The 60,833-nt window shown below is 44.4% G+C and overlaps 2 protein-coding genes across 6 annotated transcripts; one reads left to right on the top strand and one right to left on the bottom strand.

Annotated features, from left to right (window-relative positions):
* Positions 1-10,093: 10,093 nt before the first annotated feature.
* On the bottom strand, positions 10,094-21,751 carry RAB33A (RAB33A, member RAS oncogene family; the record flags this gene model as incomplete). Of its 3 annotated transcripts, none has more annotated exons than XM_080795906.1 (2): positions 10,094-12,383; positions 21,494-21,751. In XM_080795906.1, 2 exons carry the CDS (start codon positions 21,749-21,751, stop codon positions 11,928-11,930), a joined length of 714 nt encoding a protein of 237 aa, XP_080652032.1. In that variant the 3' UTR covers positions 10,094-11,927. The 3 variants fall into 3 exon arrangements, with proteins under 3 accessions (XP_080652032.1, XP_080652033.1, XP_080652034.1); XM_080795907.1 differs by having other exon boundaries at positions 11,889-12,377; XM_080795908.1 differs by having other exon boundaries at positions 12,180-12,383; positions 21,477-21,751.
* Positions 21,752-26,450: 4,699 nt separating this feature from the next.
* On the top strand, positions 26,451-59,715 carry AIFM1 (apoptosis inducing factor mitochondria associated 1). 3 transcript variants are annotated; one of them, XM_080794942.1, is made up of 16 exons: positions 26,451-26,695; positions 33,768-33,910; positions 41,037-41,136; positions 42,264-42,388; positions 42,509-42,639; positions 44,085-44,175; positions 48,518-48,602; positions 49,449-49,525; positions 50,431-50,539; positions 52,037-52,144; positions 52,490-52,578; positions 53,022-53,162; positions 55,459-55,601; positions 57,297-57,421; positions 58,919-59,115; positions 59,448-59,715. In XM_080794942.1, the coding sequence occupies exons 1-16, from the start codon at positions 26,590-26,592 to the stop codon at positions 59,517-59,519; spliced, it is 1,842 nt and encodes a 613-aa protein (XP_080651068.1). In that variant the 5' UTR covers positions 26,451-26,589; the 3' UTR covers positions 59,520-59,715. The 3 variants fall into 3 exon arrangements, with proteins under 3 accessions (XP_080651068.1, XP_080651070.1, XP_080651069.1); XM_080794944.1 differs by lacking the exon at positions 33,768-33,910 and adding an exon at positions 35,127-35,257 and having other exon boundaries at positions 26,490-26,695; positions 59,448-59,711; XM_080794943.1 differs by lacking the exons at positions 26,451-26,695; positions 33,768-33,910 and adding an exon at positions 35,133-35,257 and having other exon boundaries at positions 59,448-59,711.
* The last annotated feature ends 1,118 nt before the right edge of the window (positions 59,716-60,833 follow it).

Here is a 60,833-nt window from a genome sequence, read left to right as displayed (position 1 = left end):
TCATACATGCATGTTCATGGTAGCACTATTCACAGTGGCTGAAAGGTGGAAAGAGCCTAAGTATCACCAACAGATGAAGGAATAAATAAATTGTAATGTATTCATACAGTGGAGTAATATTTAGCCATAAAAAGGAATGAAGTACTGATTCATGCTACAAGGTGGATGGACATCAAAAACATGCAAGGTGAAAAAAGCCAGTCATAAGAGATCACATATTGTATAATTTCTTTTATGTGTAATATCCAGAATAGATAAATCCATAGAGATGGAGAGCAGTTTGGTGGTTGCCAGTGGTGGAAATGGCAGTGGGGAATGGGGAGTGACTACTTAATGGGTACAGGGTTGACCCTGGCGTGTGATGAAAATGTTTAGGAACTAAATAAAGATGGTTATACAACATTGTGAATGTACTAAATGCCACTGAATTGTTCACCTTAAGATGGTTGACTTTTTAATTTTTGATTTTAAGGTATGTGAATCTCACCTTTAACAAAAAAAAAAAACCCTTAAGCTTAGCAGATTAGGAATATGAAAAAACCTTTTTAACCTAATGTAATAAAAATCAGCTAACATAATGATGAAAGGTAGAAAGAACAAGTCCTGAAAGTAGGATCCTGCCTACCTCAAGGAACAGCAACAAGACAGTTGGAGCTACAGTAGAGTTGGGGCTGGACAGGGGAGGGTGTAGTAGGAGATGGGGCCTGTGAGGTGATGCCTCCTAGGCAATTGTAAGGATTTGGCTTTCATTCAGAGACAGGAAGCCATTAGCGGATTCTGAATGGAGAAGTCTTTTCTACCTTGGTGAAAAACAAAAAAAAAAAATCTCTCTCTCTCTCTCTTTTTTTTTTAAGTAGGCTCCATGCCCAGCGTGGACCCCAGTGTGGGGCTTGAACTCATGACCCTGTGATCAAAACCTGAGCTGAGAGCAAGAGTCGGACGTTTAACTGACTGAGCCACCAGGTGCCCCCACAAAAATTTTTTATTACGGTCTTAACAGGATCACCCTAGCTGCTGTCTTAAGAACAAGCTGCAGGGGACCAAGGGCAGAGTCAGGGAGATGAGCTAGGAAGCTATTGTAATAATCCATTTGGGAGTTAATAGAGGTTTAATTAGGATGATGAGAGTATAGATGGTAAGTGGCTCAATTGAGGGTATATCTTGAAGGTTGAGCCAATAGAATTTGCTGATGGTTTGGATATGAAGTATTGGATAAAAAGTGTTGTGGACAGCACAGTCATTAGCCTAAGCAACTAGAAAGGTGATGTTATTAACTGAAATGGAGAAGACTAGAGGAGGAGTAGATTTGGGAGGAAAGACGAGGACTTTGATTTGGGACATGTTAGCATTTGGGTTGCCTGATAGATATCCTAGTGGGAATGCCCCAGACATCCTGATGTGTGAGTTTGGAGTTTAGAGGAGAAGTCCAGGCTGTCAGTAACCTTTTAATTTATTAAAGAGTCACAAGACTATGAGATCACCAAGGAATAGAACAGAGATAGAGAAAGGACAAGGTCCATAGACCGAGCTCCAGGGCATGCTAACAATAAGAGGTTAGAGAAATGAAAGGGAATCAGCAGAGGAGACTAAGGAGTGGCTGGTATAAATTGTTAGGAGAAAATGAATTCAGAGTGCCACATACGACTATCCCTAAGAGCAGAAATGGGACTCTTTCAACATTGAGAAAACAAAATATCCCAATTACTTCTAGCCATGGTTAACTCCCCTCCTGGACTCTTATAAAAGTGACACTCTTCTATTTGTCCAAAAGAAAGTATCTAGATCTGGAATGAATGTCCATAATTTATAAATGGTCTGCAGTGTAAAGGTGCCATGGCCAAATAAATGTAGGAAATACTGGGTTACAGTTGCATAGATTCTTTATTATGGGATTGTTCAAGCTACATGTGGTCTGTGGTTCTCTAGGAGAATTTAGTGAGCACTTACTGGATCCTGGAATTCCCCCCCACCCCCGTCACTTAATAACTTCTAAACATTCAACTCCAGAAGATACAATGTAGAGAATGCTGACCTAGATTAATTATTGTCTGATTTTCTGAACTGAAAAATAAAAAATAGTTGAATGAGGGCGTTGACTAAGATGAACTTCTAGACATTTCATTCATGTTCATGAGTCATTTGTAAGGTGGCTTATGTAGCTGGAGGCTAGTAATATCCATTTTCATAGTCTTAGAAATCATATCAGGAAAAAAATCATATGCTCATTTTAATGTCTATAAGATCTCAGAAATACGTAACTGGAACAGACCAGTAATTTGTGTTGAAGGACATTGTCATCTTACATCATTTCAAACTCCAGAAGCTTCAGACTCTTACCGTAATAATGTCTAGCTTCTCTCTACAACTTATGTTTAGCTTATCTCTCCACCTACTTGCCTACTTTTCTTGAAACTATTACTATCTTCAGCCTATTATGAAGGAATTTCTTACTCTGTAAAGTTTACTTGCTGCTTAAACCACTTCAAAAGATCTTCCTTGATACTAAGATTATGAGCTTCAATACTGGACTCCAGACCAGAGTAAACCCTCCCTATACCTTCAAGGGGCAGTGTGGTTGGGGGTCTTTGAGTCCAAGTTCTGCAGCAGGCTGCCTAGGTGCGATGGGGTTCCTTCCCTACCAATGACTAAATGCATGTGACTTTGAGCTCTGTGCCTCATTTGTACAAATGCAAATGACAGCGACTACTCATAGGGCTGAGGGAATTAAATGACTTCATATTGTGTGTATAGCAGTTGGAACGGTGATTGGCACACAGGAATGTAAGTCACCATGGTTAAACTATTACTGTTAGTTCATTACCACCCTTCCTGATTTTATTTTTGTTTTCATTTTATTCAGGTAGAATGGACCTATTCACCCTATTTTTCTTTTATTCATTCATTCATTCATTTAATTTATAGAGAGAGCATGTGTGCAAGAGCAGGGGGAGGGAGAAGGAGAGGGGATCCCAAGCACACACTCTGCGAATATGGAGCTGGAGGCAGGGCTCAATATTACGACCCTGAGACCACAACCCCAGCTGAAATCAAGAGTCAGATGTTTAACCAAGTGAACCACCCAGACACTGCCACCCTGATTTTCATTATGACCTTCCTACAATCATTTCTGGTAATCTTCCTTTCCTTGACCCACTGTGTCTTTCTGGAGAGTCATTGGTGAAGCACACAGTACTAAAGGTCGGCTTACCATTAGATTTGTCATGTCTCAAGCTCACCAGACTTCCATTTTTATGAAATGTCTATGAATGCTCCTAGGTTCGCTTGAGTCATAACTGCCTTTTTAAATAGTATTAAGGTAATTTCCCTAAATTATCCTCCCTTTTCCGTGACCACATCATGGTTTGCCTCACACTCACACACCTCACTTCTCTGATTTTGAGGTCCTTCTGCAGCCTCCTGTCACTTTGTTTTTTGACTCCCCCCCCCCCCCCGAGAAAAGCTTGTTGTCCTCAACAAACTCAGAGAGGCTAAGGTGGATCTCTTCTATTGTTTGTAATCCTTCACACTAAAAATGCCAGTTTATCCATACTGCTGTGATGTATGCTCATGTACATAGAGCTAAGCCTTGAAATAAGACAGTCTTGGGTTTAAATCCCGATTTTATGTCTAACCAGTCGTGTAGCCTCAAGCGACCTCAAGCCTCAGCTTTCTCATCAACGAAAGGTCTGTAATGATGACCTCCTCACAAGTTTGCTATAACAATTAGAGAGAGAGTGTGTATGTGTGTGTAGGATTTGGCACTGGCTTGACAAAAAGTCGGCATTTGATAAATGCTGCTGCTCCCACCACTACCACTCATGTTAGTGCTCTTCCTGCGGCTGTTCCTGCTTTCGTTGCTGTTACTGCTATTACCACTGCTGAGAGGAGACCCTGGAAGCTACTCGTCAGTGAAATCTTCTCCTTGACAGTTTTCCTGGCAGTCCATCGGCACTGTGGTTATCTGGAACTTTGTGTTCTAGTTCCCAGGTCTTGCAATGCATTTCCCTGAACTGCTGGGTGGAGGCTGTTCTATCACAGCGCCTCAGTTACACGTGGTATAATTCTCCAACCTTGGAAACGAGTGTAGTTCTGCGTAAAGGCTATGAAGTGACACTGCCTTGTTGAGCACTAGTTTAGAATCCAGTCTGCTTTGGAGAAAAACATGTCTTTTGGGATTAGAGAATCCTTTCCTTACGGGAGGCTTTTTAGTAATTATTACCAGGAATTCATTTCCAGGAATCTCGGCTACTTGTCCAATACTATTAATTTTGCGGGAAAGTGTAATTGTAGATACTGACAGAAAAGTGGCCTTTTTTTTTTTTTGTAGGACTTTGAAATGATTAAGAAGTTCCCTTTTTTCAGAGGCTAAAGATACTGTTACTCAGTCTTGGAATTGCCCTGTTTGCCCCATATCTCCTTCCCACTTTCCATCTTCTCCAGTATATCTACCTGACTAAATTAATGTAATTAATAAATAATAATTAATTATAAATTATAATTATAATTATAAATAATAAATTATAAATAATAGTATGTGTATTATATATTATATATATAATATTATAAATAATAAATTAATATAATGTAGAAGGAACATTTAAGCTGTACAGGTTTCTTTTCTTGAGAAAATTTTGAGAATAGAATGCGATAATTCTATCTAGCAAATCTTCAGAGCCTTTGAGCATAAGAATCCTTTTAAGGTTTGCTTATTTGAGAGCGAGAGTGCACATACACGCAAGTGGAGGGGAGGGGCAGAGGAGAGGGAGAATCACAGGCAGACTCCTCGCTGAGCACAAAGCCTGATGCTAGGCTCAGTCCCACAACCCCAAGGTCATGACCTGAGCTGAAACTAAGAGTGGGATGCCCAGCCAACTGAGCCACCCGAGCACCCCTGTAGCATAAGAATTTTTGAGTGAATCAGTAAATATCTCAAGCTTAGAAAACCAGGCTGTTTAACCAGTTGTTTTATTGATTAAATCAAATGTCCTAAAGACTACAATGTGAAGTGATTTTAAAAGTTGTCATTCTGAAAATAGTATCTGGAAGTACTGACTTGTTCATATTGCAGAAACACTATCCTCCCTGCCCCAGTTTAGTCAAATCTGAGCATTTTCATTACTAAAAGATATGCACAATTTCAAAGCTGACTTCTGATCTGTGGACAAATAAGCAATCCTTATTCAGAGGCCTAAAACTGCATTATCTTCATAGGTGGCTTAAAATACATGTGGACATTGAAAAAAAGTTAATGTGTGGTCACACTGTTGGTTGTTCACAGGAATGGAAAACTGGAAAGGATCTTAGGGGTCGTTTCTTCCCATTTCAAATGGTGCAAGAAGCTCTTCTAAAATACCTCTTTTGAATGGAAACAGTTCCAATTGTTAGAGCCAGCCCATTCCTAGTCTTTCCATCTCCCTATCCTGCCCTCCCATCCTAGGAGGACAGTTTGGTCCTTGGTTACCTACTCAGTCCCTGTCCCCAGGTTCTGGGCCTTTACCTGAGCAAATAGTGATTAAACCAGTTCAAGACCTGGCATCTAGCATCAACTCCCAACTCATCTACTACTTAGTCCTAAATGGAGCAGGGGTGGAGTCCTTAGTCCCAGGCACAGGAACACACCCTCCTCTTGGGCTTGAGAGAAATAGAGAAGAATAAGAGAAGCTAGCATTGTGACTAGCTCTGCAGTTAGACAGATCTTGGTCATACCCTGCTCTAACCATGGGCAGCATTGTGACCCTGGGCAAGCTACTTTGATCATCTCATGCTTCACAGCTTATTGTGAGGATTACACATGATAGTCCATGTTAAGCACATAACTGAGTACTTGGTGTATAGTAAACAATGTTGGGCACCAGGGTGGCTCAGTCGGTTAAGCATCTGCCTTTGGCTCAGGTCATGATCCCAGGGTCCTGGGATGGAGTCCCACATTGGGCTCCCTGCTCAGTGGGGAGTTTCTTTCTCCCTCTGCCCCTCCCCTCTCCTCGTGATCTGTCTCACAGTCTCAAGTAAAATATTTTTTTTTTAAAGTTAGCTGCCATGGGGCACCTGGGTGTCTCAGTGGGTTAAGCCCCTGCTTTTGGCTCAGGTCATGATCTCAGGGTCCTGGGATCGTGCCCCGCATAGGGCTCTCTGCTCAGCGGGGAGCCTGCTTCCTCCTCTCTCTCTGCCTGCCTCTCTGCCTACTTGTGATCTCTCTCTCCATCAAATAAATGAATAAAATCTTTTTTTAAAAAAAATTAGCTGCCATTTATAATTTTATTATTTCAGTTGGAGGAATAGAGGTTGGAAACTAGGCTAGGCCTGATATTCTTCCCATCTAATGACCTCCCTGGAAGGATAGGCAAAATCACAATACCTGGGGTGCATCCTCTTTATCCAAAGCATTGGGATTTCCATCTGGGATTGGTGGGTAAGGATCAGGTGGGCCAGATTTCTTATCCATGCTTTTACCTGACGCTTCTTCCAGTACTTTAAGATTAAATGCAAAGAGTCACAGTACTTTATCACTAGGAAAGGGATTAAGTACCAGCTATAGAGTCAGCTCAGGTCCTGAGGTCCATTTTGCAGTCCATTTCAGCTGGTGTAGAGGAATATTCTTGTGCCCTCAATGGTATCTCCTAAGACTCTCAGGGTTCCTTACCCACCCAGCTTTAAAATCTAGCTCCCTGGGAAGGTGAGGTGCTCTGCAATGTCTCTTCTCCCTCCTTGCTGCCATGCTAGTAGTTCCTACCAGGGTCTGCAGATTTCCCTTGGGAGAGGTGAGCCCTAGTTTCAATAGAGGTAGCTTACTTTGTAGAGTAACCCTTAACATGAGATCTCTCCTCTTAACAAATTTTAGGTGTTTTACCACACACAAAAAAAATAAGGGCACAAAGAAACTTGGTGGTGATGGATATGTTTATTACCTTGATTGTGGTAATGATTTTATGGGTATGCCTATGCTCAAACTCATTACATTGTATAAATTAAATAAGTTCAGTTTTTTTTAAAGATTTTATTTATTTATTTGACAGAGATCACAAGTAGGCAGAGAGGCAGGCAGAGAGAGAGAAAGGGAAGCAGGCTCCCCGCCGAGCAGAGAGCCCGACATGGGGCTCGATCCCAGGACCCTGGGATCATGACCTGAGCTGAATTAAATTAGTAACCCTTCTAGTTTCAGGTGTCTAAGTGCCCAGACTGGGACCAGGATTAGCTCCTTCTGTATGGGCTTCCAACCAAAGAAATGGTCAGTACCAGTCAGAAAAACTCCTACTGGTATACACTTTCCAAGCTTCACGAATTTTAACCACCAGAGGGCACACAACAGACGTGCAGTCTCTATTGAATTATCAATCTGTGTCTTGTATGGAGTGGTCCTCAGAGTGGCTGGGTTCTGTGGTTGCCCAGATGACTAGTTTTGAAGCCCTGGCTTGGGAAAGGCAGTTTCTGATTTGAGAGTTAATCAGGAAACCTTGGGGACACCCGGCTACCCACAGAGAGAGAACATGGGCCAGAAAGAAGAGACCTGGAGGCCCATGAGAAGCAATTATGGACGTTCCTGAGCCCTGCCCTGAGATCTAGTAGATCAGAGTGTCTGGAGCTAGTATCCCAGGAATCTGCATTTTAACAATTTGCCAAGTACGTTCATGCAGTTGGCTATGAGCCTGCATTTGGGAGTTGCTAATCTAAGGGAATTTCTGGGACCCTTATCTCGGTCCTGCTGCCCCAGTGCCAGTTGTTAGGGTCATGGATATTCAGGGGGACTTGGAGTCAGAACAAGATCTGAAACCAGTGCAGCCTAGGCCAGACCTTCCAGAGAGAACAAGGCCTCTCCCAGTGCGGGTATGAGGGATGGTGAGTGGAGGAGAGCCTGTAGGTTAAAGTAGTGACTCTGTCCCCTCAGGTGATACAAGAGGATAATCACTGACCTCTTTCTGCATCTACCACTTGAAGTTGCTAGAGAAGCTGAGCCTTGTGATCCAGGGAGCTCTCAGCACATCTCCATACCCCCCATCCCCACCCCACACGCAGGATGGGCTTCTCCAGCTATTCTGGGCTGGGTATCCCTCCTGGCCACTGCTCTAGGTGGTGGTGCTCAGAGCAACATCTGCTCTTGGGCCCCCTGACTGAAGGATCCCCCTGAGACAGTCCTCAACTTCATTGAACTTGGCCAAAGCAAGTCATCAGGCTGAATCTGGGGGCCTGAGCAAATGCACAGATACTGGGAGAGGGATGGTTCTAGGGGTAGGGGACCAGTGACAATACCCTGCAGCCCCAAAGGCTGAGCAGCAGAATCCAGCTGTCTGTGTGGTTCCCAGCTCTTGTCCAAGGCAGGGCTATCTTGGGACTTCTTTGGCTCAGAGCTGACAATTCCGTCAGCCACTTGGGCTTCTTGCAGAGACCTGGTCGGGGCATCCCATTCAAGGAGGAATGTTCCTTCCTGGATATGGAATGACCTGCTTGCCAAACCCCCATGGGTCAGTGGGACCAGCTAGAGTGAACCCGTAATCCCTGTAAGGATTCTGGACCTTGGAACTGGCTAGAAAGATAGTATAATATCATAGAAAGAACCTAGACTGAAGTAAGACAGATCTCACTTTGCCACTCTTACTGTATCGGACAAGTCACTAAATCTGTCAGCACATCTATATTCATATATGTAAAAAGGAAATCATTATCCCCACCTCATAGGGTCAAGGGAGCATTAAATGAGCTAGTGAAGGAACGTAGTGTTTTAGCACAGGGCCCAGCATACAATAGGCATTCAAATGTTGGTAGTTATTACTCTGGGTCCTGTCTCTGTTACACAGGTGAAGACTCAAGGGCATAGCTCCGAAAAGTAAAGAAGAGCTGTACAGGAGACATCCTGGCCATCATGGATCATTCCAGAGACATAATGAGGCTGAATGCGAGGCCTGGAAGCACCTCACTTCACTTGATTCTGTCTGCTTCTCATCACCCTCACGACAACAAGGGTGTCACGGTTCTCTGGCCTCCTGAGTCCCCTCCCTCTGGTTGCGTTCTGGGAACAGCCCATTCCCAAATCCTTTTGCTCAATCTGATGGAGGCCTGAGCACCACTGTGCACCCTGCTGAGGCCGGCAGAAAATTCTAGGGCTAGGAGACTAGGTGAAGCCTGGAGATTCTCAGGATTCTTTGTTCCCAGGTACCTGGGGGAGAGCACAGTCATTACTGCAGGAAAGGGCAGGATCACGTAGGCGAGGCTCAGAGGACAGAGCCAGGTAGGATTGGTGAGTGCCTCCTAGTCACAGCAAAATTACCAGAGCCTTGGCAGGACCAAAAGATGATAGTCTCGGGAAAGTTCAGAGTCTGGTTTTTTAAGATGGGGGCCAGCCAGCATGGAAATGACAGCCCTGAGGCGCACAGTCAGGAGTTACTCATGAAGGGTGTCTATTCCTCTCTAGAGGAGCCCAGAAAAGTAGAGGCTTTTCCCTCTTTCTTGCTGGTCAGCAAGCCTGCTGAATCTTTCCAGAGGTTACTGGGTCTTGATTATGCTAAAACTTTCCACTGGCTTCCCACTGCACTTAAATAAAATCCCAGCCAATAGATCTGGCCTTACCTACTTCTCCACCTCACCTCCCATATTTCCCCCCTTGCTCACACTAGCCTCTTTGCTGTTCCTCAAACATGCCAACCTCACTTCTGCCTCAGGGCCTTGGCATTTGCTCTTTCCTCTGCTTAGGGTTCCCTTTCTGACCTCATTCCTGGTTGCTTTTCTTCATTTGGGTCTCAGCTCAAATGTTATCACTTCAAAGGTATCTTTTGTGTTCACTTTATCTAATGCATTGCCCTCCCACCCCCTTCCTCACTTTCTATCCATTTACCCTATTTTATGGCCCTCAGACTCCTTATTACTCTCAAATTCTCTCATTATGGATCTCATTTCTTTTTTAGTATCTATCTCCTTTATGAGAGCAGGATTTTATATTGTTCATCTACATATCCCAAGGGCTTAGCACACTGGCTTATAGTAGATGCTCAATACATGTTTGTTGAATGCCTAAAAGGTGTCAGAGGCAATTCAGGTCTAGAAGAGGCAATCCTGGTCAGAGGACTTGGAATGTTGTTATTTGTCCCTGTTATAACAAAGAAGGTCCTTGACCAACACAGGTTGGACCTGGACTGAAATGTCAACCCACTAGAATGGACAAGTGTATCTGTGGCCACTGAGAGATGGCCCGGCCCTGCAGCCAAGTCAAGAGCCAAAAGACACCACAAGAGCAGTCCTGGGTAAGGAGCCAATATCTGAAGTCTGAGACAAGACCCAAGGTTATTCTGTTGGGGAGAAGCATAGCAACAGGGTTTTCAGCAGGCAGTTCGCCAACAGACAACAGGCTCCCAGCCCCTTTGGTGAGATTCCAGGGTAGGGCATTGGGTAGGGACAACTAGTAAGAAAACACAGCCCTAACCACGGTACAAAGCAGGCTCCAAAGATGGATCCAGGCAGAAGCCAAGTGATGAAAACCAGGCTGGGGGCTTAGCCTGAGGCCAGGTGGGGGCTGTGATGGAGATGGGATGGGGAGTTAGCCACCTCTGGAGGAAGAGCGTTGTAGGGACCACTAGGCAAGACCAGGCAGGCTACTTGTTTGGGTGGGAAGCCCATCTGGTATGTATTACCTTTTCGCTGGACTGACGGGGAGGAGGACGGGAAACAGACCTGAATTCACCTACCAGAGGAAAGTGCTTGGGGGCTGTCAGCCTGGGACCCTCTTTCTGTGGGTTTCTGACAAGAGAGGAACCTTAAGGAACACCCCCGAAACAAAGAAATCTACCTGGGGCTATTGTAGCTATGCCTTCATAGCCACTCTTAGTTGTTTTAACAATTGGGGGGCTTTCACATCCATAGGACCAGACATTTTGGAAATAACCTACAGGACTCCTGCTGGAGAGCCACCAAAAACTCCCAGTGACTCAAAGAGCAACAGACTGTCCTGCATCTTGTGTAGGCCTCCTCCTCCTTAGCTCCCCACTAGGGCTGCTCAGCTCTTGTCCTTTCACTCAACCCCCAAGGTCATTCTGGCCTCCCTACTTTGTCCCAGTCCCCTCCTCTTTACCAATCCAAATGTAACATTTTACTCAATATACAAAATAAGGTCAGTTATTTTTCAGTGACTCCTTCCTAGTGTTGAGTACATAACGCTCTCAATTCCCAGAGCACAGACTCGAACTTGGTGAGGTCATTGTCTAATTTTTGTTTACAAGTAGTTCGTGTCTTTTCCCACAAGATCAGAGGGTTTTTGAACATAGGGGACAAATCCTTTTCTTGCTGTTTCCTCCATAGCACCCAGCACGGATCTGGGGGCATAACAGATTGTTGGCTTGAGCCCTGCCCTCTTCAAGAAATACCACTCCGGGTGTCAGAGACTGTGTGGTAGAATATGGGAAGCAGGATTTAACTATTTTGGAAGCAACTGAGCCCCTTGGGAAATCTATACTTTTTATTTTTAAGCTTTAGGAAATAAGGAGAGAGCCACCTACTCTTGAAATCCAGGCAACCTAGGAAATATTTATGAGTCAACATCTCCTTTCAAGACTTCTCTGTCCTCCACTTCCATGGGCGCCATAGAAAAACATATCTGGCCTGTATCCCACCCCCTCTGGGTGTTTTTGCCCACTGATGACACTGAGTGACAGAGCGAATTAGTCCTGAAGTGACTCAAATGATTCAGGTGGCATAGAAGGCTGGTAGGGAGTGTGACTTGGCCAAGTGTACCGCTCTAGGAGGGCGGGCTGCTCTTCTACTCAGCACAGTCAGAAATGTCTTCTTGGAGGAAAGCAAGACATGAAGGCATGTGATAATCTATACAAATTTTATTTTAATATCAATTTGTATGGAAACAAGCAGGTGTCAGCGTTATGCGGGCATGGAAAAAAAGGGAAAGAAAAAACTCCAGTTAATAATGGATCTTGTATTTACACCATTTGGTTTCAACAGGGACAGGAAGTCTTACTGTTAGCTTCCTGTGGGAACTCCAGTTTCTGCACCTTCCCCTGCTGCCTCTCAGCATCACGATAGAGCAGGGATTTCTGAGCCTTTAATCGGCAAGCCAGGCACATGAAAATTGACTCCACATTCTGGCTCTCTTTGGGGTCCTTGGCCGAAGTCTCAAACAAGAGCATGTTATGGGCATCGGCAAATTTCAGGGCTAAGTTGGAGGGCACCTGGATCTGTTCCCTCAAGTCACACTTGTTGCCCACAAGCACTTTGGGGACTAGTGGGGGCACAGCATGCCCATTGCATTCTTGGATCCACATCTTGAGGTTGGTGAAGGATGTCATCTTGGTGACGTCATAGACGAAGACCACTGCATGCACATTGCGGTAGTAATGCTCGACCATGCTTTTGCGGAAGCGTTCCTGACCTGCTGTGTCCCACACCTGAACCTGGAAGATACAAAACCCATATGTGGAGTCAGTAAAGAAAACAAGAATACATAGAAGAAGGGGCGCCTGGGTGGCTCAGTGGGTTAAAGCCTCTGCCTTCGGCTCAGGTCATGATCTCAGGGTCCTGGGATCGAGCCCCACATCGGGCTCTCTGCTCGGTGGGGAGCCTGCTTCCCCCTCTCTCTCTCTGCCTGCCTCCCTGCCTACTTGTGATCTGTCTGTCAAATAAATAAATAAAATCTTTAAAAAAAAAAAAAAAGAATACATAGAAGAAAACTTGATTCTGTTATCTTAAACGTGGTAAGAGGGATGCCTGGGTGGCTCAGTCAGTTAAGTGTCTGCCTTCAGCTCAGGTCATGATCCCAGAGTCCTGGGATGAATCTGGAGTTGGGCTCCTTGCTCAGCAGGGAGGCTGCTTCTCCCTCTGCCTGCTGCTCCCCCTGATTGGTGCACTTGCTCGTTCTCTCTCTCTCTTTGACAAATAAATAAAAATCTTTAAAAAACAAACAAAAATGTGGTGAGAAGCCCTGACACAGACTGGCAGAGTGGACATATCAAAGTATGGAGAGAAGTTTCTCTCAGGGTTTATAAAATTTTTCTTAAAAGTTCTAGTTGAAAATCTTCAGTCAAAAAAATCTTAGGGTGCCTGGGTGGCTCAGTCAGTTAAGCATCTGCCTTTGGCTCAGGTCATAATCCCAGGGTCCTGGGATTGAGCCCCATGTCAGGCTCCCTGCTCAGAAGGACCTTGCTTCTTCCCCAGCTTGTATTCTCTCTCTGTGTGTCAAATAAATAAATAAATAAATACAATGTTTTTTTAAAAAATCTTAAGGCTTTTATTTGAAAAATGAGTGTAAATTGGTGAACTTTTCTGGAGGGCAATTTGGCAATATTATCAAGAACCTTAAAAATACTCAAAATTCTTCAAACCTATAATCTCACTTCCAGATATCTATATGAAATAGCAGAGATGTGGTCAAAATTCTGTACAAAAGTCTTTTTTTTTTAAGATTTTATTTATTTATTTGACAGAGAGAGATCACAAGTAGGCAGAGATGCAGGCACAGAGAGAGGAGGAGGAAGCCGGCTCCCTGCCGAGCAGAGAGCCCGATGCGGGGCTCGATCCCAGGACCCTGAGATCATGACCCGAGCAGAAGGCAGAGGCTTTAACCCACTGAGCCACCCAGGCGCCCCCTGTACAAAAGTCTTAACTGCAGTATTATTTATACTTTTTAAAAAACAGGAAATAACCTAAAAGCTCAGTAAGAGAATAGCTAAAGTGTATGTACTTATCTATACAATGGACCATTATGCAGACATTAAAAATGATGTTTTCAAGGAATAAATGGTGGAAATTCTCATAAAATATCAGGAATGAAAAAAGCAGGATACAAAGTTTTCATGTACTATGGTTCCAGTTTTTCAGAAAAATATTAAATATAAACATATGCCTAGGAAAGACTGGAAGTGTACTTACCAGGAGATTAATGGTTATTTATGGGCCATGGGTGATATATGGTATTTTTTTTTTGTATTTTCTAAACTTTCTACTAAAAACGTATATCACTTTGTCTTGTGTTTTTTGCATGACTTTTTAAAGTTAGTGTTAAAAATCTCACCTCTTAGGTTATTTTAGCTTATTCTTTGGTATATAAAAGGTAATTTAGTTCACTGGATTTTTCTTCTGCCTCTCAGCTTTTGGGATGAAGGCCAGATTATGAAGGAAAAATGCTGATATCAGTAACGAAGTATACAAAGATGCAACTCCCAAGGGCTACCCTGGAATCGACACACATTCAGCCCCATCTATTTCCTTTTATACATCCAAAGTCTTGGACAAGAGAAATTCATACTCTGAATGATGGTCCCAAGGCCCTATATAATTTTCAGTAATTAAAGAGAATTGGGTTATGGTCACTCATTGACTGCTACAGCTCTTAAAACCAAGTATAGCCTTTATTTGGAGTTAGCAGTTAGTCAGTATCTGGTAAATATAATTGAATCTCTTTGCTGAGTGAAGATCTTACAGGGCCCCAGAGTCCTCATCATTTTGAACACCAGTTTTCATTGTCCAGGCTCCCCTTCATCTCCTCTAGGGACATGACTGCCACATTCCTTTGGCACGATTGTCAAATTCTCCCATTCTATTTTGATTTTCATGTCCCTAGGCCAGACCCTCCTCTCCTCACTGCTGGACTACAGCAGAGTCTTTTGGATTCTAGAAGTCTCCACTCCAGTGCTTCCTACATACTGCTTCCAAACTAGCCCTCCTAAATCCCTGCTCCTATGAGCACAGTATCCCCCTCTTCAGGAAACCATGACAGCCCTCTTCTGCATGTGGCATCAAATGGAAAAATCTCTGTCATAATTTGGCGCCATCCAGCCTGGTTTCGGACTGTTGGGCTACACCCAGTTCATTCCCTCGTGCTAGTCTGTCCTTCCCCAGCAGAAACTGGGCACCGCCTCATTGCCCTGAGTCTCACACACCCTTCAAGGCTCAGCTCACATCTGCCTTCTTCTGAAAATTCCACTTTTCTCCAACTTCTCTTAAATTTTCTTTTCTTAAAACTTTCTATTGTACTTTGAGTCTGTACCACACCATTTATTTTTTTGAAGATTTTATTTATTTATTGGGGGGGAGAGAACAAGCAGGTGGGAGAGGTGGGGGAAAGGGAGAAGTAGGCTCTCTGCTGAGCAGGGAGCCTGACACAGGCCTCAATCCCAGGACCCCAAGATCATAACCTGAGCCAAAGGCTGATGCTTAACCGACTGAGCCACCCTGGCACCCCGGTAGCACACCACTTAAAATATATTATTTGTTCTCTATTTATTTCATCAGTGCTCTTGGCATTTCTCCACCCAAACTTGTAAGCAGTTGTTTTTCTGCATCAGATCACTTGTCACCATTGTTGCCATCACCATCCTCCTCCTCATCATCCTCATCATAATCATCATGAAAAAGCAGTACTGGCCTGAGCCACCAAAACTACATATCTGCCAAGGTGATTTCAGAGAGAACATTTGACTTTGGTTAAGCAGAAAAACAGGTCCTTGGACACTGATTTGCGTCAGAAAGCAGAGACAGAAAAGATTTCATTTCTTCCACCTTGCCAGTGCTCTGAGCAGGGAGAAAGGGAGAGCGGGCCAGGAAAGGAATAGAGGTCAGTGGGAAGAGAGCGGGTATAGCACAAGAATATCATTACCACTTGGCTCCCGAGCCCCACCCCCACCCCCACCCTCCGGTAGTCCTAACTCCTGCCTCTGAGTAAGGCTGAATCCCGACCAGCCCTCAGGCATGTGGCAGATGCTTTAACACCATGAGCTCAGAACTCTAAAAATACCTGCCACTAGCAGGAACACGGGTGGGAGTATGTGAGGTGTTTGGGGCTGAGTAGGTTGGCTGTTTGGCTTTTCTTTGGCTCCAGAATTGTATACCCCATCCAAATTGTCGGAGCTGCGAGGAAGACCCTTTCTGCTATAGACCTCGTTCACCTTTCCAATGCCATGGGGAGCCCTGAAGCTTTCGTTTGGAGGCTCAGAATTTAAACTGTAGCACTGCTCCCACTCCACCTCCTTGTAAACCCCACCCTAAGGTTCTCTGCACCCCTGTCTATGGCCAGCAGTGAGCCAGCTAGCAGGCTGCTCACAGCAGAAAATTGGAATGGATGGTGTGGCCTCAGAACCATCAATCACAAAGGGAGAGCACAGCAGCCGGATCGCTGCACACAAATGACCTCATTTTGTTTGGGGATTTGGTGTCCCCGTTCTTAGCATCCTCCCAAACCTCCCATCCCTGCCAGACAGTGAAAGCATCTCCTTATGCTTCCCAGCGGGTACTCCTCTCGTCCATTCTTCCTTTCCTGTGGGCACTGTGTCCGCACAGTAGCCAGGGGTGCTGACTGCCCCTTAGCCACACACTGTTCCCCATCTTCTGTCCTCTCCAAGGCCTAGTGGGGGCGTAGTGGAGGCAAACCAACTTGGGTACAAACCTCAGCACAGTCACGTGCTATTACTAGTCAAGTGTCCTAATAAGCCAAGTTACTCTATCTTCAGTGTCCTCCCTTGCAAACTGAGGATAACCTCGGCAGTCTTGTGGAGATGCTGTAAGGATTAGTGTTTCTTGTAAGTACACGACACAATGCCTAATACATATTCTCCCTTCCTCCCTGGCCCGAAACCAAGTCTGGTCCGACAACTAATTGAGCAGGTGCTGTGGGAAATGCAGCAGCAGTAGCCTTGGAATTGAGAGACCTGACTTCCACCTCCTTTACTTAGCAGTGGAGTAAATGACTAGGCAAATTAACACACAAGAAAGAGCGTTTGCAAAATACAAGTGTTCTGCAAGTGCCAGTTGTTGCCATTGTCTCAGAAGACCCATTGGCCGTCCTAGTGGCACCAGTCCTTGGATCCACTGTTCTCCTCCTGGAAAGCACAGGAAGTTTGGCTTCTTGATGACCGGCTAGAGCCAAAGCAAAGGCAGCCACTTGGGAGGGGGGAGAAGAGAGTAATGCTGGCAACATGCCATGGGGTGACAGGGGTATTGGAGGAGGGTCGAGGGGCGCAGTGTGGGGAGCTGCCAAAGATAAATCTAGTCTTTTAAAGCATTTTCCTGGGGCTATCGCTGCCTGAGCAAGTTTCAGCAAGTCCCCCACCCCGGCACGTGCTCTTAGCTGACATGGGTATTTCTTTTCCCTGGGGAACATATCTGGCATCTTTCTATAGATGAGGCATGAATGTCCTTTTGTTGGAGGCTGGTGGGGGAGGGTAGAAGTGGAAAAAGGGAGACAAATACACCTGTAACCTTTGGAGGATGTCCGAGTAGATGATGGGAAAAGTCTAAAACAAATCTTTTTTGAACTGGCTGGACTGTCCCATCTGCATCTAAGATACACACCCATTCACACAAGAAACTGACACAGAAAATGGCAAAGGAGGAGAGAGACAAAGAGAAACTCATGCGCAGAAGGAGAGGCAGCAAGGCAGACAGAAAAACACACACTGATAGATAATTAGCCATTAAGTGAACTGGCAGAAGATAGAAGTCCAGAAGCCCTAAGGAAGACATGATGTCATTCTGACTGAAGGCAGCTTCTGAGGGAACACTTAGCTCAGCCTCCGTCCACTCAGTAATGTAACACGGGAAGGTGTTGGTCCAAGTGCTCAGCAGAGGAAGAGAGTCCGCAGTCCTGGGCAGCACCTGCCCACGGCCATGGCTGACCTGCAGTTTGCCTGGTCTGGAGGGCTAGAGCAGAGGGGGTTCCCAGCTGTTTGGGGGGGGACCAAACTAGCCAGAAGCATGTGTAAATTCCATGAGAATTTACAAAGAATGGCTCAAAAATTAGTTCTGAGCCTCCCCTCTCTTACCTCCCCATCCCATCCCACACACACTCCTATTTGGCATTTTCCAGTGCTTTTAGGCTGAGGCAAGCTCAGCATGATTGAGCTAAACCTGTGGGAGATGGACACATCATGTCATTAAAGGAAGCTCTACTCTTCCTCAGGGGTCGAGGAAATGCCTCCACACTTCCTAGGCTAATGTCAGGAAGAGCTATGATCTTTCCTACATGATGCCCCTCTGTGTTCCTGTCACAGGTAACTGCATGGGTTGGGCACACCATGGTACTAGCCCAAATTGCAAGGGAAGAGCACTGGCCAGGGAATGGGGAGACCTGAGTAGTAGGCCTGTCCCTGTGTGATCTTGGGCAAGTCACTTTCCCTCTCTGAGCCTCAGTTTCCTATCTGTTAAATAAGGACATTGGATTAGAGATTCTTTAAGTTCTCTTCCATCTCTGGACATTCTCTGATTCTCCACATGCAAAAGGAGACAGTCAAGGTGCAAAAAGTAAAACCCAGGCACTCAATTCGGTATCTGGGGTGGAGCTGAAGGAGACGTCTTGAAGGCTCCTCAGTTCTAGGGCTATAACCCTGGGCCCCTGGCCTACAAGAGCCCACAAAGCTGGCTGCCCCGTCTGCCACCCCCTGCTGAGCACACCGTCCTGGGCCAGAGATTGCCCCCCAGAGCAGAGGGCAGCAGTAAAGAGCATGGGCCCTGAATCCATGTGGAAATCCTGACCCTGTCTCAGGGAAAGCAGGGTAGTGAGACAGAGAAGTGCTTGGGCGCAGTGGTCAAAGACTGGAGCTCCGATCCAGGCGCCTTTTAGGCAAGGTATTTAACCTACTTTTGGTCTCCGCATCTATAAAATAGGAATGATAATAATAATCTTATTTGCATAAGGCAGCTGTGAAGATCAAATTAGATAGTTCATGCAAAGCGCCTAGCCCGGGGCTCTTGGTTTAGTCAATAAATAGCAGTTGTTGTTGTTATTATTATTACTGTTATTATTATTATGTACTCATTGGAAGCTTTCCTGGATGTTCATGTTAACCTGGAAACACTGGATTATAAATATTGTGATCAGAAGGGGGCGGGGATCCATGGACTGGAGACACCAAATGGGGCTTTGAAACCCTAAAAATGGCTCTGGTAATTAAGAGAGCAGCCCCCAATCTGATAACTCAGTCATCCATCCCCCTGCACAGGTTGGGACCTGGGGAGGCAGCCCAGTAGAGGCCACCCCACTCCTGGGCCAAAGGAAGAGCCAGCAGAGACCTCTCCACCATTCGCCTGTGGAGGCTGGCGCTTGCGGCCTCCCAACCTCCTATCTCTGGCTATGGTCTAGGGCAACTTCAGCCTGTCACACTGCACTTCTCTCCCTCCCCCAAATGGGAAAGGCTTTAACAGTCACCTCCTAGCAGGGGTTTAGCATTTGTTCCCTGAAAAACTCCAAGCCAGCCAGAGTGTGGGGCAAAATCTCCTCCTTTCTAGATCATGTGCTAGCTGCTGCGCTCTACCATCTTCCCACGGACATGCTGCTCTCACCGGCTGCCTTGGGCCCCGGCTGCAACAGCTTCACAGGGGACAGAGTCACCCAGTCCCCGCCCCTGCCCATACCCTGAGCTTCTTCAGAATCTGCACTCAAAGGGCTCCTCCGTGAGCAGTGTCACAAGGTTCTGCCCTCTTGAAAATATCATCTTCCCAAAAAAGCCTGTATTAAGCACTTATCGGCACATGGTGTTGTGCTGAGCTCTGTTTCTGGTGAGTCACACTGTCACAGGCTCTGCCCTCTGGGAAAAAGCCTGGAATCTTTGGCCAAGACTGTGAAATCCAGTTTCGCTAAGTACTGGGGTGTTAGAAGGGAAGGAGTCTTAAAAATCTCTCCGAGGCCACTGGGCAGTGGCCCTCTTCCACTTGTTTTTCCCTCCCATTTCCCACTTTCAGGCTTCCTCCTCTCCTCTCCTCTCCTCTCCTCTCCTCTCCTCTCCTCTCCTCTCCTCTCCTCTCCTCTCTCCTCTCTCCTCTCCTGTCCTCCCATCTTCTCTCCTCCCTCCCTCCCCCAAACTCCCAAACACTTCCCTTTTCTGCCATATGAATTTCAGGTAGACTTATTTCCCCTCTTTTAAATCCAGAAAACTCTTTGCCTCAATGGGACACTTGATTTTAAGCAAGCAATAGCATTAAGTGTTAAGGTCTTTGAGGGTTTAAGAGCACATCCATAAGTATATTCCCACTTTGGATTTTTAAAAAAAGGCATGTTTTAGAAATTCCAGAATCTTATGACCTTGCATGAAAGAAGTTAGACACACCACAGAAAGTCCAAACGAAGTAAACCTCAACAGAAGAGCCCTAGGAAAGGATAGAGACAGATAGATACTTTCCTTAGAAAGGAAATGTAGCAATTCCCCTCAAAATGCAAGGGACAAAAAGGTCACTATTTCAAAACAGTGCCCTATCTTCCTGACCCTAGGACTCACTTGTTCTCCAGAGCTCTCCCTTACCAGGACTGAGCTGCCCATCTTCCTGACGTCTAGTGCCTTGGCCCAGTCTCTGAAGCCATTTTAAAACACATTCATTCAAGAAATAATAATAATAAAATAAAACATATTCATTTTAATAATCAAGGAATCCGGAGCTATGTACAGTTCAGAGGGTTTCATCCTTCTCCCTAATACTACTCAGCCGTTCTCTCCACATCACCCAGAAGAGGGGCCTTGGGGTCATTTGGGCTCTTTGACCAGCAGGAGGGATGCTGACCTTCACCTGACAGGGTCAGACCATAGCCTTGAGAAAAGCCCAGCTGTGGGCCTAGGGGAGTTGGCCTTTAGTACCCAATGCCTTTTGAGGTACATTCCTGCCCATCATCCTGCCCCCTTGCTCGCCTGTCACAGGAAGCTGCCCTTGCCATGTCCTCCTTCCGCACATAGAAATATTTCTGCATATTGAGCTATTTCTGTCCTATCGGGTTTCTACCTTTTCTGAACTAAAGTGAGCATAAATGGTCAGACAGGAATATCTGTACTTAGCCTACTTGATAAATAAACTAATGATGGGGAGGAGCAAGACACTTTTCCTTGGCCTCCAGATAAGTTGCTCTGCATTTTTACAAAGGCCTGCTGAAGACAATACCAACAGAATGAGTAATGAAGCAGTTCATTCATTAGGTATCACAGACAAATGAAGATATCATTGGAGAGAGACTGCTCCAAGAGAACAAGTTTGTTATGCAGGGCTGGTGGTGTTATGCAGGGCTTTATTTTGAAATAAAGGGGTTCTCATTCACTATGGATTTCTGTCTTTTCCCTCTCTCTAATGCCTCAGGGCTAAGCCCAAGTAGGTTCTTGCAGCCCATTCGCACCCAAGAGGTAGAAGAGACCTCAGGATGTGTAAAGTGCTTTGGGATCCATCCCACAGACCAGAACCAAGAGATGCCTCATGCCTCCCTCTGCCCACAGGTGCCACTGCTCCTGGCTCAGGGTCAAGGATGGTATCAGACAAGATTTTCCTGTGGCAGATGTCAGGCAGGGGCAAAGGGCAGGAGTGTAACCACTTCCGCCGGCCCTAAACAAACAAACAAACAAACAAAAAACCCAAAACGGGTGAGGTGGGAACCAGGCCACTGAGACAGGCGAAAGGGGATCTGAGGAGCTGCCGAGGGTCTTGGGCTCAGCCAGCGGCGACGCAGCCACGCGCTGGACGTTTACAACCACTAGAGCGATGCCTCAGCCGAGGCCCCCTCCCAGATCCCTCCCTTCCCGGACCTGACCGTCTGGATCACCTTGATCTTCTCGCCCTCGATTTCCACTGTCTTCTCCCTGAAGTCCACGCCAATGGTGGCCTCAGTCTTGTCCGGGAAGGTCCCCCCGCAGAAGCGGAAGGTCAGGCAGGTCTTGCCCACGTTGGAGTCCCCAATCACGATGATTTTGAAGATGCGAATTTGCACGTACTGGTCCAGCGACGAGTCGAGCTCCAGGGACGCCAGGCCAGTGGCCGAGGCGGGCTGCAGGCTCCCATGGCCCAGGATGGGCTGCGCCATCTCCCCCGGACCGGACCCGGGCCCCAACCCCCCTCGAGGGCTCCACACAAAGAAAACGGCCACGTTAGTGCGCTCGAGGCGAGCGAGCTTTGTGCGTGTGTGTGTGCGTGTCTGTGAGTGTATGTCCGCGCGTGTGTGCGTGCGCCGGCAACGTGTGCGCGCGCGCGCGTGAAGGGGGTGCCTCTCTCCCCAGGCCCCCCTCCTCCGTCAGCGCACCCCCCTTGCAGCTCACAAAAGCGGGAGAGAGATGGAGGAGAGTGGGCCGGCCGCGAGCCGCCTCCTCCTGCCTGCGCCCTCCGACCGGACGCTCGGGCGGGCGGTCCTTCGGCGCTCCCCAAGCGCCTGCCGCCGCTGCCGCCGCGCCTTTGCCTAGACCCTCCCCTGCCTGGACCCCAGGGACACACCGGAGGGAGGAAGCCTAAGGAGGGAAGGGAGGGGGTGAGGAGAGCGGCACACGCCGCCCCGGGAAAGTCTTCCTTTCTCCTTGCCCCCATTTATTTTATAGGTTGCGGGCTCCCCGCCCCCACGTCTCGGAGCGCGCGGGGTCAGTGGGCAGGGAGCACAGCTGGAGAAGACAAAGAGAGCTGCACCCTAAGGCATCTCTGGAGCACTTCGGCCCCGAAGCGGCACGACTCGGCGGGGGGTGGGGAGGGGGCAGAGATACCTCTTTCACCTCCGGCGCCTCCTCGGCCCCCTCCCAAGCCCTGGGATAAAGGGATGCTCTGTCTTATTGAGTAAGCAGGTGCACTCGCGCGCCCTAAGGAACCAGGGAGGGCGCTGCCAAGACAGGCCGTGGGCCGTGGGGGCCCGCCAGCTGACAGGAGGGAGCCGGGGGCACGGGGTGTGCGTGTGTAGGGGGTGTTACTGTCTCTGTCACCGACTTGCCAGATGTAGGGGGGCGCGTGCCAGGCGCCAACCTCCCCTCATCACACCACGAGCACCCATCCTCTGAATGTTCAGGAGAGCGGCTTCCATTGGCTGTCGCAGTCGGTTGTGTTTGGCTGGCCAATAGGGAAGTCCCGCCGCCGGAGACGGCCATACGCGGGGTAGGAGAAGGGGGGAAGCTGGTGGTGGCAGCGCCAGCCAAAGGGAACCTTGTTTCCGGGGCTAACCGTTACAGACCCAGGTGGAGGGATCTTGGGACATGGCACAAACCTCACAGTGTCTCCCATATGATATAATGTCAATATAATCATAAGTCCTTCCAGAATGGTGGAGTTTCTAAAAGAATTGGAAACCCCTAGGAGGGTTCACCCCTCTGTAACTGAGTGTAGAACAAAGTGGTTGGGTCTAATTTGCCAGAAGCCTAGATTATGCTTGGAAGATGATAAATGAACAGAACTTTCTTACGATATTAGGGGGCAGCTTCCCAAAGCTAACTAAGCATCACACATCTTGGTGGAGACCTGCATTCCTTCTCTTGAGGGTGATTCAGGTTCAGAATTTACTTGTTTGAAATCAACTTTACTGAGGTACAATTAACATACAATAAAATGCACCCATTTTTTGCTTTTAAGACTTTATCCCTCCTCTCACACATTTCATAGGCTAAGGCAAGGCAATATTGATATATGTCAGTAGCACCGACATATGGGTTATTTGCTAATGCCAGCGGAAGTCAGGGATTCCAGCGGTGCACATGAGCTGCCATCTTATTTGTGTGTGAGGCTGAGCGGCCAAAGAGAGAAACGTGACCAAGTCCCTTCCCACTATGAGAAAAACCATTCAGTGACTCGGCCATATATCTGTAAGCGAATTGGAATGTGACTGCTCAGCCAAGTTGAACTTACTCGGAATGGCTGAGAAAACTTGGGGTCTTCTAGTTAATAAGCTGTTTAGCTGAGTTAGCAGACATATTTACAGATCTTTCCCAATATATGTGAGTCACCCATTTCTAAAACCCTAGATTATACTATTCAATATTAAAACCATCTTGAGGGGTGCCTGGGTGGCTCAGTGGGGTAAGCCTCTGCCTTCAGCTCAGGTCATGATCCCAGGGTCCTGGAATCGAGCCCCACATCTGGGAGCCTGCCTCTCCCTCTCTCTCTGCTGCTTCTCTGCCTACTTGTGCTCTCTCTGTCAAATAAATAAATAAAATCTTAAAATAAAATAAAACCATCTCAAGAAGGATTTAATCTTAAGTGGGTAATCCAAGCTCATCATTATGAACACCAATTATTTTTGTACAGTGTGAATAGCAATCTCATTGTATAGTATTTTGGTTTTTTGATTAGCTGATATCTAAATATAGTTTGCTGTATCATTCTCCTCTGTATTTGTAATGCTCCTGGTGATCATTATCTACAGAAGAGTAGTTATAAAAGGGGGGATAACTATTAATTAGACATACCCACTAGGCAGAATGGAAAGAAGCTTTGCCAACTCATAGCCAGAATCAATGCTAACTTTCTGAGAGATACAAAAAATGTTACATCCACATGAGATTATTGAATCTCATCTGATGTGAATCAGATGTGCACTTCCAGCAAAAACTTGGTACTGAGTCTGAGAGTTTATATTACAGCTCTAAGGTAGAAACACTGATTTCTGGAAGTATGGTATCTCAAAATGGCACCATGACCTTGTAATAAAAATAGCTTGTTACTTCTGTGGGGTGAGATTTTGGGGACATTTCACTTATATTTCTGAAGTTAGTTTGTTGTGTGTGTATTGTTTTTGCAAAAAAAGAGATGAAATATAGTTTTTAATTAAAGAGCTTTTTTAAAGAGATTTTTTTAAGTGCCTCATTGCACCTATTGCAAAAATAACTGTGCTATATAGCACCTTTTCTTTGTGTTAATTGTGCATCACTAAATGATTGTCTTTCAAATATACCCAGCCGTTTTCATAGGCACCTGATCATCATGATTTTGACAGGGTTTTCCAAAGCCTCTTTTACCAACAGATATGATTAATTTTGTATTCCATGTTTATTGTTGTTATTGCTTTTAGAAATAGCAAGAAATATCAATGTCCGTGAGGCCTTTAATATATTAATATAAATAATTTTACCTTATTGTGAAATTGATATTTTCAATATTTATCCCCCAAAGCAGCCCTAGGTAAAAACTCACCCATTGCCTGCACTTCTGAACATTAAGAGAACCCTGATCTTTTTTCACCCAAATAAGACTGTTTCCTGAGTTAAACTTCCTAAAATGAGGTCTTGTGATTTCATTCTCTATCCCTATTCCACTAGAAAAAAAGTAATAACTTCATCACCTACAAGATTTGGACCAAATTCTCTTGCCAGGTCAGCTCTGGCCCCAGAATATTAACCTGTACTTATCTACTTCCTAGTATGTATTCTCTGCCATTATCCCCCCAAAATGTACTGGGGCTTCTTTGTTTTATACCTCTAAGCCTTTTAAACAGCAAGGTGCTTCCTCTAAGATACTTGACAAATATTAGCTCATTTAATTTTCATAACAACAACCTTAGGAGATTGGTAGATGAGGAATGTGAGGCACAGTTAAGTGACCTGCCCAAGTGATAGCCAGGATTCAACCTGGGCAAGACTGGATCCAAAGTCAAGGGGTGCTTAACCACTTAAAAATATTACCTTTGGTCCCAATGTATTCACCATCTGAAATGTCATTGCTCCTCCTCCACTGTCTATTTGAATTTTACTATACATCCCTTCAGACATAGCTCAAGTAACACTTCATGAAGTCTTTCCTTAGCTACTCCATCCTATATACTTTTCTCTTGCTCTGGCACTTTAGGAAACACTCCGTATTGTTTAAATGTTAGTATGTGTCATCTCCCCAACTAGTAACCACTTCCTATACTTTCCACATGCCCCAAAGACCCTTTCATAGTATAGTCCAAGTGGCAAGTACTCATTAAATACCTGTTAAATGAATGTGTAACCCCAAACTTTGAAAAAGGTCTATGTTTATGTTTTGCAAAGAGTAAAAAAATTTATTTCCAACTTATCTTACATTTGGGAGAGTCAGAACACCTATTTACACTCAGCCCCTCACCCTACTCCTCCCACAACTCTAAAGTCCTGCTTAGAATTCCTCTGCAAAGGACAAACTCTTTTTGCCAGCATCCTTGCTCTCATGCACAGAAGCCATAATAGTAAGAAATTATCCGCATCCCCTGATACAGCACCTAGGAATAGAATTGCACAATATAAAAACGGTACGGGGAAAGAAAGCAAGGAATGATTACTTCTAGAGAAAGGGGCTAGGTGGGAAAGTGCCAGCAATTTGCAAAAGACGGAAGTGTATACCAAATCTGGGAAGCCAGGTGTTCTGGCTTGGACCTCATAGAAAGACTGGAAGTGGAATATAGCCAGAGAATCCGGAAGGCTTAGTACCTAGTAGCCTAAAACAGGAGAACAAAATGCGGTGCTATGGCCAAGCTTTGTGAGGTGTTGTTATCAGTTCCCGCCCTCGACACAGCGGCAGCACCGGCCACAACCGCCAAGCAAAGAGGCCCCATGGCTCCCTCCTTGGACAGCTTTCTAAACTCGCTCAGCGGAAAGCATTGCTACCAAGCCGTGGAAACTTGCTAACACCTCCCGCCGCGGTCTTTGCAACAGTGCCGGCAGCCAGGCGCAGGCGCAAATCTCTCGCCATAAGAGCCAATCGCAATGCGGCGCTGAGTATTACGCCTGCGCAGTAGGCCTCCAGCCGCGCTTCCCCTTCCCCTGCTCTAGCAGGCCAGTTTAACTGGCCAATGCCCTCCCGGAGCTGGAAGGAGGAGCCTGCGTAGAGTGCGTGTGAGGGGAGCTGGGGGGTGGAACGGGCTGGGGCACACGGCGTTTGACCCGTCGGTCGGTCGTGAGAAGAAAGGCAAGGAGGTGGTACAGAGTACCGGTTGCCGAAATGTTCCGGTGTGGAAGCCTGGCAGCAGGTGCTTTCAAGCAGAAGCTGGCACCCTTGGTGCGGACAGTGTGCGTCCGAGGCCCGAGGCAACGGAACCGGCTCCCAGGTGACTGACCCATTCCGGGCAACCCCAACCTCGCAGACCAAGGGCCTGGGTTCCATAGGCTCCCTGTGCCTCGTAGTCCTTCCCCCTGCCTCCTTCCCGGGAAAAACTTAACCCACTCACAGCCGCGTGAATTCTGAATTGGCGGGATCCAGACCATGAGTTTCGCAAGCCGTGCCGACCTGACCTTCAAGGGATTTGAACCCAGTGGTCCACTTGAGGCCTTTTCCTGGTAGGGTTTGCTCTTCAGGGGTAACAGAACAGTTGGCTTTCTTGTATTGTCCAATATCACCTCCCGGCCACCTCCAGTCTGTCTTTTTAGAGCAATGAGGTCAAGTAGACTTTGTCGTTTACCGATTGCAAGACTTGAAACAAGGCATTTAAGCCCGATGTCTTAGTTCCTTCTGTAAATGAGTATATTACTTGTTCTGCTTCCCAAACTCCAGATGAGATCCATAGATTTGAATGACCTGTAAAAGACAAACGGTGCAGTTCAAGTAAGGAGTCAGTCGAGTGTGCGCCAGACACCAGGAGAGTCGGCCCAGAATTAATCTGAAACGTCTGGTCCTTGTAATTCTTGGTAGTCTTTAATGCTTCAACGAAACAGTTTGCAGCGCGCATTGTATTTATTTGCTCTCCGTGAAGTTGTTGCACCAGATTTTAGAGCTGGAAGGGATTTTGTGGTAAAGCTCAACCCACTCACTTTATAGATAATAAATGGAGACACAGAGAGGTGAAATTATTTCCCCAAGGTCACATACCTAATTAATAGGTAGAGCAAAGGATAGTTTGCCAGTCTCTGGGCCCCTAATCCATTTGCCACAACTCTACATGCTTCCTAAATTTTGACCTCAAAAGGTTAAGAATGCATCTGATTCCCCTTTAGCCCACTGTGCATGAGATATCCACGAACTTAATCTTGAGCATGTCTTGGGCTTGCTCATTTTCAAGCTGTACAACTTAATGGGGATAATGAATTATCCACCTGAAGGAGGTGCTGGGTTTTTTTAAAATCTGTTTTGAATGACCACCTGGGGACATTCACATTTGCAATGTCAGAAGTTATCCTTGAGGCCTTTCCAATGTGGAACCACCTTCTGAGTGCTTTAAAAATAATATGTGGAAAATACTCCCTTAGAGTGTTTGCAAATGTGCATTTGAACAGTTTTTCCAGCTGCTATGCCTCAAGAAAACGTTTCCTAATTTGTGTATCTGAGGACATACCCTAAAACAAATCGTTCTTGGAACTTAAAAACCTCTGCCTTAGCTTTTAAACTAATATCCCATCTATGGTGTCATCTGTATGGATTTTATGCATTGAAATGCATTGAAATGATAGTGCTCTATGTAAGCTGTATAGAAATTTACACAGAAACGTAGGTAACCTGAAGATTTTCATCCATACTAGCCTTTCAGACTTTGTGTGCTTATTTTGATTAGAACTCACAACTTTTACCAGCGCTCTGAAGCCTAACCAAAAGTTCTTATGTAAATAAGTATGGATTTTTAAAGTTATCTTGATTTATTAGATATTTGAAGGTGGTTGGTGATATTAGAACTACTGAAAAATACAGACTCAAAATGGTTTTTTCCACTGCATGATTTTGTTTGAAGACAGTCTGCTGTAGAATATATTTTGACTTCTTGACATAACCCATCCATCTCTTTGCATACACTTATTCTTTGTCCTTTGGACATCATATGCCTTTAGAAATGGGCGAGATGGGGTTACAATTCAAAAAGAAATGATTCTGCCATTTTTAGGAACTAACCCTGTTTTGTAGCTTGATTACTAATTGCTTATAGTCTAATTTCTTTTTTCACATTGTAGCAACTGCCATATGTTTTTGCCTAGATAGGGGAGAGGCGCTTTTTGTTTATGTGCCGTTTCCCCTTCTCTTATTTCTCCTCCCATCTCTACTTCTTTGTCAGGATGTTAGCAAACTTGACATCCACCTTGAAATGATCTCATCCACATCTGTCAGCATTGTCAGGTTCATTTTCATTATATGCTGCCTTTTGCCTTAAAACCTAATTGTTATTACTTGTTTACTTACTTTATTTGGATGCTCTGCCTCTTTCCAGAAATGATTGAAGGCGATTGATAGTGACTACTTTATATCTGCATTCGGCACTGAGGAGCAGATAGGTTAAGTAATAGATATTTTCTGTTCTGTGGTATTTTATTTGGTTACCAAACATTGTGCTGCCCATGTGATCAAACTGATCACTGACCCCTGACCTGAGGGTCAAATGTTTAAACATTTTTCTCTACTCAGAATCCTTCTCACCTCCCTAAAAAGGAAACTGGACTCCTCGTGGGCAAGGATCCAGACTCCTGGGAACTGCCAAAAGACACTTTTTCTCCGAAGCCTAGAAGATGAGCCCTTCCCCACTTTTTCTGCTGAGGCAAAGCTTTCCAGAAGAAAATCTGTGGCAAGTCAGCCTTTTCTGCATCCAGTTAATAAGTTGTATTTTCTAGACATTTCCTAACATTTTAAGGGAGTTGTTACATATTGTAACTTTTTTCTAGATCATGTTTCCAAAAGTTACCTGGCCCAGTAAATCAAGTAGAGAGCTGACCCCAAACCTACTGAATGAGAATGTCCTGGAAAGAGCCCTGGGAATTTTTATTTTAACAGGCCCTTGATGTAATTCTTATGATCAGGCAAGTTTAGAAAATACCGTTTTAAGGCTTAAACAGATTGAGCAACCTTATGTCTCTTGTGATTTGTATTAAGCCCATTTTCTGATACTCAGAATAATAGCAGCCGTTGTCCCCTCCTATACTACACACTACCTGAGACCAAGGATTAGGTCCTGTTTTTGTGTCCTCAGTGCTTTGGATAGTCTCTGGCACATGATAAATTCTTAGTAGCTGAACCCTAGTACTGTGAAGGACTTAACTTTGTAGAACACAGTGAGATTGCTTTTTTGTCATCTAAATCATTTTTCTTCTTGTGCCTTTATTCAGTGGTTCACACTACACTCTAGTTATTACTACTGTGATTCATCTCAAATAACAGCAAGGGTGATGCTAAAGAAAAGTTGGGGAGATGATAAAGGGATATAGTTGCTGCATTCCTTACAGAGGTACCTAGTTACAGTGGACAGGTCATGTAGGCTTGTCCTGTCTTGTGTTTTATCCATGTCAAAAACAGTTTGACATCCAGAAAACAAGACTCAAGAGCACATGGACCTCTTAACTATTTGAGAATCCTAGGAGCCTCGACAGTGTGGATGTATTTCTGGAAAAGGCTTTCTGGGAGTATGAAAAAAACCAGGAGATTATGAAATCTACAGAAGTGAACTTGCTAATTTAGGTACTATTCTAATGCTAGTCAGTAGTGTTTGAGGTTACTAATTCATTATTAAGCAACCTGAAATAAATGAGACCTGGCTAAACTTCTTTGCAAAGAATTCTTCAAATGTGCAATCCTTATCATAGAATTGGAAGGAATTTCTGTTTCCTTCCTTCCTTAATTAGTCCAACAAATATTTATCGAGCAAACACCTACTATGTGTTAGGCACTCAATACAATTATAACAAGAATTGAATCCTTGAGCAATTTAGACAGCAATACTGTATTCTAGTCAGACTTCCTAAGAGACTAGATCTTAATTATTCCAGCCACTAAAAAGAAATGATAATTATGTGATAGAGGTGCTAATTATTGCTACAATGACAATCATAATATAAATGTGTCAAATTAAAAAAAAATTAAATCCCAAGTGTGGGGAAGAAAGTGCCACCTTGGGGCGCCTGGGTGGCTCAGTGGGTTAAAGCCTCTGCCCTCAGCTCAGGTCATGATCCCAGGGTCCTAGGATCGAGCCCTGCATTGGACTCCCTGCTCAGCAGGAAGCCTGCTTCTCCCTCTCCTGCTCGCCCTGCTTGTGTTCCTTCTCTCTCTGTCTCTCTCTCTGTCAAATAAATAAATAAAATCTTAAAAAAAAAAAAAAAAGAAAGAAAGTGCCACCTCTCTGTGTGGTCTGACTGTGGAAAATCTAAAGGAGAATCTGAAAGAGACTGGTGCTGTAATGAGAAGTCAAGGAGTGAGTTGGCTTCCCACCCAAGCAAGACAAGTGAAAAGACATGTTTAGCCATGATATGAAGTTTTCTAGAATCTTGAAGCAATGGGGGAAAGGTGTAGGAGTAATTTTATGGGTAAAAGAAAACTGGGGGCGGGAGGCAGGGAATATAAACATCCATATAACACTTAAACCACCTCTTACAAAATTAAAGTCACTTGGTAGGTATGTAAAAATTCAGTTTCTCTTTTTTTATTAATTTTTTAATTAACATATAATGTATTATTTGCCCCAGGGGTACAGGTCTATGAATCGTCAGGCTTACACACTTCACAGCATTCACCATATCACATACCCTCCCCAGTGTCCATAACCCCAAAAAATTTGGTTTCTTAATAATAATAGTATATTACATTTCTTTTCCGGCAATAGTTTAAATGTTAACCAATTTACTTTTTTAAAAATTAATTTACGGGGCGCCTGGGTGGCTCAGTGGGTTAAAGCCTCTGCCTTCGGCTCGGGTCATGATCCCAGGGTGCTGGGATCGAGCCCCGCATCGGGCTCTCTGCTCAGCAGGGAGCCTGCTTCCCCCTCTCTCTCTGCCTGCCTCTCTGCCTACTTGTGATCTCTGTCTGTCAAATAAATAAATAAAATCTTTAAAAAAAAAATAAAAAAATAAAAATTAATTTACTTTGGGGCACCTGGGTGGCTCAGTGGGTTAAGCCTCTGCCTTCGGCTCAGGTCATGATCCCAGAGTCCTGGGATCGAGCCCCACATCAGGCTCTCTGCTCAGCAGGGAGCCTGCTTCTCCCTTCCTATCTGCCTGCCTCTCTGCCTACTTGTGATTGCTCTCTCTGTCAAATAAAAAATTAAATAAAAAAAAATTAAAAAAAAATAAAAATTAATTTACTTTTAAATGTCTTTTTTTTTTCTTTCTGATAAATCAAGGCAGAAACTGCTGAACTTTCCCAAATCTACACTCAGTTTTATCTGTGAAAAGCGAGCAAAAACAGAATAAACATACTAGTATTACATTAAAACAAAGTTGTTGCATCTGGATTTAGGATCTTCTAGAAATTTTTTGAACTACTTATTTTCAGTAAATAAACTTGGGGTAGAGGTGGGGGGACACAACTAAATTCATGGAACTAAACCACATGGGATTTTTTTCTACCCAGTTTCATTTACCAAGCTCTGAAAGTTGTCAGTCTCTACTTCTGGTGCTTAATCATTTTATGGGTTTCTGAAAATCAAAAGCTTGCCCAGATCAAGATAAGCTTCTCCATCCTTGCACGTTTTCATTTTCATGACTTGTTATTTCCAAATATAAACCATTTTTTTTCATGTGGTGATGAAGGATTCTAAAGCAGGTAAGAAATAAAAGTAGTAAAGAAAAATACATTTTCACTTCTAAGGGTGTAGGTTTATAGTCTCTTTTCTGTAATTCAGAAATGAAAATAGAACCAAAAATCAGGTTTTTATAACTCATTTGCCACTGAAACCTGACCTAAACTGGACAGAAAGGCTCCTTATAATCTTTCGTTCATCCCACTCTGAAATTTTTCATGGAGACATTAATGTGTGTGACTGTGGATTGCTGCTTTTTACTGTACTGGGTGTTATTTACTGTATGGTATATATACTATATACTTAAAACCAAACAATTCTGAGTTCTGGAATATCCATGTTCCCAAGGATTTCAGGTAAGAGACTGCAGACCTGGTTTGGACTTGTTTTTACTCTTCTGTGCCCTGAAATTGTGAAAGCAAGGGGGAAAGCTCCATATTTCTAATATGAAATGCTACTTCTGTTGCCTATTCTGTTTACCTTTTAATGCTTGGTCAGACCAGGAATCTACCTCTAGACCGTTGGTTCTCAAAGCAGGATAAGCATCACCTGGGAACCTGTTAAAAATGCAAATTCTTGGGCCCCCATTCTAGATATCCTGAGTCAAACTCTGGGGGTGAGTCTGGCCATCTGTGTTCTAACAAACACTCCAGAGGGTTCTGATACATGTTCAAGTATTAGAACCACTGCCCTAGATCAGAATTGGCAAATTGCAGCCCACAGGCCAAACCCACGTGCTGTTGTATGCAAGCCCCTTGAGCTAAGATTGGTTTTTACATTTTTTTAAGTGGGTGAAAAAAATTAAAAATAACTTTTGAGACACATGAAAATTACTTAAACTCCACATTTTGGTGCCCATAAAGTTTTACTAGAAGACAGCCGTGCCCGTTCATTTATAAATTGTCTGTGGCTGCTTTTGCACAACATCAGCAGAGACCATATGGCCTGAAAAGCTGAAAATATTTACTATCTGCTCCTCTACAGAAAGAGTTTGCAAACCCCTGCTCTAAGTCATAATCAACATGAGGAGTATCATAAGCAGAGAAGGTAGTAGTACAGAGACCTTCCTTCATTTCCATGTGTGAGAGCTGTTCTAATCATCAGAAATTCTTTAGTTCTTTGGAAAAGATAAATCCACTTAATTTTTTTTTTAGTTTTGTGCTTTAGCATTTCTATCTTCCAGGATACGTTAGCTTTCATGAAAGACTGAACTGTGTTCTGGTTAGGTTGTGCTGCAGGGTTTTACTATTTTGTGCAAGGTTTGAGCCAGCTCTTTAAATTACCCCTTACATGGTGGTTATAATGCCCCCAGGTGGTCTGTAGTTAACTTTTTGTATCTGTTCAGCCATCTCTCTGTGATTACTTCATTTATGGTGAGGATGTGAAGAGAGAAGTGTTTTGATGAACTGCCCATTTGTTTTTCATTATCTTTTCTAGGAAGCTGTGAATTTCCTCCCTGGGCAGCATTAAATTATACTCCTATTAAAAACTCCCAACAATTAAAGTGTGTGGAATCTGATATCTGCAGTTATTTGTACAGTTTTGATTACTTTTTTTCTTAGTCATTTAAAAGTGAACATCATGCAGCCCAGTAGGCAGTAAGTCTTTACGTGTACAATGCAATGCCCTCTAGTCATAAACATGTATTAACTATTTTATTTTTGTATGTGTGTGTGTCTTAATAAATTGTGTTCCTTAGGCAACTTGTTCCAGCGATGGCATGTTCCTCTAGAACTCCAGCTGACAAGACAAATGGCTAGCTCTGGTGCATCAGGGGGCAAAATCGATAATTCTGTGTTAGTCCTTATTGTGGGCTTATCAACAATAGGAGCTGGTGCATATGTAAGTAGAAAAGCGGCTTGTGTAAAGAAGCTGCCAAACAGCTCCCATTAGTAGACTCGGTACTACTCTGCTTTGAAACTTTTGCAACTAATTCCCCTTTCTCCTTTTGGAAAAATTTCCAAAAGCCTTCTTTAAAGTGCCTACTGTCTAATAATCCTGTGAGAGCCAATTTGGGAATGACTGAAATTTAATCTCCTGTTGGTTAGCTTTGCTCTTTTCACTTGTCTTTTTACTCATTACTTGAAAGCCACTGTGTTTTTCTTAGATTTGACTAATCCACAAAATTGTACCTTTTCTCTTGGATATGACGTACTAACCTGTGAATAGGTGAGAATTCATTGCAGCTCCTTAGCACAATATTTGATTTCGCCCCATTCATCAAATATTTTATTTTTTCCTCAGCTTGGGATAGGCATTAAACAACAATAACAACAGCTTTCAGTCCAAAATATTAAGTCCTCCTAAAAGAAAAGCTATCCCTGAATCTCACCCAAAGAATCTCACCCAAAGACTAAATTATAGAAGTTGGCCTAGTATCTCCAATTTTAGAGTGAAATTTGTGTGAGGTGAGAAATACGGTTTTAAATGCTATGTAATATTAACACAGTTATATCTCCTTAAATGAACTCTGAGCAGCTTAGTTGGTCACAGAGGAATTACTCTGTGGTGCTCTTTTCTTTTCTTTTTTTTTTTTAACTTAGCAGGGTTTACTGTGACTAAGCAGATCAGTCTAAAGTTGGAGCATGTAAGGTTGAGTGAACCAACTTAGATAACACCTAATAACACCGTTGATTGAAGGAAGCTGTTTGTTTCACTCCCCAAGAGCAAATGGTTGGATACCATTATAATTTTAGTTCTTTCCACATTGGTAAGACGGTGAAATTATCTCGTTCCTTGGTCACTAGGTTATGAAACAGGGAGGTGAAAACGACTTGAAGTTATGTAGATTGTCATTCCCTCACCTGACTCCCAAATGCACAAAGAGACAGTTTTGGCCAGTTGTGAATCAGCCCAGAGTAAGCAGGTGAGCTCTGTCCACTAACAGACTCTGGGGAAGTACACATCCTCCTGCAGTCCTGGAGCAGCACTTTTTTCTTTTGTAGCACAGGGTAACCAAAAATGCTTCCCTGCCTTTGTGTTGAATGTTTCTTCATTAATACTTAGTGCTTTTTCTATTTCCTTTTTGTTTCTTTCTTGGCCTTATCTTTACCTACAGTTGTGCAGTGTCATCATCTAGGATCCCCTTCTAGATCACTAGCGTCTACAGGTGCTTCTGTGAAAGATGGCAGCAGCCTAGTATACTTCTTAATTGTAGGAGCAACAGTCACTGGGGCAGGAGTTTATTATGTAAGATGCTTACACTAAAATATATTTCGGGGTAGGGTGGGTGAGACCATGGCACTAATGAAAACTTGATCCATTAGAATACAACGAAATATTCACAGCATGTGCTTTCTAAGTATTTATTAAAGGGACATTGTCAGTCACTAGGAAGCCCTCAAACCCCATCTTTCAAACTGTTGGAAGTCCTAACATATATGTAAAGCCATACATTTAATGATTATTTTTAAATCCTCATCATTAACCCTTCCTTTGAAACTTTTACTGAGTTCATAATTCTTTTTAAGATGCTAAATTATATTGTGCTTTAGTGCTGCATACCTAACAAGATGGTCTCAAAGAGTAAATGTCAAATAAGCAAGTAAAAGTAACCTGAATACCATCCATTTTGGATCCTTTTAGGTAAAATGTCATTTTTGTGTTTTGTCAGAAACAATCAACCCTGCTTTTATTGTGAAAAGGCATTTTATTGAATGCTTCTGAGGAGGTCCAAAAAGCCACAGAATGCAATATTCTCCCCACCCACCCCAGCCTCTGTTTCAAAGTAAATTCATTTGGCAGTGTCCCTTTTGTAATCTCTAATTTGGTCAAACTAGTGGCTGAAGTGGTACAAGCTAACACGTTCGTGTAGACTGCTGTGGTAAATGCCTCTCATTCATAATTTAGATACTACCCTCTGAGCCTTACCGCTTCCATTTCCTAGCTCTCGACTTTTGCCATCAGTTCCACCTCATTCATTCAAAAATAGATGTAAAGTGTTTGCATCTGATACGTTTGTAACAGCTGAAACCTATTAAACCTCTGGTTTATGTTGCTGTACCAGAGTTGGATGGCCTTCACAGAGCTGGCCAGGCAAATCTCTTGATGCCAGGCCACAAGACAGGGCCACAAGTCACTGTTGCTTTCTTCCGCCTTGGAAATATCTACGAAGCGCAAGTTCCTCTCAAGCCATTCACTTAAATGCCTCATTGCCCTCTGTGTTTATCCAACACTGGTAATAGTAAAGCTACTAGATTATAGTGGTTTCAGGTTAAATGATAAGCTTTTGTCTACCTACAACTGTTACTGAACTATTCTGTAAAGTTTTATATTGGGTTTTAAGTCATTTCAAATGTGATCTGAGGTAGCTTAGGTTTTTAATCCTCTGAAATTGGTCATAGTCTCACAAGAACCGTTACAACTATGGAGAGATTTGATGAGATATGGCTCTAAGCTGTTTAGTGTTTGTTAGCCTGCTCTGACTGCCATAACAAAATAGCACAGATTGGGTGGCTTAAACAACAGAAATGTATTTTCTCACACTCTGGACACTGGAAGTCCAAGATCAGGCTGCCAGCATGGTCAAGTTCTGGTAGGAGCTCTCTCCTTGGCTTGATCACCTTCTCCTATGTCCTCACACAGGAAAGAGAGAAAGAGGGTGAGCATGAGCTCTGGAGTCTCTTATTCTTTTTTTTTTAAATTTTTTTAAAATTTATTTGACAAAGATAGATCACAAGTAGGGAGAGAGGCAGGCGGAGAGAGAGCTGAGCAGAGAGCCCAATGCAGAGCTCGATCCCAGAGATCATGACCTGAGCCGAAGGCAGAGGCTTAACCCACTGAGCCACCCAGGTGCCCCTGGAGTCTCTTATTCTTATAAGGGCACCAGCCCTATCGGATTAAGCCCTCCACTTATTTAACTTTTATCATCTCCCTAATGCCCCATCTGCAGATACCATCACATTGGGACTTAGGACTTCAACCTATGAATTGGAGGGGGACACAGACATTCAGTCCACAGTGGTGTTCCTTCATAACCTTTCTCTCTCACATGAGGAAGTGGTCCTAATTTGAGTACAAATACTACTTTAGCGACTCCTGAGTTGGGAGCTCTTTACCACCACCCCCACCAACCCTCCAAAACTATGAGAGCAGAACTAAGGAACAAGGGAAATTTTTCTGAAATGTTTGCTCCGGGTCTGTACTTTTTTTTTTTTAAGATTTTTTTTAAGACTTTATTTGTTTATTTGAAAGAGAGTGAGTGAAAGAGAGCACAAGCGGGGGAAGAAGCAGCGGGAGAGGGACAAGCAGACTCCCCACTGAGGAGGGATCCCAGTGTGGGACTCCATCCCAGAACCCTGGGATCATGACCTGAGCCAAAGGCAGACATTTAAGTAACTGAGCCACCCAGGTGCCCCTAGATTTTTATTTACTTATTTGAGAGAGAGAGGGAGAGAGAACGCAAGCAGAGGGGAGGGGAGAGGGAGAAGCAGACTCCCCACTGAGCAGGGAGCAGGACACAGGACTCTGGATCATGACCTGAGCCAAAGGCAGACCCTTAACCAACTGAGGCACCCATACACCCCTGCGGTCTGTACTTTAAACGAGTGGTTTTTATGTTTTTCACCATAGTTCACAGAAAATTATGTTTTATCTGGCAACCCATTATATAACTATAAATACATAAAACTCAAAATTTAACACTTAGTAGGTGTGATATACTTTGATAGTTTTATTCGTGTTTTTTTAAGATTTTATTTATATGACAGATCACAAGTAGGCAGAGAGGCAGGCAGAGAGAGGAGGAAGCAGGCTCCCTGCTGAGCAGAGAGCCCGATGTGGGGCTCGATCCCAGGACCCTGAGATCATAACCTGAGCTGAAGGCAGAGGCCCCAACCCACTGAGCCACCAAGGCGCCCCTTATTCCTGTTTTTTTTTTTTAAGATTTTATTTATTTATTTGACAGACAGAGGTCACAAGTAGGCAGAGAGGCAGACAGAGAGGAGGAAGCAGGCTCCCTGCTGAGCATAGAGCCCAATGTGGGGCTCCATCCCAGGACCCTGGGATCATGACCTGAGCCGAGGCAGAGGCTTTAACCCACTGAGCCACCCAAGCGCCCCTTATTCCTGTTTTTTAATGCTGATTATAACTTTACTTAATTGATTTTACAGTCCCTAATGGGTTGCAACCTCAATTTGCAACCACTGATTTGAACGGCACTTCTTTGGCTTAGGCTGCAAATAGGAACTCCTGATTGGCGTGGATGTGGGCATTCCTCCTCATCTTGCTTGTGACTTTCTCTAGGACTGTAGACAGATCTGATCTCAGTCCTATTATTTGTCAGTGAGCAGAGCCTAAGTGGCCTTTAGACTATTTTTTAAAGATTTTATTTGTTTATTTGACAGGCAGAGATCACAAATAGGCATAGAGGCAGGCAGAGAGAGGGGGAAGCAGGCTCCCTTCAGAGCAGAGAGCCCAATGCGGGGCTTGATCCCAGGATGCCAATGCTGGGATCATGACCTGAGCCTAAGGCAGAGGCTTTAACCCACTGAGACCTTTAGACTATTTAATGAGATTTAGTATTGGGGCCCTTTGCCCAACTTGTTCAACTGGTTGTTCAACTGGTAAAATCATATTGCCTCATTAAAGGACTTTTTTCCTTTCAGATTTCTTTAAGGCAAATAAACACCACCATATTACTCTGTTTAGAAACGTCTCCAGTGATATTTTTCACAGATTTGTAGTTTTTCTTAATCCGACATGTATTCATATCACTAATTTAAAATCTGTGCAAACTTGAAATACAGTAACACTTGGGGGAAAAGTAACTTTTTATTTAGTATGTCTATAAACATTTTTATATCAGAATATTTACTTAAAAACCAGATATATAGGGGCGCCTGGGTGGCTCAGTGGGCTAAGCCTCTGCCTTCGGCTCGGGTCATGATCTCAGGGTCCTGGGATCGAGCCCCGCATCGGGCTCTCTGCTCAGCAGGGAGCCTGCTTCTCTCTCTCTGCCTGCTGCTCTGCCTCCTTGTAATCTCTCTCTCTCTCTCTGTCAAATAAATAAATAAAATCTTAAAAAAAAAAAAAACAGATATATAAACAGGTATATAAATATATGACAACCCTCATTTTTGTCCTTTCTCCATTAAACCTCAAGATATTTGGTGTGTGTGTGTATACACATACATACATATACATCTGCTCTACTCACATGTGAAGCTCTTGGGTCTAGCTTTTTTGATCTCTCTCTAGAGATAGAGATCTAGATTATCTCTAGATAAATCTAGGGATCTAGATTTTTTGATATCTCTCTCCATCTGAACATGGCCCCAGTTTATTTCTCTGTTCACTCATGTTGACTAGCTTAAGCCAGCTCTTTAGGTAAAATTCCCTTTCTTAAAAGAAATTTTTTTTAGGTGTGGTTAAATACTGGAATTGTGTATAGTATCTGATGGCGAGGTAAAAACTTTTTTCCAGAAATTGATGTCAGTTGAATTCAGTTTATTAATGTGATGAATTTAGTGGTGAATTCATGGAATGCTAAGCCGTTCACTTTCAATATACTGTACTTAATTTTCTAACCCATTCATACCATATGTTAGATATTTCCAGGCTGAAAAATGTTAAGTCCACGTCTTAGGGTCCAGTTTCCTCATTACAGCCCACTGCCTAATGTGCTGCTCTGTAAAGGGCTCATAGAAATATTCTTCAGGGGTGCCTGGGTGGCTCAGTCAAGTAAGCGTCTGCCTCTGGCTCAGGTCATGATCCCAGGGTCCTGGGATTGAGCCCCACGTCAGGGGCCCTGCTCTGTGGGGAGCCTGCTTCTCCCTCTTCCTCTGCCTCTCCCTGCTTGTGTTTGCTCCCTCTCTGTCAAGTAAATAATAAATGAAATCGTTTAAAAAATATTCTTCAGACATGTTTTGTGACACTTCTGATGTCCTTACTTTCTCCTCCAATTAGTTAATGACCTGTGATTTCAGTTACCATCAGTTACTTAAATTTTCATCTTGTTGAGCCTTTGGGGTACAAAAGAGCAGAAGTAATTAAAACAAGTCATTCTTGCCTGCTCTTTTTAAAATCTCCAATAAACTCACTGTATATTAAAAAAAAAGTCATAATGCTAATAGACCCTTCTTCAAGTTGAACAGCTAGGGAAGATACAGATTTGAAATAGGTGATTAAGCAAGGTGTTTGACTCTTGGTAAATATCTAAGTGTCAAAAGCAGGATAGACCATTGAGGGAAAGATGAGTTACTCTATAAGACTAGGAAACAGGCATCATGTTTCAGGGCATTAGCAGAGTAGCCAGCAAAACTTGGGACGTCTACCAAGAACATATAATGTCCCAGAACTGTATAACTTGGTTTCACAGCTAGTATCCACCGTAGTCCAAAACCCCTTTTACAAAATTTAACCCTGGGGCTCCTGGATGGCTCAGTCGGTCAAGTCTTTGACTTCAGTGCAGGTCATGATCTCGGGGTTCTGGAACTGAGCCCCACATTGGACTCCCTGCTCAGCAGGGAGTCTGCTTCTCCCTCCCCCTCTGCCACTCCCCCCAACCCTGCTCATGCTATCTCTCTCTTTCTCTTAAAAATAAATAAAACCTTTAAAAATAATAAAAGTTTATCCCCTTATCCTTCTAGTATAAAATGATTTTCTTAAAAACAAAGATAAAAAAAGATGGTAAAGACTGTTTATGAGGGGAGGAAAGTCATTCAGGTATTCATGAATATACATTTGTTGATTTTCTTTTTTTCTTTAGCTGTACCTTCAGACTTAAATATAAGGAAAATTCTTTACATAGCTCCTAAGGAAATTTGAAGCTGGAACCTTTTCATCTGCATGCCTATGTTCTTTCTAGACCAAGTGTGTACATACCCACTATTTTTTTCTTGAGAAAATAATTTTAACATAGAACTTACTTCATGTAGACAAAAGCTTCTCATTTAATTAAAAGATAATGATATTACTTATGGTATGAGCTAGATTTATGATGATGTTTTCTCCATGTTTGGATCTGCAGGCCTACAGGACTATAAAAGATGATCAAAAAAGATATGATGAAAGAATGTCAGGGTTAGGGCTGACACCAGAAGAGAAACAGAAAAGGGCCACATCACCTGGTGAGTACTATTTGAGACTCAATATATGGAGGGCAAGTTAAAAACAGTTTGGGTGCTGTGCTTTACATATGTCTTACAGACGTGACGATGCTGTGAGATTGTAAGTTTACAGAAACTGTGGAATTACCCCAGACCTGGGAGCAATTTGTTAAGGTATTTGACTGGAATTAGAGTTTGAGAATAGTCCCTAATGATGATTGTGATGGGTATATATATATATATATATATATATATATATATATTAGACTCTTAAAAAGCAAGTTATAAACTCAGAAGACAAGATTGGTGAGGAAAGTTATTGGAAAAGACATAAAGCCCCTTTTTTTTTCAATGAGAAAATTCTTTTGGTCTGTTTTTTTCCCCTTTAGAGTCTTTGGAGTTTTCAAGTTGTTAAGGATATATTTGTTTTCCTAAAGCATATAGCACTAGCCGTCACTTCTATCCCCAAAACTGGCTTGATTTTTCAGAGAGGAATGTTTTAATCCCTTAATAAGCCCCACAACTCTGGGTGGGTGATTTATGTTGCTTTCTTCAAAACACTTCCTTTTTCTTAAACATTGTGTGATAATCCCCAATTGACCTGCTGGGTTTCCCCCCTTTACTGCTAACAAAAGGTGAAACTGAAGTTGGTATTTTTCTGTTGGTCATTAGGAAGTTAATGGGAAGAGGAGAAGCTTTCTGATACATACTTTCTAATGTATTTTAGAAATAGCTAGACATTTAAGCTAGGTTCTAGTTCTGACAGACATAATGGATGAATGATGTTGGCCAAATCATTTGCCTCTTTGGGGGTTATTTTTCACTTACGAAATGAAAAAGATACTTGCTTTTCTTGTCCCATCAGGCTGCTGTGAAGTTTGTCAAGATTAATGTAGGTACAGTGTTTGCTACCTCTATGTGTAGGATTGAAACAAGTGCAAGGTGATTTTTTTTTTCTTTATGGTGGCAAGGAGAGGCGCCTGGCTGACTGGCTCAGTTGGAGGAGCCTGCGACTCTTGATCTTGGGGTCAGGAGTTGAAGCCCCATGTTGGGTGTAGAGATGACTAAATAAATAAATAAACTAAATAGTGGCAAGGAGTCATCTGAGATTTTTAGAAAATTCATCCTGTCTGGTGTGTTGCTTACAGCTTCAGAAGGAGAACCAGTTCCTCAAGTCAGGGTACCGAGTCACGTTCCATTCCTGCTTATCGGGGGAGGCACCGCTGCTTTTGCTGCAGCCAGATCCATCCGGGCCCGGGATCCTGGGGCCAGGGTAAGGCACACACTCTTCTGCCTGGCTAGTAGTCTGCTAGCACTTAGCCAGGGGCAGCACTTTGACATCTGCCTCTTAAATGACTTGGCTGTGATGAGTATCATTATTTTCTATCCAAAGGTCCTGATTGTGTCTGAAGATCCTGAGCTGCCATACATGCGACCTCCTCTTTCAAAAGAACTATGGTTTTCAGATGATCCAAATGTCACAAAGACGCTGCGATTCAGACAGTGGAATGGAAAAGAGAGAAGGTGCGTTCACTTCCGTAAAATGGGCCTGACCGGCAACTTGAACGAAGCACAGGGCATTGGTCAAGAGTCTGCACAGACCATGTGTGGCGCATAGGAGAGCCGCCTTGGCTGCACACCGGAGTCCACTGTGGTGCACACTCGGCACGGCATAGAGGCAGCAGGCTCCCGTGGCAGGCGTCCTGGATCCTGTTACCCGATCTGCCAACGAGTGCAGCTGTAAGGTTGGCCTCTGCAGGACTAATGCGCCTATTTCCAGGACCTTTCTGTTAGACTTCTGCCATGAAGATCAGCTTGGCTGTGTTGTCACTTCCTTATGTTACACTTAACCGAGGCGTCTCCAGTAAAAGCAAAAGACAAGACACTGTTCTCTGGCATTTTCCTTGACACCCTAGCAGGCATGCAGAATTGTTGTAGTAGAGTGGCAACACCGTTGGGAAGAGCCTCTTTATTAAAATGTTTGCCTGAAAGACTTGGAAAGATGGGTCCAGAAGCCTTCTCTCTCTGTAGGACTCCATGCATCTCTTGATTCCAGTACCATGTTTTTGGGTTCCAGTTTTTTTCTTACTAGTGACCCCTTTGATACTGGACTAAGTTTTACAGATCTACCCACCTTCCTCATCCCCATTAGCATGTTCTATTCTCAAGCAGGATGCATACTGTCAATTACGTTAGCTATCCCTTAATTAGTATCTCACAGCTAATGTGTGCTCTTTGAGGCAGAGTCCTCTCAGGAGCTAGACCTAGCTATCCTTTCACTGGCACCATTCTGAACAACTCATTTAGGTGGATGTGTGAATACCAGCTCCCTGGGTGGTGTTCTTGTTTTAATTTGGGGGTGGGGGTTTGTTATTTTCTTTCAGATTTATTTAAGAAAAAGAGAGTGTGCAGTGGACAGAGGGGCAGGGGGAGAGAGAGAATCTCAAGCAGACTCTGTGCTGAGCACAGAGCCTGACACAAGGCTTGATCTCATGACTCTGAGATCATGATCTGAGCCGAAATCAGGAGTCAGACGCTCAACCAGCTGAGCCACCCAGGCGCCCTTTCTTGTTCTAATTTTGAACCTAAATCCAGAGCAGGGTTTCTCAACCTTGGTGCTGTCGGCATTTAGGGCTGGATAATTCTTTGTTGTGGGGGCTGCTCTGTGCATTGTAGGATGTTTAATAGCATCCTTGGCCTCTACCCACTAGATACCAGAAGACTCCCTCCCCCTAAGCTGTTACAGTCAAAAGTGTCTCTAGACATTGCCAAATTGCCCCCAGGTGAGAACCGCTAGTCTAAAATACCTCTGTGTAAATAAGTCATGACCAAGATTTAGTGGGCTTGGAAACTTACTCTGCAAAATGTTCCTAAAAGTTTTCATGATTGAAACAACTTTACTAAAGCTATGGGGGAAGTTGATGGCAGTTCCAGGTGTTTATGGTATTTTCTCCCTCTTCTCTGTACAGCATATATTTCCAGCCACCTTCTTTCTATGTCTCTGCTCAGGACCTGCCTCATATTGAGAATGGTGGTGTGGCTGTCCTCACTGGGAAGAAGGTGAGCTACTAAGCCATTTCCCTTGTCAAACTCCATGTGGGCCATAAGAATGGAGACTTGTATTCCCACTACCATTTATGTCTGTCCTGCCACTGTAGTTCATTAAAGAAGGATCGAGTCATTTTAGATTTGCTCTTGCCTGTCTTCACTGCTTATTATTTCTTCCTGGGGGAAGCACTAATCTCAAAGCCTAGAGTAGCTTGTCAACTAAACTTTCCCAGGGAAGTCAAACCACTGGGGTCATTGACCCTGAATCTGTTCCTTCTCCAGATTTGCTCCTCTGCCCTTCCTTTGTCTTCCTATTTTCCACACTAACATTTCTTTGGGATTATTGATGACAAGAGATTGACAGCGGTATATTATTCAGGGTAGTAAAATAATTTAGGCATTATGTCAGCATGGGAAATATCGTTAGACTTTACAAAGGTGAATGCCCGAGTAGTGGGGGCAGTTACTGGAGGGCACTTGTGGGGTCCAAGGTGGGTTTTGTTTTGCTGTGTTATGTTTCATTTTTGTTAATGGGAGGTGCTAGAGTGTATTTGTAAACTAATGGCGGCGTTCTAGTGGAGAGGGAAGGGTTATCAGAAGGAGCAAAGTCCAGAGTAGATGGGATCCAGAGCACAAGTGGAGGAATTGACCTTTGCTAGGCATAAGCCTGCTTTTTCTCTAAGGAGACATAGGCAGATGAGGTGGATATAGGTTTATGGATAAGCTGGTAATGAGACGTTAGGTATTAAGTATGCTCTCTGTGTAAATAACACACAGGCCCTGCCCTCTAGGGCCTAACAGTATTTAAGCAAAAACGAACAGATAATCGTAACACATAGATATGGAGTAAAAAAGATAGGCACAGTGTATTGTGGGAATTACTGGGAAACAAGCCCAGTATAGAGGTGATTTCAGGGAAGGCTTCCTGAAGGATGAGGTCTTATAGGATGGAAAATTGTATGGAATGACGAAGAATTCACCAGTGGTAAGTGAAGCAAATTCAAGTAGAAAACAGCATAAGCAAAGGTATGGGGGTATGGAAAAGCACCTTTGGTGCAGAGAAACAAGCAGCTAGCTACTGACAAGCAGAAAGTATAAGCTCAAGAATGGCAAAAGATGAAACTGAGAAGTTATGCTGGGGCCCGACTGTGGAGAGCTCTCTTGTATAGAAGAACTTGACCTTTACCTCGTGGGCACTGGGGGTCTCTTGCATTTTAAACAAGGTTATAAAACAGACTGAATTTTAAGTAATCCTTTTCGCTCTGAGGAGGATGGACCAGACTAGAGGTAGACCATTTTGAAGACATTGTAATAATCTAGGCGAGAGATGATAGAGCCCAAATTAGGGCAGTAGTGGCGGTGGTGGCGGTGGTGGCAGTGATGGCATTGATGAAGTAGCAGTAACAGTAAACATAATTTTAAAATGCTTTACAGGTATTATCTCATTTTCTCATAATAATCTTATCAGGTAGGTATTATTATTGTCATTTTATAGAGAAAGAAATTGAGATTAAAAAAAGGTAACTGTGGGGCACCTGGGTGGTTCAGTCAGTTTAGTGTTGGACTCTTGATCTCAGCCCAGGTTGTGATCTCAGGGTTGTGAGTTCAGGCCCCACACTGGGGTCCACGCTGGGCCTGGAGCTTACTTTAAAAAAAATGGTCAACTAACTTGCCTATGATTATATAGCTAATATGTGGTGGAGACAGAATTTGAGCCCAAATCTGTCTGACTCCAGAATTCTGACTCCATAGCCCAAGCTCTTAATAACACCATTGTATGGCTTCCTGATAGGTGACAGGAGTGGGAGACAGACTGGAGACATGCTTAGAAGGCAGCCTCGATGGGGCTTGGTGATGGACTGAAGGTGGAACATGAGGGAGAGGGAGGAGGCAACGATGCCTTTCTGATTTCCGGCTTGTATAGTTGGTGGTGGTATAGCCCCAGCTGAGAGAGATGTTACAAGAGGAAGACCTCATTTAAGGGGAAAAGAAAACTTAGTTTTGGACTGTTAAGTGTGAAATGGAATATATTTGTGGAGATGGTCTGTGAGTTGGATAGTTGACTGTGATGCTTAGAGGAGGGATCTGGGCTCAGAGATCTGGGAATGTGTAGGAGTTAAAACCATGAGAGTGAGTGAGGCCATCTGTGGAGAACTTTGCAGTCAGAGGGGAGTGGGACAAGGATGGAACCCTGGGGAACCCAACTTTTAGGAAGGAGGCTGAAGACGAGACCACAGAGGAACTGGGAAAGAAGTTGAAGAGAAAGCCCAGGACAGGGGCTGAGCGAGGTTGGAGAGAGTTTCAAGAATGATCACATCCTCCGGGCACCTGGGTGGCTCAGTGGATTAAAGCCTCTGCCTTCGGCTCAGGTCATCATCCCAGGGTCCTGGGATCGAGCCCCACGTCGGGCTCCCTGCTCAGCGGGGAGCCTGTTTCCCTTCCTCTCTCTCTGCCTGCCTCTCTGCCTACTTGTGATCTCTGTCAAATAAATAAAATCTTTAAAAAAAAATGATCACATCCTCCTTCTTGTAGCAAAGGGGTATGGCAGGAAAAAAAATGTAAAATGAGCCATATAGACTTAAGTGGCTCAGATGTCATCGTGAAGTCAGAAAAAAGGATAAAGGACTCCTTCAAAAAGTTTAAATGAGAAAAGGGAGACACCAATTGGTAGGAGCTCGAGGAGGACGTAGAGTCAGAAGTGGGACTCTGAGGACGGGACAGACCAAAGGCGAAGTCCTCAGATGTCAGCAGAGAAGGGGGGGATGAGAGGTAACTACCAGGAGATGGTTCTGGGCAAGAAAGAAAGGGAATGGGGTTCAGGCACAGAAACAGCACAGAAAGGACACCTCATCCTGGAAGCTGGAAGGAAGGAAGTGAAGTTTTTCTTCCAGGGTTTGGGAGGCGGGAAGCCAAGGAAGATCAAATCTAATGGCTTCACTTGTTCTTGCAATAAACTAGGGTACCAGGTGGTTGGTTATCTGAGAGTGAAGAGTGTTTTGGTTGAGTTAGTGGGGTTGGGTTGAAGAGATAGCTCCCCCAAGGACAAACCAAAGGCTAAAGAAGCTACTCACCCATCCAGTCAGTTTATGTCATTGCCTCCAGAAAGCTCAGTGGAGGGCCCTGTTACATGTTTGTAGAGCTACCTGTACTGCCCTTATCAGAGCATTTCTCCCTCTTGATTGTGTATGTTAAATGGTCTGCCTTGGCTACTAGACTCTGGAGACAGGGAAGGTATCTGTTTTTCTCACCGTCATGTCCCCAACACTTAGCACAGTCCCTGACGTGGTAGGTGTTTAATAAATATGTCTTGAACTAATGGTCTCGCAGCTGGGAGAGAGGAGAGAGGAGAGCAGAGACTGGATCTCTAGTCTCTCTAACTCCAGATCTCAAGCTCTTCACCCTAAGAAAGAGGAGGGTGCGAGGAAATGCGATGCGGTAGCAGGAGAACAGTTTGGGTGATCTAGCATGCGCCCAGATTGGTTGGAATGGAACAGCCCACTGGGTAAGCGGAGAAAATCAAAAGCAAGTATGGGTGACAGCGGGACTGGAAAAAAAGCTGGAAGAATGGAAAATTGTGACCCCCAAAATGGGAAATTTAAGGTAGAAGTAGAGCTTTAAGGGATGGGATCCCGCATGTGGCTCGGAGGAAGAGGAGGAGCCACCTTCCAGCGTCTTCAGTGACTGAGGTGTGACCGGGAGGCGGCTGCATAGCGGTGACTGGCAGCATGTAGGTGGGTGTGAGGGCACACGAATCCGGAAGCCGCAGCAGTCAGCACACCTACCCCTGGGTGTGCTGGGGGAGGAGTGTAGGTGAATGAGCAGTCTCTACGTGTGAGCTGTCCTTGGCAGGAGAGCTAAGTTCTAGCGAAGGGTAGAAGGTAGACTAAATATCCTGTAAAAATGTTGAAGATGCAGGAGCGTTGTTAACAAAAAAGCAAGGTTTCCAGAAAAGCCAAGCAGAAAAGTCTGTCTCTGTTCTCCATTTCTACAAATTGGACAGGGACTTTGGGGACTGCAGGGATTTGTTTTAACGTTGGCTGCCTAAGAAACGATGACCCCTTGGAGAGGCTGGGTACCAGAGACTGTGGTGCCAGTGGTTACTTAGAAATGGTTTCTTAAGAATTGCCCTAGGTCAAGAACGAATTCTTCTCACTGGGCTGATGGCTGAAGGTACAGGGTTCCGTTGTGGGATAATGGAAATTATCTGTAATTATAGTGGTGATGGTTGCACAACCTTGCGAATATACTAAAAACCGCTGATTCGTACACTTTAACGTGGTAAGTGTCTTGTGAATTATGTCTCGATAAAAAGATGTTTAAAGCTAACTCATCTGTCTTTCTGTGTGTGTCCCAGGTAGTACAGCTTGACGTGAGAGGCAACATGGTGAAACTTAACGATGGCTCTCAGATAACCTATGAAAAGTGCCTGATTGCAACAGGTGAATATTTCTCGAGGTGGATTTCTTCCCTGGTATAGTTCATTTGAGTTTTAGTACAGAAGGCATTACTTAACCTTAAGAAAAATAAAACCCAGTCTCTCTGAAGTGGGTGTCTTCTCTTGGTGCAAAGCCTAGCTAATGACAGGCCTCTGATCAGCAACCCTTCTGGAGTATCCTTGCTGCCCCTTTGGGTAAGGGCACGGATGGGTATTGAAAAAGATGGCCTTTTTCAGGGCACCTGGGTGGCTCAGTGGGTTAAAGCCTCTGCCTTTGGCTCAGGTCATGATCCCCAGGGCCTGGGATTGAGCCCCGTATCAGGCTCTCTGCTCAGCAGGGAGACTGCTTCCTCCTCTCTCTCTGCCTGCCTCTCTGCCTACTTGTGATCTCTGTCTGTCAAATAAATAAATAAATAATCTTAAAAAAAAAAAAAGATGGCCTTTTTCTCTCCCCACTTAGCCCTTGCCCTCTGCTCTCCGCCCTGCACCCTGGAAGGAATACAGCCTCATGGCTTCTTTGCCAGTTCCAATCAGAAATCAAGAGAGGAAACTGAAGCAGTCGCTTAAAGGAACGTAGCGCGCTTTCTGGTGATGACCCTAGAAGGATTTAGGGAAGCAAAAAACAGAGCCTTGTAGCCATCTCTGGGGAGGGCGGGCCCTTTGTAGAGAGACTCACAATTGGCTTCTCCAGGGAAATTGACAGAAGCCTGCTGAGAAGCCAGGTGAAGGGACACAAAGCCTCTGGGCCCTGTGGGTGCTGAGGGGGCCACAGTGCCACCTTCGTGGGGGGGTTGTTTGGACTAGCTTCCCACTTGTTGGGCTAAAAGGGTTTTCCTCCTCCTATTTCCAGGAGGCACTCCAAGAAGTTTGTCTGCCATTGACAGGGCTGGAGCAGAGGTGAAGAGTAGAACCACGCTTTTCAGAAAGGTAATTGTCTGTTTAGTGCTTTCATTGTTTTGGTTTTTGAAGAGGTAGCATAATCATGTGGTCCCCAAGTAAGCACCCAGGAACTGGGAGATGGGAGTGCCATTTATGGGAGACTTGGTCTCTGCCCTTGAGCAAGTCACTTCCTCCCTCTGCACCTTAAATACCTCACTGGAGGGTTTTCAGCTCCTAGGCAAAAAATACATCTAGTGTTTTTGATTGCTTGCTGTAGTTCCTTCCAATTGCCCTTCTGTATTTTTTTTTTCCTGATGCTTTTGAGTCACTGGAATTCCTTATAGCCTCTTGGCATTTTGCAGTGCATTGCAAATGCTACTGCGGAGCCTTTGAGGAGAAAACTCTTGAGTACCTAAGTGAAAAAGGAAGGGAGAGCTTTGTTTCTTAAGGCTGTGCTTTACTCTTGACCCCTGCGGAAGTTTTCCAGGCACTCTTACGAGTATTTGAGAATACTGGTATCATCCTTTCAATTCTTGATCGCGTAAAGTTTATCAGCCTTTGGCGCCATTGACACTTTGGGCTGGATGATTGTTCCTTGTGAGGGGCTGTCCTGTGCAAATAGGGCATTTAGCAGCATCCCTGCCTCTGCCCGTTACCTGCAAGGAGCACTTCCTTGCCCCCAGCTGTGGCAACCCGAAATGTCTCCAGAAATTGCCAGATGTCCCCTGAGGGAGAGGGGGCAAAATTGCCCCCGATCGAGAACCACTGATGCTAGAAGGAATGTTCCAGCAGAGAGAGAAATTTACATCAGTAACAGAGGCTGTAATTGAACCACTTCTTACAAGGAGATTTTATATGCAAATTATGTGTCAAAGATCTAGCAGAAAATATTTCTTGTTATTATCCTATGTTCCTTTGGGAAATCAGTGGACTAAACTGGTGTGATCCTGCAGATTGGAGACTTTAGAACCTTAGAGAAGATTTCCCGGGAAGTCAAGTCAATTACGATAATTGGTGGGGGCTTCCTTGGGAGTGAACTGGCCTGCGCTCTTGGCAGAAAGGGTGAGTACTGGGCTGTGACCTCGATTTTTCTTTCTCTGGTTTTATATCTCGTGTTTTCTGGGGCTCTCACAAATTCCAGGGATGCATTTGCCAGGATCAGTAGAAAGAGTTTGATTAAGATTTATGTGGTAAGGGGTACCTGGCTGCCTTAGTCGGTAGAGCATGCAACTCTTGATCTCGGGGATGTGAGTTCAGGCCCTACGATGGGGGTAGAGTTTGCTTTAAAAAAAAGAAAAGATGTATGTGGGGAAAAGCTAAGCACTGAGCTTAGTTCTCGTGAGGAATCCCTTAGTGACCAAAAAGCTATCATCTGAGCAACTGAACAGAAATGGTTTCTTTCCCTTCCTCTAGCCTCTAAGCCCGGACCCCTCAGAAATAAAGTATTAAGGGGATGACTGGCTGGCTCAGTTGGTAGAGTGTGTGACTCTTGCTCTGGGGATTGTGAGTTCGAGGCCCACATTGGGTATAGAGATTACTTAAAAATAAAATTTTTATTTTTAATAAAATTTTTATCTTTAGGGGCGCCTGGGTGGCTCAGTCAGTTAAGCATCTGATAAATCTTTTTTTATTTTTACTTTTTAAAGATTTCATTTATTTGAGAGAGAGTTCAGGCACACACAGAGGGAGAGGGAGAAGCAGACTCTCTGCTGAGCAGGGAGCCTGATGTGGGGCTCGATCCCAGGACCCCGGGATCATGACCCGAGCCAAAGGCAGACACCTAACCGACTGAGCCACCCAGGTGCCCTCTGATGAATCTTTTTTAAAAATCTTTTTTTAGGGGCACCTGGGTGGCTCAGTGGGTTAAGCCTCTGCCTTCAGCTCGGGTCATGATCTCAGGGTCCTGGGATCGAGCCCCGCATCGAGCCCCACATTGAGCCCCGCATTGGGCTCTCTGATCAGCAGGGAGCCTGCTTCCCCCCTTTCTCTATGCCTGCCTCTCTGCCTACTTGTGATCTCTCTCTCTGTGTCAAATAAATAAAATCTTTTTTAAAAAAAATCTTTTTTTAAAAAAAGAAAATATTAAGGAAAGTAAGTTATTGGGATGATAAGGGCAATGTAGACTACAGAGTTGTATGTATGTTTGAATTTTTATTCCTTGTAAAAGTCACACTTTCTTCAGACATATGATGGTTCCCAGTTCGACCGATCTATATATTCTGGTTTGAATGTTGCATGGCAGCCGTTTTCCTCAATGTCGGTTTTTGGCTGTGTGAAATCAGGCCATCTTCTCAGGAGGGTGCTTCCTGTTCACAGGCCAGAGGCGCAGGCGTGAGCCTGAGCTGTTGCCTGGGTGTAATGAACTTAGTTCTGGTGCCTGTTGTATTTGCCTTGTCAGTGCCCTCGTGCCCCAGTGCCCCACAAATAGGAGCTTTGGCCTAGATCACAGTGTTGCCCTGTGTGTCACGAATGGCTACCTGCTGCTCCGTCACTTCTCTTCCTGTCCTCGCAGGATTGGCTTCTGCTTCCTGCTCTACCTACTCTGTTTTTTCTTCCCAGCTCGAGCTTTGGGTACAGAAGTGATTCAACTCTTCCCTGAGAAAGGAAATATGGGAAAGATCCTCCCTGAATACCTCAGCAACTGGACCATGGAAAAAGTCAGACGAGGTAGAGAGACTTCCCATATGCTATCGCTCTTTCCTTTGAATGAGCCCTAATCCAAAGTTGGCTTCTTTGGGAACTCCCTTGACATACGCCATATCACCTGGCAGGTGAACTATTTCCACCATTCTCCACTCAGCCAAGTTCCTGTAGGTGTTCTGAATTTGATGCACAAAATTCCCGGAAGTACTGAAAATGAGCTGTGGGTGTGCGTTCTTGTGGTTCCCCAAGGCTGCCTACGTACTGATGATTACTGGTTTTACGATGAGGGGTGCCTTTAGTCATCTCCCCTTCTTGTCATGAAGGTGGGACACTCTCAGGCTCAGCCTCAGGTCTTGTTTGCCTTCACAGAGGGGGTTAAGGTGCTTCCCAATGCTATTGTGCAATCAGTTGGAGTCAGCGGTGGCAAGTTACTCATCAAGTTGAAAGACGGCCGGAAGGTAAGGAGGGGAAGGCTGCCAGACCATCCAGCTCTCCCCTCCCCTTTCCTCGTTATTACTCCTTCCTTCAATAACAGTAGTTTTTGTGGCAGCCACCATTAACACTCTCATAATTTTCTGAATGAACTGTTCCTCCATTAAAATAAGAACGATGAGAGCCAGAGTAGACATCTGTGAACCACTTTCCCCTCCCGTTTGTATCACAGATTTTTTGAGACCTTTCAAGGGTGGCAGATTTCTGTTCTAAGGGTGTGGGGTATATTTGTGTTTGGAGGAATTTTACAAAGTAGACCTTTAAATCTGTTTACCAGAGTTATATAAGTTAATCGGTGATTTTTTTTGTAAAGCTCCAATTCCTAGTAAAATAATGTGCAGTTGCTATGTCTATAGACATAGATGGAAACTGTGGTAATTGGCTGAATTATTTCTTTTTCCCCCCTCAGGTAGAAACTGACCACATAGTGGCAGCTGTGGGCCTGGAACCCAACGTTGAGTTGGCCAAGACAGGTGGACTAGAGATAGACTCAGATTTTGGTGGCTTCCGGGTAAATGCAGAGCTCCAAGCACGCTCCAACATCTGGGTGGTAAGTGTGCTACAGCACGAGCAGCAGGAATGGTTCCTTGTCCACAGCCCATGCGAGTCTGCCCGGCAGTGTGCAAAAGCTCAGCAGCACCTTGCCCAGATAGCGGCAGAATGTTTGGAGGCTGAGGGTGAAGAACAAAAACTTCACTACTTGATTTATAAGATCAGGTATGGCTTCATGCCACAAGCTAGTGGAAAAGGAAATGAACAGTGTGTGCGCCTACAGAAATAGAGTTCTTCCCGCTCTATGGTTGGCAGCCGCCATCGGCATTGCCCTGATGGGCATGTGCCCAGCTTTCAGATGGATCTGCTGTTCCCTTTGCCCGAAAGTGAGCCCAGGGAGTGGAGGATGAGGCAGTTTTATAAAATTCTCTAAGGGGGAAAATAACTCTGTTTTCGTTATCCTTGAGCACTATTTTTAGCTGTTTTAAAAAATCTGTTATGACACAAACAAGACTATAGTATGTAGGAACCATGAGGTAATTTCCCCATTGTTAGATCATTACAAATGTATTGTGTTTGATTAGGTACTCTGCAACTAAGGACATAGGAACTTTGAAGGGTTTTTTTTTTCCCTTAAAGCTTTTTTTTTTTTTTAAAGATGAAGTGTACTGTTTTGTTTTTTTTTTTAAGATTTATTTTATTTTAGAGCATGAGCAGGGGAAGGGGCAGAGGGGGAGAGAAAGAGAGTCCTAAGCAGAGTCCCTGCTGCTGAGTGCAGAGCCCGACTTGGGGCTCAATCTTAGGACCCTGAGATCATGAGCTGAAATCATGCATCAGATGCTTAACAGACTGAGCCACCCATGTGTGCCTAGAGTATACTGAATTTCTAAAAATGTGTTATAAAAGCAATATGTAGGGGCGCCTGGGTTGCTCAGTCATTGTCTGTCTTCGGCTCAGGTCATGATCCCAGGGTCCTAGGATCAAGGCCCACATCGGGCTCCCTGCTCAGCGGGAAGTCTGCTTCTCCCTCTCCCACTCCCCCTGCTTATGTTCCCTCTTGCTGTATCGCTCTCTGTCAAATAAATAGACAAAATCTTAAAAAAAAAAAAAGGCACTATGTAGGTGCACCTGGGTGGCTCAGTCAGTTGGGCATCTGACTCTTGATTTTGGCTCAGGTCATGATCTCAGGGTTGTGAGATTGATTCCCGCATGGGGCTCCCTGCTCAGTGGGGAGTTTGCTTGAGGTTCTCTCTCCCTCTCTGCCCCCTCCCCACCTCTCTAAAATAAATAAATTTTTAAAAAAGCAATGTGTACTCAATATGGAAGACACAGACAAGAATGAGAAAGGGAGAAGAAAAAAAAAAAGAAAGGGGGGAATCACCTATAGCAGCCACCAATATTTCGGTGTATTTTCCTCCCTTCATTTTCTTCTGAATAGGTTTTTTTTTCCCTTTGTTATAGATGGTCATGGTGAGTGTACTACAATAAACATTTGTATTCTTCTCTTTCTTACTTACCATTCTTTTTTTTTTTAACTTACCATTCTAAGGTATTTTCCATGTTGCTTCAGATCCTAAAGACTGTATAATAGACCACCAAGTGGATTTCATAGTTTATTTCAGCATTGTTCCCATGCTGCTGGATTTTTGAGGTTGCCTTGGGGGAGTCTGAATAGCCACAAAGGGTTAGAGCACTCACGTGCCACATCCTTAGTGAAGTTGGCCTTGTTCACCTCCAGCCAGAGGCTCTCTCTGCTTGATCTGTACCTGTCAAGTGCGCTCTGCATTGCACTCTAGTGAGGAACGATGCTGCATCTTCCTCAACTAGGTTATATGCTCTTTGTGGGGGTCAGGTTTGTCTCAGCCACCCAGACAGTACAATGCTTTGTACAGAAATAAGTTTTCCATAATATTTGTTGAATGAAGGAATAGATATTGAATGACCAAAAGAAAATCTTATCTTGGAAAAGATTTCTAGGTGAGAGGCAGTCTCACACCTACAAACTGGTTTCTGTGCATAGGAAAGAATGTTTTTCAAGTCATGGTTATTAAATATTGGTCTCTGCTAAGGGCAGAATGAGAGAAGAAATAGGTGTGTGCTGCAGCATAGAAGATTTAGGTGCACTTTGTGGAAGCATAGAATAGTTTTTTGTTTTGGGGGGTTAGCATAGAATAGTTTTTTAAAAATGGAATCTCAACTTTTTTTAGTAAGTGTAGGTGCGATTCTGGCCTGTAAATAGAAAACACTAATTAGTTAACAGCACAAAGGCTCTTTTTGAGTCCTCGAAATGTATGTTCTGTCTTTGTTTTTGTTTTTGTTTATCATGTGCTCATGTAATGTGTTTGTTTTCAAAGGCAGGAGATGCTGCATGCTTCTACGATATAAAGTTGGGTAGGAGGCGGGTAGAGCACCATGATCACGCTGTTGTGAGTGGAAGATTGGCCGGAGAAAATATGACTGGAGCTGCTAAGCCATACTGGCATCAGTCGATGTTCTGGTAATAGTTCTGTGCTTTATGGACTGAACTGGTTAGAACACAGAAGTAATGGAACCCAGAGTTACAGTTTGGTTTCCATGTGGGCCAGTTAGCTTCATACAGAGGGGAGAAGACTTCCATCATGTTCTCATGCATTCTACACCCAAGCAGCTTTCTGGTAAAAGGCCCCACCTGTAAGTTAAGCTCGGTGAATGAATGGAGGCATCATCAGCACTTCTGGTAAAATTAGCTTGGGGTTTTGAGCTATGGTAGGCGGTACAAATGTGTACTCTTAGCTAGAGCTGGCGCTGTATTTTCATTTGTTCCTTGGTGCTAATGAGCCCAACATACTGTCAGAAAAGACAGCCCATGGGCAACCAGCTGGCTCAGTCAGTGGAACATGCAACTCTTGATCTCGGGGTCATGAGTTTGAGCCCCATGTTGGGTGTAGAGATTACTTTAGACAGCCCACTCAAGACCAGCAGTTAAAAGTCAGGCATCTATAGGCAGTTCTCTGGATAGCGAAAAGTTAGCAAGGGACATTCCTGAGTGCTGGCATTGACCTTACTTGGCACACTCTTCTCTTGTTGCTTTGAAAGATGGGATACATAAAAAACTTCGGGTTTCAGAAGCCTCTAAGGAGTTTCTGTTGGGGAAAATTCTCAGCTGGTGAGAATACATTTTAGGAAAATCACACACAGTTTTGTGAGCAGGCAGCAGAATCATAACAGCTGGGTTTCAGGGTCAACACCTGTAAGATAGTGCGGTTAGGAACAAAAGAGTCCATAGCTAGATAATTTATCAGTTAGGTCTCCAGACCAGCATCCAAGAAGTCATTGTAGACCGTTCCTTGAAGATACCAGTCTAGTTAGCTTCTGTGGTCAAGAAAGCGCAACACGGGAATAAAAAGCAGAGCATAAGGAATTTAGTCCACGATATTCAAGTAGCATCATAAGGGGACAGAAGGTAGCTTATGCCTGTGGTGAGCACTGCACAGTGTGTAAACCATCAAATCACTAAGTTACACACCTGAAATGAGTGTAACACGGTATGTCCACTATCTTTAAATTTTACTTACTTACTTAGTTAATGATGCCAAAAGGTAGAGCGCCAGAAACAAAACCATGAGTAGTAGCCTCACGTGATTACAAAACCATCGTGTGTCTGTGTCACAAATACTCTTTGAAGTTCCTGGCATAGTAAAAACTGTGTGATGATGATAGGAAAAGTTTCCAAGATTAAAATAAAACCTTGAAAATGAAGGCTCCGAGGAAATACTGTCCATTGATGAAACTGTAAAAGATCTCAGATTCTGAATTCTGTAAATACGGAGTACCCTTTAAAGCGTCAGAAAGGCAGTTTTAGGTTGAGTTGAAAGAAGGTGGTGAACAGTAAATTTGAAGAACCCATCACCCCCCAAGGGGTAAAGGCATGGATAAATTTCAGAAAGTGTAGATCATTGTATGGGTATGTGATAAGTATAATGGCTTCTTAAGGAAAATTAAAGCTGCTTTGGGATAGGTATGCTTTCTCACCATTGTCCCCAGATGCCCTGGCAAGCAGACCGATCAGTTTGGCATTTCCCTTGCTGCACATACCAAGTTCTTTGGTTGGCATGAACCAAAGTGTGGTGTCTTAGAAAAAATTAAAAAATGTACCACTGTGTCATTCTTTGCAGCCTCTTGACAGAACACCCTCTTCTCTCTCCTTCCTTAGGAGTGATTTGGGTCCCGACGTTGGCTACGAAGCTATCGGTCTTGTGGACAGTAGTTTGCCCACAGTCGGTGTGTTTGCAAAAGCAACTGCACAAGACAACCCAAAATCTGCCACAGAGCAGTCAGGTAAGGAAGCCCAACTACTTCTCTGGGAAGAGTGTTGAGAAGCGCTGGTCCAAATTCTCCTGAACAAGGGGTTTCTGTATTGACCAGAGGGAACTGTCAGTGAAAGCCTTTCTTCATGTTGTGCTTTGAAATAAACCCAACCCGAAGTCCTCACTCTTTGGTGGTCTGAGAGCTGGCAAAATCAGGTATCCTGGTCCGAGCGTAGACTCAGATGTGGTGGGTGTTCGTCCTAGCCCCTGGGCAGTGGCTCGCTCAGCGACACTGGTTTAATTTGCCTCGAGGGGTTGGGAAGCCCTGTGCACTGAAGAAAACCGGAACTTTGACGATTTTTATTTTTTTATTTTTTATTAGCCTCCTACTAATCCCAAGAACTTTAGTGTAGGACCTATTATTCTCCACAGACCCTGGGCAGGGAAAAACTGGGCTGAGCAATTTTTGAGTTGCCTGTAATTCCATTTGTCATGTCTTACTGCCAGGTTTTCTTCAGACGGGAGGCATCTCTCCAGGAATGAATTTGTCTCCCACACATGACTCTTTCATTAACTCTTAGACCTGTTCTCCCTCCCTTCCATGACCCCAGCTGAAGTTACTTAGCCTCCATGTCCTCTTATCAGAGGCGTCTCAAGAACAGGTTGCTCTTGAAGAAGGACAGAACAAGACGTTATATGGACATGTAGGTCCTTTTCCCGTGTAATCCAGGTGGATGACATACACCCGCTCCTTCATCTGGCCTTCTCCGGAGAAGCGGATCCAGGAGAGGGACCCGAGGACTTAGAAACTCTGGGGCACTACTCTGTATCCTGGGCAGTATTGTTCAGAGCCAGCCTGACAGTTCTCAGAGGACAGCATGCCCCCTCCCCAGGAGGAAACCCCTCCGCTGTTGTTTTTCCATATGGAAGTGTGCTGTCCTGCTTTGGCCAGAGGGCCTCTCTAGCAGCACTGTCCAGTGGACCTTTCTGCTCTGTCCACTACCTTAGCCCCTAGCTGCATGTGGCTTTTTAGCACTTGAAATGTGGCTCGTGCAAATGAGTACTGAATTTTACATTTGATTTAATTTTGGTTAAAATTGATTAAATTTTCATTAACTTTTAACGAATTTTAATTGAAATTGCTGTTTGTGGCTAGTGGCTGCTGTACTGAATTGTGCAGCTCTCAAATGTTCCTCAGAGGATAAGAGCAAGTCTTCTGCAGTTTGAAGAAATCCAGATACCAGGAAATAATCCACAGCATACATTTAAAATGAAATGGTAAGGGAGGCAAGTTTTGGGTCAGACTGACGCCATGCCCTGGAGCCGGCAAGGAAGAGCTTTTGTCGGCTTTGCCAATGGAGAGGAGCTGGAGAAGGCTTTACTTTCTAAGTGCTTACTACGGGGGCATAAAAACAAATCCTCTAGGAGCAGCTTGAAGCAGGTGTCGAAAGATACTTGCCTTCTAGAATTTCCTAAGTTCATAACTGACTCTCATTTTGATTTTGTTTGTTCTGGGGATTGGCCACAGGGACTGGTATCCGCTCTGAGAGTGAGACAGAGTCTGAGGCCTCAGAAATCGCCGTTCCTCCCAGCAGTCCTGCAGTCCCCCAGGCCCCTGCCCAAGGGGAGGACTACGGCAAAGGTGTCATCTTCTACCTCAGGGACAAAGTGGTGGTAGGAATCGTGCTGTGGAACATCTTCAACCGAATGCCAATAGCAAGGAAGGTGGGTGCCCATCAGAGCTCCTTGAGGAAGATGGGATCTGTGGGCCAGAAAACGCGCCCGGGACTTCATCGGGTGCCCTGCTGTGCATTGTCCACCTGGGTCAGACTGTGCCTCAGCAGAACAAAGGTGTAGCCTTGGGTCGGGAGCATTTGGTTTTCAGTTAGGACTTGGCTGGGTGGCCAGGGAGTTGGCATACGCTCATTTGGGGTTGACAGAGGGCTATTCCCGCAGCTCCCAGGGCGATGTGGGGGCTGGTCCAGGCCTCCCCATTGTGCAGGCTGGCCTGGCGCACACAAAGCAAGTCAGTGACCCACTGTTCCTCTCTCCCTCAGATCATTAAGGACGGTGAGCAACATGAAGATCTCAATGAAGTAGCCAAACTCTTCAATATTCACGAAGACTGAAGCCCCCCAGTGCAACAAGCAAGCACTTTGCTGTCCCTGACAGCAGCTCGGATGAGTAAAGGAGCATTTTTTATTCAGCACACTTCCTCTGTATGTATGAGTTTGAATGATAAAGTCCTTTGTGAATATTTCAACCATGTAGGCAGATTCTTAATGTTCACATCACTAAATAAAACCTGATTCTTCTAAATTAAATTCTGTTCTCTTTGAAAGGGAACGGGTGGGCGAGGGGAGGAAAGTTGTGCATCTCAGTGAGCAAGCACACTGGAGCTCTTACCAAGTGCATGATTTTTTTCAGCCTCGTATTCCCTGCTCCACACTCAGCTGCTTTCAGTTCCCTGAACGTGTCTCGGGCCCCATCCCCTGTTAAATGAGTGAACACAGAAACACATGGAGCAGACTCTGCTTTACCTGGAACAGTTCCTGTTGTCCTGCTCAGAACTGGCTTGGACCCGCGACGGGCCAGAAAGGTCACTTACTGCCGAAGAAACAAAGGTTCAGAGACCTGGTGCTTCATGGCTAAACCTGGAGACTGAATCCTTGAGGGATTGTCATCTCTCAACTCCCATCTCTCAGTCCTTCATGCACTGTCCCTCAAACTGGAAATCCGCTCTTCCCTCACCCTTTTCACCTAAAATAGGCTTATAGACACACCTCATTTTACAGATGATTTCCTGAGAACAGAAGTGAGAGTTTTATAAATCAACTCATTTTTTTATATTTCAAATGAACTTTTAAAAATCAAATCTTGGGGCACCCAGCAGGCCCAGTCCGAAGAGCATGTAACTCTTGATCTCAGGGTCATGAGTTTGAGCCCCACAAAGGGTGTAGAGATTACTTAAAATCTTTTTTAAAAAAAGAATTAGCTGCTCTAGGACAGGTTCTCACTATATGTATGCAGGTTCAGTGAAATATGATCTGATCCGTGGCACATCCACATCCATATTTAGAAAACTCACTGAGCAGCCTATGAAATAGGACTGATTCTGCGGTGCTCATTGCTACTTACAAAGACGGCTGTGGTTCTAAGATCCTGAAGCAGTTCACAAATCATCTTTTAAAAGATCAAATTGCGATTTGTCTTTCTTTGTGGTATGTGCAATTTAGTCTAATTTTTTGACAGTTGTCATCCTTGCATAGCGTGTCACTGTACTTCAGTTAAGTAAAATGAAATGATTTATTCATCTAGTCAGTGTTCGTTGACTGCCTGCTGTGAGTCAGGTAGATGTCAGAATAGGAAGATGAAGGAAACATGGCCACTTCAGGAACTCCTGGCTTCAGTGAGGAAGGCAGACACGTGAACACAGGAGTATC

The sequence above is a fragment of the Martes martes genome, assembly GCF_963455335.1.
Source record: "Martes martes genome assembly, chromosome: X".
NCBI lineage: Eukaryota > Metazoa > Chordata > Mammalia > Carnivora > Mustelidae > Martes > Martes martes.
This window is presented reverse-complemented; position numbering and strand designations above follow the sequence as displayed.

Excerpts from the sequence above, each read along its gene's own strand:
- AIFM1 (XM_080794942.1), top strand. The coding sequence starts at position 26,590 with ATGTTCCGGTGTGGAAGCCTGGCAGCAGGTGCTTTCAAGCAGAAGCTG. Across the intron at positions 42,389-42,508 it reads CCCGGGATCCTGGGGCCAGG|GTCCTGATTGTGTCTGAAGA; the intron begins GTAAGGCACACA and ends TTCTATCCAAAG. Across the intron at positions 59,116-59,447 it reads GAATGCCAATAGCAAGGAAG|ATCATTAAGGACGGTGAGCA; the intron begins GTGGGTGCCCAT and ends TCTCTCCCTCAG.